Here is a 71,141-nt window from a genome sequence, read left to right as displayed (position 1 = left end):
ATTTTTTTCACATTAAAAAGTTTATTAGCCCATAGGACAAAGCGTAATGGTTTTAAACTAAGGGAGGGTAGATTTGGACTGGATATAAGGAAGAAATTTTTTGTGATGAGGGTTTCACCTTGGACTGTGTTTGAAAGTATGAAACTGTGAATAACCTGCTTAAGGATACTATGCAAAGGACTGAGTTGCATGTTCTTTGTAATTACACCATGCACCAGTTACACTGTGCACCATACTACAATGAAATACATTTCTTCTGTATTAAGAAATAACATTGTTAAAATACAACCAAAATGTCAAACATATAGAGAACAAAAAGGAGGTCTGGGCATCAATGTATATTCCGCAAGGACTGTTCACTTCCTTGGAACATTGAGCAGCAGTGCTTCAGAGCATGGATGGGTCCTCATGTCTAGGGCTTTTACTTGAAGCCTGAACAGGCTTACGGTTTCTGTCTGAACAATGATTTAGGGTCATACCGTAATGGGATAACTCAGGCCAAAATGACTCTCTGGAGGTCTGTAGTCCAGTCTCCTAATTGAGGTAGGGTCAGCTGTGAGATCAGAGCAGGTTACTCAGGGGTTTTTTCCAGCTTTGTCCTGAACACCTCTGAGGAATTTCCTGAATATTTTCTTCCCCACCCTTTCACATGATTGTATTATTGCTCAATTTTCCTCAAACTTCAGGTGTTTTATTTGTAGGTATTAGAAATTCTCTGTCAAACAGTGAAAGCTGAAGGAAGCAAGTCAAGGCACTTGCTGTGTGGGGTAACCATAGATGTGCATGCTCTTGTGCTCAAGATTTGTGATGCAAATCTGACTTCTCTCTCTAGACTAGTTTGCTGGCTTTCAGTAGCAAACTACTGACAATGCAGGTAATCTTATTACGAAAAGAACAACTGCTGTGTTAAAGTAGACTATACCCTTAAAACTGTATGAAGCAAAGCAGCTATATGAGTCTCCAAAGTATAATCATAATTCTCTTCCTCCTTCAGTGGAACATCACCTGCTATTTAAGTCACTAAGTATTCTGATTAGTTTAGACAGATTTCAGTGTGCATTTTCCTCGTGTCTCAGTAACGAGGAGTGTGTTTGTTCCAAAATCACCCTACTACAGCTAAATTTGAAAGCATGTGTATTTGATTCATATTGAGCTTGGAGTTTCTTGTACTGAAATAAAACAGAAGTACTCCCAGGAAGTAAATACTTACATAAACAATAAAGCTGATGCAAGTAAGAGGAATGCTGAGTCCACAGAATGCATTATTAACAGCATATTAGTACACACATTGGCTGAGATGCGTAGGTAGCTGTGCATGCTGTAAATAATTTTCTGGGTGTCAAAATAGTAGTGCGCAAGCTAATTTAACACATTGCAGGCAAAATGGCATGACCCATCTCATTTTATTTTAAAATCATGATTAATTCATGAATCAGTGGGTAGCTGTTCTTGTATTTTAACAATCTGTTTAAGCAGTTGGGCAAAGTCCTTCTGACTGAAGGATTACTGATGACCTCTGTTCCTCTTGTCCTCATCTAAATTGGTGTATGCATGTGGATATATGTGTATGAAGCCTTTACTATCCCTTTAGATTTACTTTCAGAAATTTCAAAGCATGGTTGCTTTACCCCATCGACTTTAATTTTGTTCTTGTGCTTCTCCACAAAAGCAACTTCTTTTCTAGCCTATCTTTCACTCTATAAGAACTTCCCAAGGAACAGCCAAAAAGAAATCTGCTTCAGATTGAAATTCTTGAATTCAGGTATGATCATGCAAACAACCAGGCAGAATTTATTTAACCTTCAGGCAGCTGCTTAACCGAGTTGAAATTATTGATGGCACATCAGCAACGATCAAGATGGAGAGACTAAATGAAGGGGTGCCTTTTCTTTTTCTTCTCCAGTCCTCCCTCCCCCTTGTCCTTTTTTTTTTTTTTTTTCTTTTTTAAATAAGAGAACCATTGAGCTGGTAACAAGACTTGAAATGCCGTGTCAGCTCAGCTAGCATGGTCAAGGAGCTCAGCTGCAGAAGGGAAATAAAGCTGTTAAGTTACAGCTGCCCTCCAATCAGTCACAGGGGTAATGATGTTTGGCTTTAGTCAGGTTAGATGTCAGTAAATATACATCTCTCGGACAGCCTTTAAGACAGCCTTAAGCTCATGCTTATTGTTTCATATAGATAGGGGTCGGATGCTGATATATGGTGGTCATAGGGCGCTGAAATAAATTTCACAACATTCAGCAGGTAAAGTTAATCTCAATAGAACAGAATGTGACTGCAGTTGTGATAGAATATTTATTCCATGAACAGTGATGGGGCATTTTTTCTCTGTTAGGTTTTGTGCAAATCACTCAGATGCAGATGGGTTTTTTCCCCTGCCTTCATTCTAAATTTATTGCTACTTGAAGTGACCAATTACGTTTGGTCTTTAGTGTAGAGTCTGGGCAAGTTCAAAATTCAAAATTCCAGCTTACAAACACCATTGTGAGCTATATTCTGTTCACTCGCCCAGCTCACAGGAACACATGAATCACATTCAAAGGTAAGGAGACCTCAGAATTTCAACTTCTGCCAAGTATTGGAAAACCCAACCGTCATCTCTTTCATGTGTCAGTGATAGTGTGAACTCTGTCTCTGGAGCGAAACACTGAGACAAGACCACACCAAAACAGACATTTCTAGACTTACAGCACTGTGAATTAATATCTTACTGTAGACTTAGACAAATATTTTCTACCATATTTTTTTCTGATAATAATACTTAAATTCCACTTAAGCTTACTGCTAAGGAATTTGTATCTATTTGCAAGTATTGAATCATGCTTTCCATTATTGTCGATGGACATTAGTCATTAAATTCTGCTAAGTCTCTCAGTAGCATTTGAGAGTTGATACACCACTCAAGTTTTTTAATAAATAGACTGTGTTTAAGAAGCAGAAGATCCCATTATACCAGCCTCTGCTCTTACTAGTATCCATTCCACAGAGTAAGAAAATGTAGGAATACAGCCTACGTGCATTTCATGTAACACCAATACAATTAGACTAGAATTTGATAAAGCCATATGTCGTATTTATTCCATAAGTAAAACTTGCTTTGGGTCTTAGCATATAATGTAGTGTTCATTTTTAATTTAGCAAAACTGTGGCTGTGAGTCTAGGGTTAAACTAAAGCACTAAGCTGCCCTGTGGTGTAGCAGCCTTTAATCCAGATCTAGAATAACTGGTTTAGTTTAATTTAGTAGGATTCATCAGAGCAATGGCTTAATCCTAAAGTTTTATTTTGTGTTTTTTAAATTGTCAAATATCCATTGAATTCAGGGAGAATTTTTCTGGATAAAGACCAAGAATGGAAAAACAACAGGCAATGTCCAGGATTGCAGGTGGAAATTGTTTAGAAGTTGATTGTATATCAGGCTTTCAGTGTTAGGCTTTGTTGATGTTGTTTTGCTGTTTTTTTAAAAAAGGTATTGTGGTCTACAATATAGCACAGTAACTTTTTTGTAAGTCTTTAGTCTATGTACTAATTTGAAAACATTTAAGATTTCTGATTATTACTAAATATGTAAGTGCTTAGTTGATTAAAAATAAAAAGTAACACAAAGGACAACTACAAACTCCATCCTCAGGTGAACTCTGCTGAAAGCATACAGCTTAGCCGTAGTAGCTAGCTGCTCTGGATGAGTGCTCACAATGACCAGTACTTTGACAATGAAAAAACCCAAACCCCTACAGAGATCCAGGTAAGCCCAAGTTCATGACCAGTGAGAGCATGGCATAAGCACTGTTTGTATGTTTAAGACTGACGGAAGTTTAGGAAGTGGGTGTGAATTCAATTTATATGTGATGCTGAATTTAGTCTTCATAATACTTCTGGATGTCCAATTATAAGCATATGTGTACTGGTCACAATGTTTAATTAAATAAGTGCTAAAATGTCTGGTTTTCTATGATTTAAATTCCAGATTGCTTCTCTGAGAGCCTGTCTCTGGTTTATGGTCCAGTCAATTCCACTGGAAGACTTAGTACCTAGAGGGTACAGAATTTGCCTAATATAACACAATGCAGAATTCTTTGAAATTGCTTCAAATGACTCTGCTAATAACTTACCCACATTTCCTACCACCAAGACCTCAGATCTTTCATATCTCCTGCAACTGAAAAAGGATGAGGTGATGACAATGCCTGTGAAGCCAGTACCAGTGAAGAAGAGTGGTTCTGCCCTGATAGAAGGATGTGTGTAGTTATGTGTACATGGCTAAGTGTGTCTCCAAGCATAATTATAATTCCACTGAAATGGCTACGTAAAACAAAAGCAGGCTGCAGGATTTCACAAAGAACTGTACCTGGCCTTTCCTTTGTTATCTTCTTTTTATGTCATGTAGATTGAGTTAGCAGTGTTGTAATCTAATAGCTTCATACTGCCTTAAATGGACTAACAAATCTAGCTCTACGATAGATCAAGTGAATTGATATGAGAAACATCCCATTAAACTTAAAATAGATGTTATTATCCACTTCCCAACGTCCGCTGTTTCCCATAAATTAAATGAAAATAGCCTCTTCTTTGATTATACAATATGCAGCAGCAGAAGTATTCCTGCACATTGGAAAGACCCATGTTCACTTGATTTCCACTGAGAAAAAGCAGTGGACCGAAAATGTAAGGAAATTATCACTGTGTTTTTGTAGTAGACACCTATTCACATATATATACATCTACACCTTGTGAATTTTTGGTGCATTTCTTGCTGTCTAAATTACTTCTTACTACCTTGTCAGTCTTTGAAAATAGCTATTAAAATAAAAGTCATGACAGTTATCCAGTTGTATTTAAAATGTATGTGGTCGGTATTTTGGCTTCCTAAAGATAGGTTTCCCTGCACATCTAGTGATGAGTTTCAAATACCAAATAATATGATTTATAAAAAAATCTGGATCATATTAAGATGTTTAAATTATTTTTTAAATGAAATATATCTGCATCTTAGGCAAAAATACAGCTTTCCAACAGTCCGTGAAACATACTGCTTGTATTTTATCACATGCAGCACTACTGAAAGATGAAAAAAGGCTTTTCATTGCCTCTGTCTTTAACAAAGAAGTTTCCCATTTTATTAATCATGCTAGAAAGGTAATATTCTTTATTGGATGTACAAAGATAAATTTTTATTTGTGATCTAATTTGTAGGTATAGTAAACAGACATTAAGCTTTCGTCCATGCCACGAGATGGTTCTCTCAACTGGCAAAGGAGAGATGCCATTTTTTCCAAGGCGTTCATATTAGTACCACATAGAAGTTTTGCAATTTTTTCCCCATTGGAAATCCTGACGTTTACGGGAGAGGGGCAAAAATTCGTTCAGAAGAGTATGAAAAGGCATATTTCTATCCCAATAAATTTTTTATTAAAAATGTGTTTCAAGTTGGTGTATAATGTTTTGCTATTATGTTCTCCATTTTATTTACAAGTTAGTTCTTTTGATAACTGGCAATAAGGCTGTGAAACAGGTATTCCTGTTGCATTGTGTTTGTATTAGCATTAGCATACAAATTGAACAGATTAAATAACTTGACTTAGTCTGACTCCACCTACCCCCTGAAACATACACAGTGGTTCCTGAGGCTCATATCGTATAAGTTTAAAAAGAGCCACACTAAAAGTGGTCTTGATACCTGTGTCTCTCCATTCAGTCCTAATTTCAAACCTTCCCAAGGACAAAATTTGGAAGCTCCTACATGCACAGCTCAGTTTTATTTCTGCTTTCTCATTCTAAATCTGCAGAATTTATCACCTGACTTTGGTCTGGGGATGGAAAGGCAGTTATTAATAGATTCCCAGAATCACTGGTTCCTTGGCACCACGGTTGCCAGGCTCAGGGAGGAGTTTAGCCTGCCTTTTTCTCAGAGGGATTCCAGTAGGGACAGTGGTTAGGAAAGAAAATGTTATTTATTTTATTTCCTATGATGACTGGAGCTTGATTTGTTGGTGTTTATGTAATGTTTCAAACGCATCATGAATGTTATCTGACTAACTGCTGGTGGGAGATATGAGGAGAAGCAGTGTCACATGCTGGTGCTGCTAGCAGTTTCCATTCCTGGTGCAGTCCTGGGGTTGTGGTGTGGTTTGGTTGTTTGGTTTGGGTTTCTTTTTAATCTGCTTTCATCATCCATTATCTTAACCAGATAGGAGAGAGAGTAAAGGAGGATGGGAGAGCCCTTATTCCCTGCCACCTTCCACTTATAGGCAGCTTCTCCTCCAACACAGCCCCTTAAAATAGCAAAGTGGTGCCTTTGAGTGTCAAGGACTTCAATTCCTGAAGAAATTTCTTCGGGAACTGAGTACAAGTCATGTTTTCATATTTGCTGAAAGGCACTCACACAATAAATCCCTACAGGAGACAATGAATCCCTACAATACAACCAATGAATCCAGCTTTAGCCATCTCATCAAAATTTCTTGTGGGAAGATAATGCTGGAGTACAGGAGGTTTTACTCAGGTAGAGTTACCTGATCAACTTAATGATACCTAGAGCACTTGATGAACCTCTGGGTCTATGCAGATAGTTGTATCCTAAATCATAATAAAAACGTGTAGTCCACATTCAGATCCAGAACATTAAACACCTTCCTCAGTAGCTTGGATTCTTGTGAGCATCCCAGTCTGAACAGAAGCTTCATACCAGTCTTGACCTGTGGGTCAGAAGAGAGACTATGTGGCTGCAGAAATTATTACAGATGTTGTGGATCTGCTACTCCTGGCTAGTGCCCTTCTTTTAAATCTCCACTGAGAATAAAATGAACTGATAGAGAATATTTTTAAACATGCTTCATACTTTTAAATTTTGTGGACTCACTGGTCATGAACCATCATCTGGTATCCTGACTTCCTGGCTGAATCAGGATCTGCGTCTGGACTACTGGCATTTGAAATAGCCTGTTGAGGATTTGGGTTAAGTAGTTGCACTCTGAGAGCTCGAGCTGGCCTGCATGTAACACTACAGTTTCACTAAGCTGACGTTTCCTAATGGAATAATGCCCCTTCCAAAAACTTTTGACAGACTGGTCCAAACTCTGTACTAGTATCTAGCCTAGCACCTTTCTCTCCCTTGACCCAGTTATCGACTTCAATAGGAGAGAAGTCAAGCTAACGCTGAACAGTTTTGGAAACCCCAAACTAACTGTATGATTATGGGCTCTGGTATTTTTATTAAAGTAATTCCTTTGTTTGCTTGGGACTTTATTTACCGGTGATTAAGATAATCTACACAACAGTGGTTTGATTCTATAAATGCATGACCACCTTTCAGGAATCTCTTGATGGATTTTATTGGGGGTATTACAGTATTCTGTAGTGTTATCAAGCCAGTATGGGGAAAAAATATTTTCTCAGATATCAAGATGTTGAAACAAAATTCTCACAAGTCTGATAAATTTGCCTTTAGGTAGCATTTATATAAGTAGGCATTTAACAAGCAGGCCTTATTCACAAGATTATTAATTGGACAGTTTTAAGAGTTTTTAGAAATGTTTTATGCTCATCGATCTATTTTTTATTTTTTTTGTTTTTTATTTCCCTGCCCCATAACATTATTAAGACTCTCTTCAAAGGTAGACAACAAGAGTATATAGATGATACCAATTTGTAAAACCAAGACCACTGGACTTGCTTCATATTCCAGGGCACTGGAAACATGCAAACAAAAACAACTTACCTGGTCTACAGCCAATTCATTTTTGACAAAATACACTACAGATAATTTAATCTATATTCTATAGCATTTTCATTTTTAAGATTTAGAGTTAAGCTGAGAGACTGTAATATTCATAGTACAGCTGTTATATTTGCTAAATGCTGATCCAGGTCCTAAGAGAAAATGATTATATCATCAATACAAACATAACAGATTTTACCTTTTAAATCTGTCAGGAGAATTTTTATGAGACTCTGAAATGTTGAAGAAGCTTTTTTTTTTAATCTTGGATGGTATTAACTAGTCTATATTCACTACAAGAGGATTTACTTTTTTTTTTTTCCCAATAGCAGATTTTCATTCAAAAAAGATGCTCTATTATTCTTGGCTTGTATAGCACTTTTTAAACAAGTTTTCTAAGACATCACATGTTGTGAATGATGTTTTTGATACAAATGTCATCTGCTGAAAAATTCCAACTATTACCAGGAACCTCATAGTTAAATGAAATCCTTTACATGTGAAAACTGAGTAAGAAACAAGAGTTCCTGTTTGGACTATAAATAAGCATGAAATTAATTATTCAGATGCTTTCCATATGATCATCATATGTTAACTTTTACCTAGTAAGACTTGTTTCAGAAAGTGCTTAGACAGGTATTGCAAGCTGTCGACTTCTGTAAGCGTGTGATTAAAAGCTTTCCTGAAAAGCGACCCCAATTATCATTCTTATGACTTATATAAGGTTGGCTATGTCCACGCACCTACTTAACTTGAGGAACAAAGATTCAGCTTTTCAAATTAACATATTAAAGGTCTGAATTTTCCTCATTGAATATATGAAGTTCCTTCTTTCAGGAAGTTTTTTTTTTAACTATTTTTGAACAGTTTGTCAGGGACTGCTGTTTTTTTAACTCCCCTTGCCCTCCTGGTCAGGTTTAAAAAGCATTAAGTTACAGGTCTCTGAATTTTCTATTACAGATTTTACTATCGACTAATTCTGACTGTTCTTCTGTTCAGTATTTGATCGGTGTCTGGAAAAGGCTTTTGTCTGAAGGGAACATGAGCAGTAATGACTGATATTTTTTGTTTTGCTGAAAGTTGGCTATCTTTTAGCAATGCTTTTAAGGATGTGAAATTGCTCCTGTGTTTTGCAGTAGTGTACCTTGTATTGAGTTTCAAAGGCTTTAAGTCCCTAACATCCCTAATGTTGATGTTTCTTTATTTTTTTTTTTTTAACCTTTTCCTAATTACATGTATGCTGTCATCCAGTATTATAAGCACTTTTGAAAGGTCACTTTTCAGATGTAAATCTTTTTTTTCCTATTTTTTTTCTGCTGATTTAAAGAAAATGCATTAAAACAATTCTGATGTAAAAAGTGGGTCTTATTTAGGGCATGTCTCTAGATTAAAAAAAAATTAAAAATGCTTCTGCTGCTTTATAATGATTTAATGAAAAGTAAAAAGAGTTCCATTAATGTGGATAGGGATCAGTATGAAATTTTTTACACTGATACAGCTTATTCCCATGAAGAAAACACAAGCCTTTTGAAGTCTTTAAAAGCCCCTTTTAAATCACTGTAACTTCACGTGTGCCAAAATTTTTGCTGGTATGATAACATCAGAAAAAAACAAGCCACGCAGTTTTCTGTAACTACATTGGTGTGACTGTTCAGTGTTGATTATTACTTCTGTGCTGTTATAGCTTCTTCATTGTGTCGTGATGATCGGTAGAAAACCATGGAAATAACATATTTGCTTTGTTTCTTACAGATTATTTTTGAGGAAGACAAGAAAAAACTTCTCCAACTGTTTTTCTTAAATATGATCTGCTCCAACACAAAGATGTCTTCAAGAACTACTAATATAGGTAATTGTTTAGCATTTCATGATAGGGTACACAAGAACTACACTGATATCCAGAAAATGGAAAGCAAGTAGTCAAGTAGTAAGTTTACATAAAAGTTAGATCTGGTAGTATATGATCAAATCTATGCAAACATGATTAATTCAGCATTTTACTGAAGCTGATAAGTGAGATGATCTTAGTATCTGTGTATGGGTTTTTGGATTACGCTGCTTTTACTTATGTTATTTCTTCACTGAACAGATTTTTCAGCCCTTTGTAAGTAAAGTATCTTTTTCTTATTTTTCTTACCAATGCTTAACAATGTACAGCTTATTGCCATATCAGGAAAAAATATTAAAATGTCAGGAAAAAAAAAATCAGGAAAAGTACTTCATTAGTGCATATCCAGAATTCAGACACCCTTTAAAACGCTGTTGCGTTTTTTTTGTGTTAGTGCAACAAAAGCAGACTTTGTGCCAAGTTTGAAAGGTACTCTGGGAGGAATGGAACTTTGTAACTCTTCATAGTATATACTTCTAAATACTTAACAGAAAGCAATTTATTAGCGGCTTAACACAGAAGTTAATCAAATCACAGCTGGCTAGAGCCACAACACATATGCCAAACAATCTTTTGTGAACCTGTCCATTTCAAGTGCAGCTAAATGACGTACAAAGTTATCTTCCGACTGTGAAGATGGTAAGCTTTAGCATTAAAAGGAGATATCTTCATGGGTTACTGTACAAGTTTAATGAGACTGGGTTTAATATAAAGTATTCACTGCAATGAATCCTTTTGCCCAGTTGCTGCTGAAGAGTGCACTCAGAAGATCGGTTGATGATTCTTCTCAGCAAGCACTTCCTAGGCTGTCTTTGTAAGGCAAAAGACTAGAAGAGTCAAGTGTGTTACAAGAGGCAAAGTCTGATTTTGCTGTTAATGTCTAGTGGTCCTGTGGTGATTAGCACAGATTTGGCTTTGATAAAACACTGTTTAACGATTTTAAGTTAAAAAGATCTCATGGAGCATTGTAAAACACATCTGGAGATAAACTGCAGTCTTTAATTACATGGGCATCATTGTGCACACAAGTGATCTTTTGGAATTTAGTGGGATACTCTCATGAATAAAGGTTTCTGGAACTGACCGCTATTTTTCTTGCGCTTGGTTGCCAAAACATAGATGTATTTTTATTAATTAAGATTAATTATTCTGATATTTTCCATAGGCAAAGTTTCTGAAGGCAACCATAACATTATTTTCCGAGATATTTGTTTTGCCTTATACAAGGTGTTTCATCGCTGTCAGGAAAGCTCCCTGTTAGTTCCCAGTCAAGCCTCGCAAACAATTAAATCCCTGACTGGAGAGGAAGTCGATTGAATTGGGAGTCAACATATTTTTTAAACCACACTACCAAAAAAAAAACCCCAACTTTTTTTTTTTTTTTTTTAAATCAACTCTGGACCTGAGTATGAGTAACAGGAAAATCTCTCTACAGCACTACAAGGAATAATTAAGCTATAAATTTAGTCTGTGTTTGCCAAATGGGAAACAGTATTTTTTACCACAGGCTCCCCCAACCCCAGCTTTATCTGTCTAGATAAACATGATTAAGTAATGGATGATGGTTTGTTAGCATTTTATTACACATGTTTGCAAGGGCATTAAGAGTAATCATAAAATGCACAACAAATATTATAGGTATTGAAGTTTTCAGCAGTGAAAAACGTGACTCTTTCAAATCTGGGCTGGAAACTACAAATTAACTGTTCTTCTATGCAGAACAGCAATTGAGATACTGCTGTCTTAGTTGATTTACATACACTAATTGCTAGTTCTTATTAAGCACTGAGTGGTCACTTGCTCAATAATGTTCATAAATTAGTATTTTCAGATAGCAGTTACTTGCAAATAGTAGGAAACACAAAATTTACTTTAGATTTTAGCAATTAAATTGGGTTATCCTTTTTTTTAGGAACCTGTTTGCTGCTTTGCTATTCAAAAATGACCCAGGGAAGCTGTCAAAATTTGCAGTACTTTGTATGTGTATATTATGTAAATGTATGTGTATGTATATATTCACATAGTGGTAAAAGTTTCAAACAGACAGGATGGAAATATTTAAGTTTTTCTGCACTTTGATGAAGTCACATGATCAAAATGTCTCTGCTAAAGTGACTTATTTATCTGGCTGGGAAATAATTATGTTCATATTTTGCTGCTGAACCTTTAAAGCAGATCGAATTCTGCATATACAGGACCTACAGGAATAATCCATATTTATGGTTAATGCAGTTCAAAGGAAAAACTGAGCTGGCACTTGTAAAATTCCTTGCAGCTGAACTTCCCCCAAAATCCATTTAACGGCTTCGTTGACTAGCATATGGCTCATCTGTATCTTAATCAATGCACAGCTGACAAATCAGAAGACAATATTATAGGCACAATATGCCTTGCCAGCCTGTGGCAAAGAGAAGCCATAGACTTTACAGAAAGTGAAAACTGGAAATACTCAGCCATAGCACAATTGACATAACCTGCACAGGCTTCACAACATCACACGTAAATTCACGTCACTGCATTGGCCTTGGTTCAGCAAGGTACTTGCTGCCGGTGAGATTAGAAGACAGAAAAGGCTCTTCTGCTTCTGACTGGGTTACTCCATGAATGAGTTGAGGCCTTTGTATGTGACTACTTTTGGTCCTGTTTACCAAATAGATGTCCCAAATTATTAGTAGGTTCCAGTGGTAAAAAGCCCTGAGTTGGACAACACACTCTGACAGACGTTCTGACTCACTTGACTCTTTTGCTTTCTCCTAGGTTTGGTAAAAACAGTTCAAGTCCAGGACAGACAGCCCTGGAGATTTGAGTACAACTTTTGGTACACGCTGGAAAAACATACAGGAATTCCACATTCTGCTTGAATGACAGAATTCTTCCCTGCCTTGTGCAGAAGGATTGTTTTAGGAGCAGATTCCTCCATTTTGGAGACTCTGTTCTGTATCTGACTTCCGAAGATAACAAGATACTTTTTTTTCTTTTTTTTTGGTTGTTATAGTGATACTTGTCATATAAGACTTTCCTGATTTTTCAAAACAAACAAACAAAAAACAACACAGTGCCTTTAGTTTCTTTTAAGGAATTCTGGATTCTGTACACATGTAGTTTAATTTTATAGAAAATTTAAAAGATAGCAAAAGAAATAGATTTTTACCTCTGTTTCATTGTGTTTTGAGGAGTATGTTCAGAGATAAGAGAGTCTATGTGTTCTTGACGAAGGTATGAACATTTTAAATATGACAGAAGCATTAATACGCTGCCATAGAAGGATGACAAATGCAGACCTTCATTAATGCTTTTAAAGATAAGCATTATTTCTGTTATGCGAAGATATTTGCTCAGTTGAAGAGGCACAAAACTGCCACTACTGGAATTTCAAGTGAAACCTCAGTTTATTCTTAGAAGTTAGTGATTTTCAAACTCTCATCTGTGGCTGAAGGGCCTGAATTCTGCTCCTGTTGTGTTTCTATTGACTCCACGGAGGATGGACTGGCGTCCAATGAGCCATAATTAAGGAGGAAGGACGTGCAAATGACCCTACAGGCTAACTCTGAATTTAGGACATTTTTGTGGAGTATTTCTGCACAGTTTTGATGATAAACATTTTCCTGCATGAAGCAAAATAATAGTAACTCAATCTGATGGGTGTAATTAGTTCTCTTTTTACCTGGTGTGTATGCATGTTTGTAACAAACACTGTTACTTGTTGATGACTGATGTTTCTAATGTTAATTATTATTATTAGCTTGAACAGTACGTCATGCCAAAAAAGTGTGTGAAAGTGTGTATCAGTCTTAAACCTGAAAGCATTGACGCAAATATTCTTAATTTCCTCCCTCTTTCACAGAAAGATAAAATGTCAAAGATTTAAAATGACTTCAAATAATAGGATGAAGACAGCAGCTCATGACATCACTCAGTTCTGGGGTGTCCTTTCATAACTCAGTCTAACTTAGCTTCCCCCCCCAGAATGGATAGTACCTTTACTGTTGCATTGAATGTTTACAACAATGCAAATCTCACAGAGAACCTCCAAATTAAAGCCATCAAAGCAAGTTCGTGGTTCTTGCTGAAAACAGAGATTTGATTCTGCTACAGTTTAATTTTTAATTTGTTTAAACCCAGCTCTCCAAGCAAAAATTACAGTGGCACAATTTATAAAGGGCAAAACCTACAAGAAATGTTCAATAGGAGTCGGTGTATTTATTTTACATATCTCTTTATATGTCTTCATAATGATAGTGTCTAAATTCCAACAATTATAGCAGTTGATTCTCTAGATCTTTAATGAGATATAGTTACAGCTGTTGTGTTTTGTGTCTCCAGTTCTAAAAATACTTTGAGGTGGATATCTAGGGCTACTGAAGATGAGCACTAGCTTTCTGTGTAGTTTAAATGCTGTATATATCTAAAATTTAGGCTTTATCTAATTTTTGGACTGCTAAAATCAGAAGCCCCTTAAAACAAAAATGCAAAAATGTAACTGTACATGTGTCACCGAAGGTGCTATGGGTTAAGATCAGAAAATAAGAAGAAGAGAATTAAGATGTTTGTCTCTGATTTACATAAACAGTCAGATGATGTTTTCCATTTTTGTCCTTTTGAAATGCTTATGTGGTAGTATAAAGGCTGTAAATCATTCAAAATATCGTTTGCTATTGTTAGAAGGCAAGCTAACAGTATTACAACTCTGGTGAAATTTGAATGCATTCCACATTCAATTTTTTTAATAAGAACTGTAAATAACAGACCATTTTGGAGTATAATAAACGATCCCTTTCAAAGTCTAATCATAGCTTACTTTAGTTATAGCTGTTCTTTTATCACAATAGACAGCTTTAAAAATTCATTCTTACAGCATACACATAATTTTAAAGAGCCTGGAATAAAGTTTTGGAGCAAGTCCATTCATTTAATTTATTCAAGTGCTACAAGTTCTAGCAATATCTGATGACCTAAATCTCGTCTTACAGAGGAAGCTGCCTTATCTTTTGGGATTTCAGTTTGCACGTAGTATTCTCTTCACAAGTATTTCACATTCTAGAGATTTCCTTGCTACTTGGAGTATTACTTATCCTCATTGATCAAACCTCAACAATCAGATGCTAAAGATTTATAAAGTAGGTTTTAAAATGATAAGATTTTAAAAATTACTGAAGTCTATATTAAAAATTTTCCTCTGAATTTGAAGTCTCTGAAGGGTCATATTTTCCAGATTTTTACTGGAATCCCTAAAGAATAATTTTTTTTTTTTTAAATTAAGTAAAGCACCATCTCCTACTTAATCACACAGCTTTGGAAGTTGCAAACTTAAAAACACAGCAAGATTTATGATATAATTCAGAGGTCAAAATAATGCAACCATATTATTAGCACTAACTGCAGCATTATAGTGTTCTTTACCTATATTCCAAGAAGATAACTATTTTCAAGCAAATTAAGCTTCAGCTGTTTGGGGGGGGGGGGGGGTGGGAAGAGAAGAAGAAAAATCAAGTCCCCTTCAGAGAATTATGTGCATCTTTCAGCCTCTGGTCATTTTGTTTTCAGCCCAAGACATAGAAAGCAGATGCGTAAAAAATACCACACACATTACTGCTGTTCCTCACGATAAGATGAAATTCAGTTTGAAACCGTAATATCTGGCTTGGAAGAAAAAAACAAATGCTCTTTTATTATAATGTTGTGCCTGCTTGTTGATCCTGCTCTTACTGTAGTTACAACAGTGTCCCATCACCACAATATGTGAGCATGTCATATAGAGAGTACAGATATGCAAAAACTCTCCAGTTAGTCATGTCTGAGAAAAAAAACAGAATGAAAATTACTTATTCTGAGTGGGCATTTTTCCCCTCAAATTTTGCTATGTAGTCAGATTTATTCTTGAAGAGAAAGGTAGGACATTCTTGCTTCCCAGCTTTGTGCTACAGGCTAACCATCAACTGGCACAGCCTGTATTGTCCTTTTTGCACCACTATATTTTTTTACAAAATTTAACTTTTCATGAGAGTTGAAAAGATGAAAAGCTGTTTATGGAATAAACAGCAACAAAAGCTAGCCAACTCTGCACAGCATAATGAGATTTTAATGTATTCTTCTTGTCAGAATAGCGTATTTCTGTGATAATTTTATGTGACAGTGTAATTAAACTGGAAAACAATTCCCATTTCCTATGTATTTGATCTATTTATCATCATTTATTTCTTTACTTTCTTGCTCTGCTATAAATATTACTGTAAGGAGAGTTAAATAAGTTAAACCAATGCAATTACTTTTACAGATTGAAATTAACTTCATATATCAATTTATACTGGTTTGTATACAACACCTACTATTTGCCCTGTACAAATAAATCCATTTGTTGCAGTATATTTATAGTGTCACTGTAGTTTCCATGTTTGCTCTCCTTTTGACTAATGTTCTATATGTTAAAACTTGACATTTTAACAGTATTTTCAAACAATTTCATTCATTATCAAATAAACATTTATTACACTGTGGCAATTTCAAACCATTTACTGGACCTTCTAGACATTGCTAAACAATGATTTATCAAGGAGTGTGCAAATTTTAGTGCTTATCACAGCAAATACAAAGAGTAACATTAAATAGTGACTTGACAACACCTCTGACTGAATTATTTTTCTTTTTTGATCTTGATGAGTCATATTTAGTAATAGCAGTTTGTAAATGTGCTGGAAATTAAGGGCCATATTCTAGATTGCTGCATTGTAGAAAGCTCTTTCTGGTTTGCTCAATTCTTTTGCATCCTTGGGGGATGAACTGAAGCCTGTGGGACACTACAGATGTGTCTCTTACTACACTTTTATTTTCTTACGGTGCCCACGATGCCCCAGCATTCTTAGGTGTGGCAGTGCTTTTCACATTTTATTTCACCGTGAAGCTAAACAAAATCCACCTAGAGGTGGATGTCGAATCTGCATTTATTTTTGCTTATCTAGAGTGAATAGCAGTGATGCAAAGGATTTTTAGTTCTGCTTTCAGGAAAAATCTCCTCCTCCTCAATATTCTTGCCAACAAATAGGACTGATTTCATTTCATACGTGACTACTTGGCACACAATGCCGCGCTTCTGTCTCTATTCCTTATCTCCTCTATTTCTGTTGAACTTGAGATCCACAGTACGTCTGTGAGAGAACAGACTGATATCTACAAATGATAATTAGGTCTCTGGAAGCATTTAGGTGCAAACCTTACAAGGCAACAGTATTTGAGGGAGACATCCCCATTCTCTGAGATCTCATTAATCATTGCGGAGCTCACACATTCAGACCAACATTAAGTAAATCGAAAGGCTTAAATATTACAGATGATATTCATAGGAGGAGTTTCAGTGATGTGGGAGTATTCCTCATTTGTGGAGTTCATACATGGACTATAGCTGAACAACTATCATTAACACTGAATTTAAATAATCCCTAAATCAATAGGTTGGTATTGTTGATTTCTACTACAGTAACGTTAAGCATCTCCAGATAAAGCGAAGGCCTTACTGTGCAAAACTAATAGCTTAACATCATCCTTGTTTAGAAGAATTCATAGTCTACACAGTTTGATTATGAATTGGAGTAGTAAGGAACCATACCTTAGATGGTGATATTTCTTGGCCGAGGGCATGAAAAAAGCAGAACTGAAAATTACACACAGATTTTCTATATGTCAGTCCTAATTTCAAAGGCATCCAAAAGGTTTTGATTAATTATCTCCAATTCATGAGTGGTTATCAGGTCCACTTGTTCTGTTACTGCTTCCATGTTAGAGCCAGCAAAGAGAGCTTTTACTCGTTAACCTCATAATGTAATAATTTAGTTTAAATTGACACAGCTTTCAACTTGTGCTGGTAAGACAGGCTGCAAAGAGTAGCAGAAAAGAAACAGTCAACTCTTTGCTCTGCTGCCTGTGCCATAGCATGGCATCTTCTGCCAGGAAGGTGCAACAAGGCTTGGTAACTTCAACAGCCAGTGCAGCAACAGCCAAGATGCATCATAAACTGGGGCCCTTTTACATACAAAAAGGTAAAATCTTTGTTGCTGAAGGTCTTGCTATCCCTAGTTTAAGGACTTCAGTTCTTTAATTTTACCCATGCCTATCCTCTGCGTGTAATCCTAGGATCTCAATGTACTTGTGTTTACTTGTGATGACAGTAGCTAACGTTTGGAGTTTGGGGGTTTTTTGGTGTTGTGGTGTCTTGGGGTTTTTTGTTTGTTTGTTGTTTTGTTCAACAGCTCTACTAGTATTCTGTGAGAATTTTGCTAGACTTGTAGGATATGACCAAGTCCAAAGTACATTTACAGAGTACACAAGGAAAGCTGATCCAAAACCAGTAAAGAATAAATGATTAATTTTACCCCAACAGAACTGCTTACTTGTTTTCACAAACTTCAGAGATAATTTTTAGAAATTCTTCGCATATTCCTGAATCACAGTAATTCTTAACACACTACTACTTTAAACAAAACTGTCACTGAAGTCAGGTAGGCCAGATCAGGCACAAACAGAAGTTTTGGCTTAAGCCAATCACTTAAGTGACGCCATATGATGCCAGAATAAATGAACCATTACAGCCATGCCCCTGCTTGTTTAAAAGAAAAAAAAAGTCTTCGAAAATTAAAGTGTCTGAGGGCCCAGTGCAGACAAGAGTAAGCATTTAATCATCGGAGAAAGTCAAGCTGAGTTCAATCAGTGGTCGGAGCTGAAGGTCTGCTCAGAATCAGGAACATCAAATTGAAGCACTTTGGGCACAGATGTGTCTATAGCCAAACACTCAAATGTGCCTAATATAAGTACTTTATATATATACACACACACACTATGTTTGCTTCCTTGTATTTTAATCAGTCTAAATGACAACGTGCTAAGATATTGAGGTATGTTCAGACCCAACTCTTCTTGATCCAGGAAGTGGTCATGGTGGTCTTGTTATCCCATTTCCAGCCTCCTTCTTTCCACTAGTCTACCTACTGAAGAGTACTGTCGCTGGATTTCCACTGGTTAAACTGATAATTTGGCTCCTTTTTCACCTATCTTTATCAAAATCAAGTTCAAAAAACCCATTTTTTTTGTGGTAGACTTTGTATGTTACAATCCATAGAAGTTCAGCACCCATCAGCTATCAAGTGCCAGAGATATGGCCTGAAAATGGCAAAAAAAGTTTTTTAATATAATCAGGGTTAACATCACTCCCTCTCAGAATTCAGAAATGTAAACAACGAGTTAGTTTTCCCCATAATCAAAGATGTGTGACCAGTAGCTTAGGTGTGAGGGAAGGATGTCATCAAGGTGAGCTTTTTGTTCACTTAAGGAGACACTAAACAAAACATTAAATCCAATGAGGGTATCTGTCAAAATCTAAGAGAGTCCATCTCTACTATTACGTACCTTCCATTATGGATTAATTTGACACTAATTGCAAAAATGATTTAATTTAGCTAGTCTTCAAAAAATACTGTTTGAAAATTAAAATATATGGCTAGGATAAAATCTAAGTATTCTTACTGAATAAAAGCTTAGAGATCAAGGGCCAGGGACTGACAGAGAAAGCTTAGGTGGAAATTACCTCAAAAAATTGCATTTGACACATAAAGCAACAGAGAACCAAAAATGAATTTAAAGAAGAGCAGGACAGGTACCAGCAGAGGAAATATCAAAGAAATTGTGTACTGATGGAGAGGGATGGAAAAAAAAAAAAAATTTGGAGCATTTTAACTCTAAAAATTACTTTGGGACTATATTTTGCTAAATCTAAAAAAAATCCGCAAGAAAGTACACACTTTTAAGAGTTTTATCCAATCAGCAGAACCTAGAAAACCAAGTACTTACCAACTATGCACAGGACAAATTGGAGAATGTGATTGTTGGAAGTGGTCAGCCTCTCCATATGAGGTTTGTAGTTCAAAAGTTAAATTGGTACCAGCAAACTAATTGTAGCTTTGTGATGTTCTTCCAAGTCCCTATTTCTGATAAAGACATAGTATAAAATGACAGAGTCTCATCTGTACCAGACAGTACAAGTCCCTGATGAATCATATGCCAGCTGTGCATGGCCAGAATACAATGCACTCCAACAACACTTCCTCCTTCCTCTCACTGTGCACCCAGCACAGCAAGGATATATTGACACTCTGGCTCATGAGCATTCAAAGCAGCAGAACATGTGTGTTGGGGGCTGTCTGTATGGTAGGCATACGACCTACAAACTTTGTGCTCTTACTAGTAGTTTCATCCTTTGACAAAGTTAACAGCGGAAAACAGTGCAAGGACAGCCTCCTCTGTCTGTTACACCTATTTTGTCCAGGAGGTTGGAAGGCTAATGTTCGCCAGCATACAAAGAGTGTGGTTTCCCTTATCCTTATGTTTGCATTAAATTAAAGGGTGTCATTTCAACAACATCAGCACAATGCCACCAGACTTGCTTTGCTATACAGTACAGTGGGAAACCTAGCTGCCCCACCACAGCACCTAATGCCTGCTTCCCTTGTGCACTTGTGTGCTTAGCTAACGTAACTGGCAATGTGTACAGCTTGCAAGGGAGAATAAGGTTGATTCTAACACATGTTTAACTAAGATATTACAGTTAGCTATTTGCTAGGCTGACTCAGGGGAGTAGTAATAGGATATGGAGTCTGTCACCTTAAGTTCAGCCATTCTTACCCCCAAATTCCCAGGTAGCGATCAGTAATTTCTCATTAACCCTGGCACAAGATGAATCTGACTTCACTCAGGCATGTGGATGAGTTTTAAGCACATGTGTCAATAAGGCTTGTCAGTGTCCCTGACAACTAAATTTCAAAGAACCCCACTGCTGTGAGTGAATAACAGAAGTTGATGCCTCCCTGTGGCATTAACTCCTCTTTTTTTATTTTTTTTTTATTTTTTGTAACTCCAGACTCAACAAACTGTCATAAACTATCACAATATCAGCAGCTACAGATCTGGGTTTTGACAACCACAAATTGACTGTTGTCCTTAGGTTCCCCTGCAAGACAAACAACTAATAGTAATACAACCATAAAAGCTGGAAGAACATAGTTTAAAACATACCCAACACAACACCTAAATTATAATGACTATGCAAGAGGCCTCTTATTTCATGATCCTACCTGCACTGCCAAGAACGTAAAGAATCATTGGTTCTTGACACCATTCTCTTGCTGAAGGAAAATTACCTCTTCTGTATGCATTACCTCAATTATGTCAAGTTGTGTCCCATAAATTTGCATGTCTCCCAAGGAAGCACAGTGCATTTCCAGCAGCTTGATAGGCCAGATAAAAACATTTTCCTAATGTATGTTTACATCAGTTTTGGCTGCTGAGCTGCTTTTGCTCCAGTTGTTCTGTAAAACAGAGCAAATTCCCTCTCTCTGAACTGTGTGTGGCATCGGGGATAGGAGGTGGAATAAGCAGGATACGGATGGACACATTGTCCTTACCAGAACTGGGCAATGCTTTCTAGATCAATGAACGGCAAATCAGCTACAGAAATGAAACCACATGCTAGACATAAACACAATCCTCTGAGGTGGGCTTATTCTCACAGTCAGACAAGGAGAAAGAGAGAGGGAGGGAGTACACATGCATACATGTGATGGAGGGTGTAATGAATGCCAGCTCCCCTCCCAGCTCTCTAGGATAAGTGAGGATGACAAACTCGCTGAGGAACAATTCCTTTGACTGGTTTGTTGAGGAAAGGAAACTTGTCACGCTGCGAAGAATAAAACTGCTTCTGGGCTTAGATTTGAATTTTATAAAGTGAATAAGTGAAAAATGTATACACATTCACTTCAGACCCAAGTCATGAATAATTAAAAGAATATATAATTGTACCCAGTTTTCCCCTCAAGCTCAACCAGCAAAGATATCTTCTGTTCATGTAACACGGTACTTCATGTTTTTTTCAGAACTTGTAAGAAGTGAGCTGAACCAAGTATCACTGAATTCATACTGCATGCAAGTATGACTAACAGCCTGACCATCTGAACACACAGAAACGCAAATTGAGAACTCAACAGTTTCATACAAAGGAAGTTGCAGATTTTTTGATTATGCATAAATAGTTTCCTGGTGTGATTCAGCCACACTTGATACTGCATTGTGACCACAATATGATAAAAATGATATTATTTTTCATAAGGGCATAATAGTTAGCAAATATGGTATTAATAACAATGTATTTAGTACCTTTCACTTGCAGATACAGATATTTTATTTAAACACTAATGAAGAACATCAATAATTTCCATGAAGAAGATAATCATTATATTCCTCCCCCTCCCCTCCCCAAATGCAGACAGGAAGGCTGTCATGGCTAGAAAGTTCACTCTTGCTTTCTCTCATACTGGTATGGCTGTCTGTACCCAACAAACTGTCATGTTTTCTAATGGGAAAAATTAATTTTAACACCCCTGAAAATCATACACACAGAGGATGAATAGATTCTCTTTTGTATGTAGGTAATAGCTATGTCTTTGAAATGGCAAAGTTCTGGGGTTTGGTTTGACTGCTGTGAAGGATGCACATTCTGTGTATTTTTGTACTTCTGTAGCTGAATTCCAAACAGAAGATCTTCACCTAGAAATGATTTAGACCTTGACTTACTTCAACAACACGGTATTTGTTCAGAGATGGAAAAAGGCAGAACGCCAGTGAGAAGTGCTAGGACATGTGAAGTGCACGCCTGCCTAAGAAGAACCAGTCCACTACAGCATCATGTGTCATATCTAACATAGCTCAGGGAGGTTTGGGAGAAAGTACACAGGGGCGTAGAAGGTCTGTGGTAAAGGCCACTTTCCAATCGATAATTTACCCCATGACATGCAAAGAGGATGCAGCCATGAAACTCATACAGTAGCGTGACAGCTGATCACAATAGAATGGCTTTAAAGAGGTGATGATGTACCTGACAGGAATATCAGAAGTGAGGCAAAATATTATGCCCTACCTACTTCCTGTCCACATATCTGAAAGCTACTACTCTATAATGTGTTGCTCTTCTCATTTTGTATCACAGGTGTCAAAGACAAATTATGTGCATGGACTACAAAAGCAGAGGTAAACTACAGCCCAGAGCCTTTGTCATCAAAAAAGGGCAAAATAAAGTTGGAAAAAACCAGTATTCATACTTTCTGTATAGGGAAAATGGCAAGGAGGAATTCTATACTAATATAGTCTCTACGTCCAACCCCACAGAGACAGACTCTCAAATGAATGTTTCAAAATTCCAGCATTTCTTGGTTGTTGCTTGAACCACATGAAAGATGGGTATTTTTAATCTTAGTTGTTGGTTTTGTTTTTTTTTAGATTGTAAAAATATACTAGAATATATTTTTCTAATAAGTAAAATGGGACAAGACCATGAAAAAGGGGAATGTTTTGTATTCTGTTGCTTTTGATGACTGTTTTCTATTTAAAGGTCAATTGTGAATTATGTCAGACTCAAAATTGTGTAACAGTTGATTTTTCCCATGTACAGGGCAAAATTCATGTGACAGCATTATTCCTTCAAGCCCGTTCTCTCTGGTAAAGCTTTCATGTGAGAAACTGCTTATATTTGCAGTTGTCTGATGTTTAAAAATAGAATTACTCAACAGTTCCTAGCAGTTTGCTCTGCCCTCTTGTCTGCTTGTTTTCTAGGTTACACTTGCACTCCTGACAGATTCCAGCTGTGTTGTGCCACCTCGTGTAAGACAGAGAAATTGTGCCTTCACTGGCCGTCATGGCACGAGTTCCGCACCGCTGTCTCACAGGCGGCATTTGTGCATTTTGATGACAGTTTTGAGTTGATCAGCAACTGAAGCACGTTTCGAAAAGCATTAAAGGTATTTAATATGACATTTAATTTTTCTGAACACATTAATTTGCTGGAAAACATTCAACCTTTTGACCTAGTAAGTCATGGTGGTCCTTTATTACTGCTCCGTTGAAAGACAAGGGAGATTATCTATTGGGTAATAAAATGATTCTCTACAGCATAATTTAATCTCATTTTCTACTTTAAACCTGAATAGAACAGTGACACTTTGCAAATTTAAGCTTACTGACAAAAGAAGGGGTGTTCAGGCATCAAACTCACAGGTTAGGTTTTAACCCCTGTTAACCAAGCAGCCCGTAAAAGGCAACTTCTCGTTTCGGCAATGCGATGTGCCCCTCCAGGAACCACAGACACCCTCGATCTTTAGAGCTCAGTCAGACCCAGCTCGTTCTGGAAGACCTCCAGCCGCTCACAGACACTCCGGATCGGCAGGCTGAGGTGCTACGGCAAGCACCTCACAAGCCGCCCGCGAAAGTCACATCACCAGATCTTTACTGCTAAAAGCTGGGTGCCACAGGCACACGACGCTCCAAAACAGGTACACGAGTCACAGTAAGTCTGGCGCGCAGCACGGAGCGGACAGAACAGCACCATCGCCTCAGGCACCGAGCGCACGTCCAGCGTCGCGTACGCCCCGCCGCCGCCGCCGCCACCCCTCACAGCGGCGCGAGCCGCGCCCCGCGCGAGCAGAGAGTGCGCACGCGCCAGCCGCGCAGGGGGCGGGCGGCAGCGGCTTTATTGTACGCATGTGCGTCAGTGCGCTAGCCCACCCACTGGGAGAGGGGCTGTCACGTGAGTCCGGCGGTGAATGCTCTTCCGGGTGAGCAGGGACAGGCAGTAGAGCGATACGTTTCCGCGGCGGCGCGGGCGAGGCCGTGGTCCGGCCTGGCCCGTTCCGTCCTCGCCCCGCCCGTCTCCCGCCGTGCCCTGTCCTCGAGGGAGCGATAACGGTGAGCCGGCAGCTCTTAGGCCGCGGGCCGTGCGGGCGCAGGGCGGGGCTGCGGCCCAGCCGCCGGCTGGTGCGCGAGGGCGGTGGGGCTCGGTCAGGAGACCCCGGGCGCTGGGTGCTCTGCCGCGGCGGCGCCTTGGGTGGGAGAGCCGCCGCCAGGCCGCGCGGTGCCGGGCCCAGCGGGCGCGGGGGGCCGGTGCTGCCCGAGCAGGGTCCGCCTTCGCGGCCGGGCGGCCCCGCGCGGAGCGGAGCGGGCTTGCGGTGCGGCCCCGCTCTGCCGAGCGCCCGGCTTCCTCCGCAGGGCGCGGTGTCGGGCAGCGGCGGGGGAAGAGCTTCGAGCACCTCGGTGCTGCGCCGCGGAGTCCCTGCCCGTGCCCGTGGCATGAACTGCAGCCGTGTGTTCACTGGCGAGGCTGGGGGCTGCTTTCAATTACGGAAACTATTTTTGTTTACCACTTTCTCTCGTGCGACTGGGTAATGAGCGGGATGTGCGAATGGAGTGATTTTTTCCGTGTTAAGTTTAGCAAATGCACAGTGTAAAGCTGTATTGCAGAAGTTAAGAATTGTTTTCTAGTTCCTGTTGATGTTCAGCTACTAGTGTAATACACTAAGCAGTAATTATTTGTAGTTAACTTGTGTGCATATTTAAATCTTACAAAGGAGTGTTGATTCTGTTTAGACAGGGTAGAAATTCTCTTTGGCTGTTGGCTGTCAAGTTAGTGTTTACCTTTAAATGAATCTCAGTGATTCAGAAATGCAGATTCTTCTGTTGCTCTGAATGTGGAGTTTCAAATAATATTCTTACAGATGAAAGCAAGAGTGTTTTCAAAAGTTTTCTCTTTTAGCTGACTGATTTCTCTGTGCTTTGATGCTGAGAGAAGGGAGTAAAAGGAGTAAAGGAATATATTTGGTTTTGATGACAGTCCTTGTATCACCTCATTATACAAGCTTGCAAGTGATAAAGGTTGCATGTCTGTCTTTAGATCTGCAAAATGTTTCCTGAGGTCATGGCTAGTGTGGTCACGCTCTGAAAGCCAATGGGGTTATAAAAGCATTTAGAAACTAGTGAACTGCACTATATGGATTTGTGTACCAGAAAATGTATTTCTTCCTTTCTGTTGGCTTGCTGGAAAATCAAATGTGAAAAATACTCTGAGGCACCTCTTTAATGCCTGGAATCTGGATTTCATTTAACTCAGTTGATATTTGTGTAGAAATGTTGAAGGTGAAATCTAGAAAAAAGTAGGCTAACCTTTTTTGTGAAGTTTACTTCAACTTTCTGAGACTGAAACAACGTGCTGTTCTTTGGCGATCAGGTGCGTAGTTCAGTAGTGTGCTCATCATTGCAATTGTCTTGCAAAATAAACTTTGTGTTTATTCTGCTTCAGATGCTGAGGTGATGATCAAGGACTGATGATAGGTCTTTTGTATTGGACTGGTAGACATGACTGTATAAATGCATAACTCCTATTTATTTGTATATTTCTCTGAGAACTCAAGGATGAAAACCTAAAAAATAATTTTTGCAGGAGGTCTTTAACATCATGAGTAAAATGATCTCATGCATTCGGTTGTCTTTTTTTAAGTATGTGGGACAGATTATAGTCTCTGTTTAGCTGTAAACTAATTTTTTTTTAAATGGCAACTTACAATAGGCTGCTTAACACTGTTGTGTTTGGTATTCCAGCACCTGCCAACTAAGCCAGCTTGGTGTTAAAGAGAGAACTCTGAAAATTGTATCTTCTTCCAGGAAAAAGGTGAGAACACTGATGTTTGACTCCTGATGCAGGCAGTAATAATCTTCAGATGCAAACTTAAGTAGGTTAAAGCTGCTGTTTTGGAAATAGAAATCCATTGATTAGATGTAGGGGAGAGTGGTGGGTTTTAGTGATGTGTTGGCTTGTGATATGTTTTTTTCTCTTTGTGATACCGTAACTTGCCTGTTGAGATACTCAAAAGTATAAGAGGCATAGTTTGAGCACCAAAGTCGAGTGGTTCCAATAAGAAGGCAGGACTGCATGGCCATCCTGCATCCAGAAACTTCAAGACATCAAAGAATATCTGACCTTTAGATAGCTCCCAATCTTCCAATTCCATTTCTTTAAGTAAAATGGGAAGTAATGAGCAATGGAGAGTAAAAATGACCAGGATTGCTATTTCCAGAAGCCACAACTTTAAGTTGGCCACGAAGAGTGCTAGGATCAGGTAGAAATGAATTGCGTTACTGCTATGTGACTAATAAATACTTGTGTCATTACAACATAATACATTTTTCTAGTTAAGCTTTTAGATCTTTGATTTACAGCTGAACTAAAAAGAGGCTTCGGTGTAGTAAAACCAGAAGATGTCAGCACTACCACAGCAGCTGCAGGAAGACTATCATAAGCTCTGCTTTAGTTTGTATAAGCAGAAATAGCAGATTTTTCTCCCCTGTTTTGTAAGCATTTATATTAGTGATGTAAAATTATTCAGTAGTTAACTTCAAAGTCAGCTCTTTTCTAACTTTCCCAGGAAGATTACCCTTACTCCTTAATTTCTCATTCTTCTAGTTGACAAATGATAGTGCTTTTATATGTGAGACTTCAAGTCGAAACATTCAAACCAACTACTTAGTCTGCATGTTAAGTAGGCTGCTGAAAACCTAAATTCAAGAATATCCGATGTTGAACTTGTAACTTGCCTTGTAAGTTGTTTTCAGTTGTACTATGTAGTATTTAGTGAGTGAGTGCTTTCAAATCTACCTTCGTGAGAAGTTCCTGGTGAGAATTTTGTAAGTAAGGTGACAAGTGTTTTGTAAAAGTGTCTTCAGCTTCGATTACAGCATGAGTAACTTTTAAACTCTGTCTGTCTTACTGTGTCAAGTTTATCACAATGTTGTGAAATACATGCAGGTCAGAATTGCTTTTCCATGAAAATGCTGTACTTTTGAAATTAATAGATGTTACTTGGTGTTTGGTGTTCTTCAAAAGTGTGGTGAGAGAACTGTTCAAGTCTTGGAGCAAAATCCTGCTTTGAATTGTATTGTAAGGGCAGGGCAGGCGAGATCTTGTATCCGCCAGCACAGCGATAGGGTTGGTTTGTGGTGGTGGGGTGGGGTTTTTTTTACTGTCAATTTTGTTCATTTCTTCATCTGTCCCTTAAGCATAAATGTTATCCAAAAGTGGGGTCTTTACCTGGTATGCAAGCTGATACACACAGGGTTGAGGTATTTCTTTTACTACAAGTTTGCGCAAAGTGGGGGCAAGGTGGTATTCCACAAAGCTAGCTCAAAATTCTGTCGAGCAAGTACAGTATTTATACAGTTTAGTTAGGCATCTTCTAAACTCCACCTAAAAGATGCTTAGTTATGCATGGCAGTTTCCTATTGGTCTGTATATCTTCTGCTTCAATTTAAAGTTGTAGTTCAATTTTAATGTACTGCACAGGCTCAAGGGAGGGAGGAGGGGGTTGTGACCCTTTTGGTCCTGAATTGAGTCGGTGCTCGCTATCTCCCCCTGCTGTCCTTGACTTTGACCCAGTTACTGTGAATTTTGCTGACTTCATTGGAGTAGCAATCTTCCAGTCGGACAGTTCTCCTTGTAACAGGATGTTTCCTTTACCAGTCTTTGAAGCTGCTTGTTTTGGGTTCCTTCTTTGAGGATAAGTGATTAACGAGGCCTGTAAGTTCTTCTATGATTAGCAAAGTGTGCAAGTTAGTTGAGCTTATACCCATAAATTTCAGACATCAGAAAGTCGTCAATTTAGATTTTCTTTTAGGTTTAGTGTTTGTTTGTTTACAGTAAACTGTGTATTTGCATCAGGTGATTCCTTCCATACTGATTGTAACCACTGTATTCTCTTGACTGCGTAGGGTACCTTGTGAAACTTTTCGTGCTTCATCTCAGTGTCCTGAGACAAATGCTTAAAGAACTATGCACATATTCACTGTTAATACTGATCAAAATATGATCTTATCTCCAAGCAAATATTTAAAACCAATTGTTGCAAATACTCAGCAGGTTAGTACCCAGGAGAAACTGTATGCTGAGAATGTAAGCATCGTAATGAAAGAGAGAGCATATTTAATGAGGAAAGCCATATGATTCAAGCAGCAAGAATCACAGAATCACAGAATAGTAGGGGTTGGAAGGGACCTCTGTGGGTCATCTAGTCCAACCCCCCTGCCGAAGCAGGGTCACCTCCAGCAGGCTGCACAGGATCTTGTCCAGGCGGGTCTTGAATATCTCCAGAGAAGGAGACTCCACAACCTCCCTGGGCAGCCTGTTCCAGTGCTCCGTCACCCTCAGAGGGAAGAAGTTCCTCCTCATGTTCAGACGGAACTTCCTGTGCCTCAGTTTGTGCCCACTGCCCCTTGTCCTGTCACTGGGCACCACTGAAAAGAGCTTGGCCCCATCCTCCTGACACCCACCCTGCAGATATTTGTAGGCATTTATAAGGTCCCCTCGCAGCCTTCTCTTCTTCAGGCTGAACAAGCCCAGTTCCCTCAACCTCTCCTCGTAGTGGAGATGCTCCAGTCCCCTCACCATCCTCGTAGCCCTCCGCTGGACTCTCTCCAGTAGCTCTTCATCTTTCTTGAACTGGGGAGCCCAGAACTGGACACAGCACTGCAGATGGGGCCTCACCAGGGCAGTGTAGAGGGGAAGGAGAACCTCCCTTGTCCTGCTGGCCACACTCTTCTTGATGCACCCCAGGATCCCATTGGCTTTCTTGGCAGCCAGGGCACACTGCTGGCTCATGGTTAACCTGTCGTCCACCAGGACACCCAGGTCCCTCTCCGCAGAGCTGCTCTCCAGCAGGTCCACCCCAAGCCTGGAAACTACTCCAAACAGTATATTAGTCAAAAAAAGACAAATAGAAAGAGGGAAAGCTGGGAGGACAATTGCTGGGGGCAACTTCTTGGAGATAGTGTGCACAGGTGCATACTGCCAGCAGCTGGGCAGTGCAGGGGCTGAATGATGCAAACAAGGAGAGTCTGACTTGTAAGAGGAAGTAGGTTGCTATCTTCTAGAAATCTTATTTCAGTTTCCTGAGTGAGGGAAGCAGCGAAATGTCAGTAAAATAAGCGTAAATTTTAGTCATTAATGTTTAACTTGTCTCTGGTACTGCAGTTTTACAAAAGAATCAGTCTTTTAAATATTTTTTTTTTTATTCATCAGCTTGTGTAGTGTAGCTTTAAGCATTGCAGGATGTTTTAAAATCAATCTGTGATTGTAATCAGGTCAGGAGAAATTGAGACTAGTTGTGAAAGGTGATCCTACAGAGCAGTAAGGGTTACTTGTGTCATTTTAGTGGCATAAAAAATAAATTGTCTCCAGCCTAATTGGCAGTATGATTGCATTCAAACTTTATACTTACTCGTGTTCTATGCTGGTTGCTTCTTTACGTTTAAAAATGTCTTTCAGTTTCCTGTTTTGATTAGTGTTGATTTTTCATAATAACTTCATTGATAAGTTTACCTGTCCCTGCCAATCCTCAGAGCCAACGCAGCCAAAAGCTTCAACTGGCTTGGACTTGTATGTCAGCAGAATGGTTTATTATGTTCCATTAGTTGGGATGTCTTGCTACTGGTGATGGGTGAGCCTGAAAAAACACAGCTTGACTTGCACATCATAGGGTGAGTTCTCTGAAAACACTTTCTGAAACAGTTGTCTTTAAAGTGTGTGGGGTTTTTTTTAATAACTGGATTGTATTTCAGATCTGACCATCTGGGTTTGTTTTTTTTTTTTTTTTTTCAAATTACACACTTACTGAATATCTCCGATAGCGTCTAGAGAGCTGTCAGGTTTCTTGCAGTTTAAAGTGAAATGGTGTAATTTTAAAAGGATAGATCAGGTTGTTCAGGGCCTTGATTTTAACAGAGAGGTTGATCCTGCTTGAGCAGGGTATTGGACTACATGAGATCCCTTCAGCCTGAGCTACTGTATGATAAACCATTCCATAAGCAGTTTTGTATGGAGAAATAAAAAATTGAAACAAACTATAAACTTCTCCCTGGATGTTGGGTTTTGGTGTGTGCTCCCCTTCCCTTCCTCCCCCTCATAATACCGCAACTTGGTGATGAGTGAAAGGATGTGTTGCAAGTATGGGAGTTACAATAGCATTGAACTAGTATCTACTGTTCCTGCAGCTCCTCTTTAGCCCACTGTCCTGAAGACAAGAAGTTCTGGCTAATCAGGAGTCTTTATTAGCATTTCAAGTTGGCTGGAGAATGGAAGGTGTTGAGTTTAAGGAAGAATGGCAAGATGAAGATTTTCCAAGGTTGTTAATTTTTTTTAATGTCATTCAAATCAAATGCATAACATCCAGAATAAGATACATCTTTATGTTCTTGGTGAACTAACACTCAAAAATAATCTTGAAGTGGTTTCCAGTAGTATAGTAGTCTTGAAAAGATTTTGTAGCATGTTTCTTTATTGAGGATCGCCTCATGTTCATGTGTCGGTTAATACAGTAATGCTGCTGTTGAAGTTTCTAGTGTTAACTAAAGTGAAAATTTGTGAGTTTGGCTTTGTTTTCTGTGGTAATCTTTTGCAACTACATTGTTTGCATATTATTATCAGTGTCTGAAAGCCCAAATATTTCATTAAGCATCATTTCTGAGCAAAATTTTTAACAGTTAAGACTGCTAGTGATGCTTGGGCCTGCAAAGAAACTAAAACAGCTGTTGTTAGAGGCATTCTGTAATAACAAGACTAAACTACTTCTGTAATGTATTTAATGTCATATTTTCTTAAGCAAGAGTATGACAGGTTTTCTTAAGGATGACACACACTAATAGTAATCAGTATTTTCGCATTTGTCACAACAACAGATGGTCACTTGATTACTGTAAAGGAATTTTCTGCTACTGTGGTGCTTTGTTTACTGAAAGCTTGGACTTAGACTATGAGTAAATTTAGTTCAGTACTATCCCATAGTGGTTTTTTAGCAGTGTGTAAGTCTAAATATTTGCCATTTAGCTGGTTATTTAAAAAAACAAAAAAAAGTTCTAACAATAGTTTCTACTCTGTGCACCAGGCCCCTGCCAGAGGATGATCCTGTTGAGGCAGAGGTATTGGCTGCAGCTGGAACAGAAAGTGAAGCAGGTAAGAGCTTTCAACTCCAGTCAAGCTGACTGCTTCCTGCTTAGATGGCTGTTTTGAAGCTCTGTTTTGTTTCAGGGTGTTTTTTGGGGATTGGGTTATATTTTTGAGTCAGGCTGGAGGAAACAGCATTCTAAGTGACATTTCTGTATGAAGGAAATTATAAACATCTTGTCTAGAGAGAAGAGGGTTTTGGAATAAAATATGAGACTCTTCATCTTCCATGTGAACAGAGTTATCCAGGTAATAATGGACATAAATGAATTATTGCGCTCACCTGTCTTAAAATCTTGGTTTGTTTTTAGGCTTCTATGTATCAGTTAGGGCCTGTCTTAATTTTGCTCCAAATTTTAGACCTTTGTGGCCTTTTAAGAATGTTGCCTCTCCAAATGGTCAGAGGGGGAATAATAGACGGGTGGGTTTTTTGCTTTTTAAAATTTTTTTGATCTTGTCTGTCTGATTTAGTTGTGGCTTTTCCAGAGCTGGATCAGTAATTTTATTTAATTCCCTGCTTTCAATTGCTCACAAAATCATGCAAGTATTTGCCTTGTGTCTCAAAGCATGCTGTATATTCATGTAGTAATTTCTTTAGTTTTCTGTCCTCACAGTTGTTTGTCAGCCTCCTTTTTTTGGAGCTTGTATATTATTTTTTATTTCATCAAAGGTGGTCATGATACCAATACCTAACAAAAAGAAAGGCTCAGGACATGTATCTGTTGCATTATTTTCAAGGCTTATTTAGTCTAATATCTGTAACAACTCATGGTACGCTTTGATATAGCTAGCATGGGTGATAGTTGCTTAGGTGGTGGCAGCACTTTAGGTTTTTCTTCTGCAGGGAGTATGGTGGTCTACCACTGTGATCATAGTGTGGATGCAATTGGTTAAACTTAACGGCCTTGAGGACTTGAGAACTTTGACCTCCCAGTGCTGTTCTTATCACCTTGTGTTTAATTCTTATTCCAAAGGTACATCGTTTAAACTATGGGCATGAACTTAGAATGCATTCTGAGAAAGCACTGTGCTCTTCTGCCTTGTTAATATGCTTGTCTAAACTTGTTTTATCTTTGAAAATAAATAACTTGCTTTTTAAAATGTAGAGGTTAATGGAACCAAAGTGAGGAGGAAACTGATGGCTCCAGATATCAGCTTAACTTTGGATCACAGCGAGGAATCTGTTTTGTCTGATGACTTGGATGAAAGTGGAGAGATTGATTTGGACAATTTAGATACTCCTTCAGAAAATAGCGATGAGTTTGAATGGGAAGGTAAGTATTTTGTTACTTTTGTCTGATGCCCTACAATATTTACATTTTCGTATGTGCAGGCCAACAGTTTTTCAGGTGGGAATGATGACTCAATACTACAAGAGGAAAAATAAAAGGGAGTGATTAGATTAGATTAGAAATTGGAAATAGGCACAATGAATTTTTCAAGAGCACACTGGACCTCAACTGATTAGTAAACAGGCAACATAACAGTAGCTGTAATACCAAATTCTGAGGTGACTGAGGTGAATGTCATTAAGCACCTGTAAGACTTGAAGTTATGGAAAATCCTCTCCATTGCAATATGTTTTAAAGAACCAACCTGGGGGAAAAAAAAATGAAAGATATTTTACATGTGTTATAGATCAACTTTAAATGGAGGTGAACCTTTGAAGTGGAGAATAGATTAGCTAGTGACAAATTGATGAATTGCAAGTCTTTGTGTTTAAGGAGGGCTGAGTGGTGTTTTTGAAAATATTGAGTAACACCTGATCTCATATCTTAGTGTGGTGAGAAATGGCAGAAGGTCAGTAGCCTTAGAGTTTGTGTGCTTTCTGGATTGACTGGAAGTGGTAGAAGAGCCTCTGTTTTGTGTCAGGGAATTCTGAAATTACTTGAAAGGAAGTTAAGTTAGCTATAGCCACAGTAGTAATGATCTTAATTTTAGAGAAATAAATAGACATTTCATCTTAAAGGCAAAACTGGAGATTATAACAAATTTTATTTGAGGTTAAGAAGTTCTGTGTAGGGGTTAAAGTAGAAATTTTAAACTTAAAGTTTAATTATGTTTTAAGGCCCTTTTGTGTAAGCCAAGAACTGTTGTGTTGGTCAAACAGTTGGAGTCTTTAACTTCTGTAAACTTCATGACTTAAGAATGTCTCTACGTAAACACGTAAATGCAATTATTTTTTTAGTTTGGAAATAATATTATTTTAATTCCTGAGTAAATAGGAAGCTCTCTTTTCACTGTTAAGTATGAAACACGACCTGTTCTTCATTCCAAGATGGCTTGTAAATGGAGAAAGAAACACCCTTTAGAATAGGAGGTTTTCTTAAAATACCTAAAAACATATTGCAGGTGAAGTTTTCAGAACAGACTGTGGGTTTACCTATGTGAAAGGATTTTCAACATTTTGGTGAAGAACAATTGGTATTTAGGATTAGTTTTGCAATTATATGCAGGAAATGTTCCAAATGTTTGTGCCTTGTTTTTAAAAGTGGCTGAAAAGGGTTTCTGTCTTTTCTTCCTTTAATGCTGCTGCCTTCATTTTCCTGGAAGGATAGTTTCAGTTAACAGCTTTGTCTTGGGAACAGACAACTAACTTGCAGTAGGTTTTTCTCGCTCTGGGTAAGGTCTATGCAATAAAGTCAAGAATCATAATTTAATTGGAGAAAATTGCTTTGCAGATTGGTGTCAGCATAAGTTTCATATATATCGATTGCACACGTGAATTAGATTTTATTTCTTAATAGATTTGCCTGCATGTCTGCTTGCAAGGTACTGTCAATGTTTTAAATCATGCTTTTATGTAAATCTGTGATCAAGCAACCTGTGTAATTGTCATTGGAGTTAACCACTTTGTCTATTTTGGTGACATTCGTCGAAGTCTGTGTTCTGAAAGTCTATAATGAAGTAGGCTTCCTACATGATTGTAAATTTGTTGTGTATTTTAACCTAGAAAACTGCAGTCAATGGATAACTGCCAACATATATATTGTGATAAAATATATATGACACCCATGAGATTCTGTTTTGTAATGACTGAAGGAACTAAGCTGATATGTCTGACTGGCTAGCGTACATGAAAATAGCAAAGTGGTTAACCTGTGTTGTAATTGATTGTCACTATACCTAATATTCATAATGGTTCTTGAACATGTTTTAACTTTGGCAGATGATCTTCCGAAACCAAAAACTACTGATGTAATTAGGAAAGGATCACTTACTGAGTACACTGTGGCAGAGGAGAAAGATGATGGTCGACGCTGGCGAATGTTCAGGATTGGAGAACAGGACCACAGGGTGGACATGAAGGCAATTGAACCATATAAAAAAGTTATCAGTCATGGTGGTAAGGATTAGTGATGTGCTGAGGAGCAGTTGAAAAGCTGAGAAGCTTTTAAGCAGAGTTGGGGTGGCACAGGAAGAGCTTTGGCATCAGTACTCACATGGTGATTCATTTGTTGCAGTATGGTTGGCATATGGTTAATTTAATTTTTTTCCCTATTAAAACATCCAAAACGTACACATGTTCAGATGAAGCTACTGACATGCACATATGTAAGATGATGGTACTTACCTGTTCTACAGTGTCAGTGCTACCAGTATAATTTTTTTGTTTTAATAGTGTGTGTTGAAAGCATTAGCTGTAGATCTACGAAGGCATGAATCAATTTAATGACTTTTCCGAAAAGTCTGTGGAGTTTAGGTTGGAGGAAAAGGTGACTGTATAAAATGTTCTTAAATATACTGAGGTTCTATACTGAGATGTTGATCGTAGGTACAGCATTTGATTTATGTCAACTTCAGCTACTTCTTTAGAAGTAGACAGACTTGAAAAAGAAATCTTGAGGTTTTCTGTAAGTGTAAGAATCTGTCCATATAGAATAGATGTTTGTAAATCTCTTTAAGGTAGATAATGAGAAGGCTTACTGAATGTGCTTAATGTTGTGTAAATGTAGTCAGTGTATAGTCACCTTTGTCACAACTGCTGCTTTTTTCTTTGTTTTTAGGTTATTATGGTGATGGGTTAAATGCCATTGTTGTGTTTGCCGTTTGCTTTATGCCCGAAAGCAGCCAGCCTAACTACAGATACCTAATGGACAATCTATTTAAGTAAGTTGTCATCTGCCTCCGAATACAGTCTTAATTTCACATTGTGAAACTTAGCATTTTAATGTAAGGGCAACTATTTCTCCCTCTTTCTTTAATAAAGCTTTTACTATTTCAGATGAGGGAAAGGTAGCAGATGGAAAAGCAACTACATCTGCTTCCAGGGGAAGGGAAGAAACAAGTAGACACTGCTCAACGCCGTTGCCAGCCCTGTATTTTTTTTAAATATATTTGAGCACTTCTAGGAATTACTGTAATATCCACAGATCTTCACTTTAAAGTTTTCTGTACTTGTCTCTGCAGGTATGTAATTGGCACTTTAGAGCTGTTAGTAGCAGAGAACTATATGATAGTATACCTGAATGGTGCAACAACACGGAGAAAAATGCCAAGTTTAGGCTGGCTTAGGAAGTGTTACCAGCAAATTGATAGAAGGTAAGAAGCTCTGTAGTGTTTTCTTAGAATATTCACATGGTCAGTGATACACAACTTTAGGAAAAACTGCTGTTTAGTGTGGTGTCTGGTACCTACTGGGTAAGGTTTAATTAAGCAAATTGTTTGGTGTATTGAAAACATGTTCTTAAGCTAGACAACGTGGAATAGTGCTACAGACATACCTGGTTTTTGTTGTTTTTTTTCTTTGTTGTGAAAATAGTAGTGTTAGAATAGTGAATACTGTTACCATGTAGAATATCCTTAAAACTTCATGTATTAATATGATGAGGTAGTAAGGTGAGGTCCTTTGTGAACCACTTCATTAGTTGTGTAAAAAGATTAAAAGAAACTTCCCTGTGGAACGTGATTTCCTTGCCGTTGTCGAACTGATACTACATCTTAATTTTTGACTATACAGTTGTGGTATTTTTATCTTCTGGCAGGTGGTAATTTCTAATTACGGGATTTCAGAATATTAGATTTATGTGACAGTTGTGCTTGCGAAAACATACTTTTTATATATTAGAAAGCCCCTTGTTGTCCTGCTGCCTTTTTGTTCTACTAATTATATCCACTGTTTGAATCCTTCAGGTTAAGGAAAAATCTGAAATCGTTAATCATAGTTCATCCTTCTTGGTTCATCAGAACACTTCTGGCCATCACAAAACCTTTTATTAGGTAATGTTCTGGAAACAATTTCTTTTTTTAATTCTTAACTGTTCACTTTAAACTTCAAAAATTCTTTTAATATTTACCTATTGAAATATTTTTAAGTTGTAACTGTACCCTGCGTTTGCTTTTCCACAGCTCAAAATTCAGCCAGAAAATTAGATATGTCTTTACCCTGGCAGAACTAGCTGAACTCATCCCCATGGAATACGTTGTCATCCCAGAGTGCATAAAACAGTATGTTTTACTATTCAAACATGTTCTACACCGATCATGTTTTAGAACTGGTATATATTGTATTCGATGATTGGTTTGAATGTAATACTTTGCATTTAATAAAACTTAACTCAGATCATTGCTATCTCTAGGAGCAGTATCCATGTTTGAGGACATTGCTAACTACTGTTTGGTACGCGGTAGCACGGATAGTCAAAATGTTAATGTATAGAGATTTTTACAGGTAGTGCCTTACACAATTACCAAGTTATGGTGTGTGAATTTACCTTCTAGAGACAAGGCCTCATTCCAGTTGTTCTACCACTTAGTAGACTAAACTGGCTTGTGAGTGAGAAATTCTGGGCGTGTTGATACTGAAATTATTTGTAGTATCTTCAGGTTTTATGCTAAAATGTGCAACAAGTCCAGTGGTGAAATATCACTTGGGTTGGTGTTTCATTTACAAGAAGAGCTGTGGTGGAAAAATGCTGAATCCCTATCCATAACTATTCTAAAACTACTTTAGTGAAGAGGTAAAGGCAGCATCAATGTCCTTGGCTTTCTCCTCTTCCTTCCCTCCAGGTATAAATATCCATTTCAATGTCAGCACAACTCTGCTTGCATACTTTTGTCAATAGCACTTGTGGGTGCAGTAATAGAGTAGAAACCATAAACTTGGATCTTAAGCCAGATCAAAATACCAACAATTCCGATGATAAATTCATCGGCCTATTGGAGGGTATAACTTACAAAAACCTGTAGAGTATGCATCACAATAATAGCTGGTCGCAGACTGGGAACTCTGTAAGGAAAGATGGCATAGTCTCCCTGTGTAGACAGAAGGGCACATCTGTGTTGGGCAAACCCACAAATCTCTCCCCCTCCCCTGCACATGGCTGGTTATTGCAGTAAACATTCAGCTTGTATCAGCTGCACAGTTTAACTGCATGTAGAATAGAAAAAACAGTTTTCTTGGGGCGGGGAGGAAAGACAGGACAGTGCTCAAGCAGCCTTGCGCTACCTTCAGAGTAATATTTATTTATTTTTTTTTTTACTGGGGCTTTTGAAGAATGTGTTGTGGATGTTCAGACTGTCATTCCATGTCTTGAAAGACTCTTTTCTGTATTGATGAACCTTTGCACTGTTCTTCAAAGGCTGAACTTGGATGGCTTATGGAATGAATTCTCGGACTTCTGTGGCGGATTATATCTGGCTTCAAACTGTCACAAATACAGACTTAAAATTTTAATGATGGATGTTAGTACTGAACAAGAAGTTGTATTGAATTCACATGTTATGTCATAGTAACTAAATCTTAATGCTTCTTCTTTAATGCTTATAAATGTTGGAGGTACAATATATTTTTTCTTAAGTGTATCAGTTTCAAAACTTGGTATGTTTCTACAAATTGCATTGACACTAATACTAGTTTGCACCTTCTGTTGAATTTGGCCTTCATGTGTTACATTTACTGAAATCAAACTTTTCCTCACCAAGGTATGAAGAAGAAAAGTTTAGAAAGAAACAGAAAAGGTATATTCATATTTTGATTAGGGTTGCATCTGGATAAGATGATTTGCACTGCAACTAACTCCCATTTTATTGGCTTGCATAAAGGAATAAGCATTTGTAAATACAAACATGCACTAGTGACTAAGTTTTTTATGCATAAAAGTAACTATACTGCCTGCAAGTACAGTATATCATCTAAAATAACTCACACTGGATGTTCAAACAGACATTTGTGAATAGCCTTTTTTACTACCTGAGATGCTCACTTCTAAGGGGATACATGGATTCTCAACTGAATCTTGAAGAGGCAGAAGTAGTGCTTCTGTGTGAATTCATTAAATCAAGTTTCACTGTTTCTAACAAGAAGTGACATCTGAAGGAAGATTTTTTTTTTTTAGGTATTAAGCTGTAGCTATGCATCAGCAGAGAAGCAACCGTGGAAGAATTTCGAGTATTGCATCCTGTATTTTTTATGTTTGGTATTCACTACCTTTTTAGTTATTAACTTGCACAGATAAAATTTAAATTAGTATTTTTAGTGCTGTTTCTATTTGCAATGCCTGTGTTCCTTGCTAATAAACATTGGATTATGATTTTTTGAATTTTCACTCTCCTGCTAACTATTCAAGCTATTCCAGCAGCTGATGAAACTTTTGAGTGGATATTTAATTTTTTTTTACTCTATCACTAACGGATGTTCTGAAAGGTTTTGCTACTAACTTTGCTATTTTTAAATTACTCTGTGTGCGTAACTGTTGAGGGAGGCTTATTGTCTAAATTAGGTAATTGATGTAGAGAAGAACATGGAGAGATGAAATTAAAAGGAAATTAAATTCCTCCTGCAAGCTAGCAGGTAAAGCTAGTGACAAGTGTCGAACATGCTTGAGGAATTATTCCAATTAAGTGACAGTCTTGTAGCATGTAACCTGAAGTGCTAAGCCTGCCAAATTTAACAAGTCCTTTAGTAGATATTGAACAACAGGTCTGCTTAATTCCATTCCCACATCGTGCATAATTTGGCTGAATGCTATTGCAAGGCCCGTTGTATTCCAGATGCAAACCTGAGATATTCAAAAAGTAATGGAAAAACTTCTAAAAGTCTCCAGTACGACAAGCCCTTCTTAGTGTCCCTGTTGATATTGCTTGCACTGCCATCACTTTTGTTAAAGGTAGTATGTTCCTAAGTGAAACTTGTGTGTAGAGGAGAGATCACGGGCACTATTGGATACTGAGACTTTAATCAGGTTGAAAGCAATTGTAGGCATTATTTATTACAATAGGGAGAAAGGAGATGTCGAAGTTTAGTTACTAAATTTGTTGAGGATGGCAGTAGGAATTGCTTGGCTGAGTGCGTGAGTCACTTTGGAAGCTAGAATATGATATACTTCTATGGATTTGTATTGTCAGCTGTATGTTTATGCATAGCTTGTTTGCATTAGCTTACCATATTTTCTTGCACTTTCTGTGACGAGCCCTGTAAGTCATGCTAGAGCATGCTTTCCTGAGGTAGTGTAGTGAGGACAGTGAGTTGCAGCTGCATACTGTGCAGGTGAACAGGTTTTCATCTAGGGTTGTCGCTTCTAGACAACACTGCTCCAGACCTATTGGATCCTTAAGTACTCGGTTGAGTTCTTACAGTGGGTTTGGGTGGGGGGGTGTGAAGAGCTGTCACTATTCTTACCATTTTGGAAAAACTGGCTGGTTATAGTTTGAGACACTGAACGAGTTGGTTAGACAATTAGGTTGTTAGAAGACAAGCTTGGCCTTGTCCTCTCTCACTTTGGAATTGCTGTTGGTTTTAAAATTAATTTACCTCCATGCACAACTTATTTTTCAGAGGATATAGTTAAGACTGTAGCTTGCTCTTAATTTAAAGAGGAAGAGTACATCTTTTGCAGGACTGTGAACTGTCCAGTAGTTACTGCAAAGCAACATGTGGTTTGCTAGTCCCAAGGCAGATATGGGGGGGGAGCCACAAACAAAAAACTCCCTAGTTTTAGCAACACAGTAGTGAATTTTCCTGGGTAATTACAAGAGTCTTGGAACTTAATAGAAAAAGTATTGCAGTGAAGGAGCCACTTATTTTTGTGGATTCAACTGGTGCTGTTACCTTCTTGTCTTAATTGCTATACCGTTAAAGGTAATTCTGTGCTTATTCTGCAGTGTATGAATTCATCAAAGTAGTAGTGCTTGAGGGTATTGTCATGTTACCTGTAAGCTTTTATTTTTGCTTGCATACTTTAACAAAAGCACAGAACCTGCTTTTTTCTTCTGTAGTCAAACTTCACTTGCACTTTTCGAATGCTTCCTCTTGAATGCTGTAGTTATTTAAATGGTTTCTTAACAATTTTAATTTCTATGGGGAGGTAGGAAAATACTTTTTTTAAAGTGTTTTGACAGCATTCAATAAAACTCTTAATATTTATTTAATAAAACTTTTTCCACGTAAAAGCTCTGTGTTTTTCTGTTAAGATTAATAGGTTTTGCTTAATATATGCTATCAAACTAAACAACTACTTAACAAAGTTTTAATTTTACTCCTTTCTTTGATAAGCAGAGTTGACCAAGAGCTGAATGGAAAACAAGAGCAGAGAAGTGAACAGTAAGTTTGGAGTCCAAACAAGATTGAAGAACATGCAGATGGAATTGTGCTATTTTTACTCCATTTATAATGCATTCTCTCTGTGTGTATATATTATATAACCTGTTGCAAAAGGTGCTTAATTTCTTTGGACTAGCACACAATGGACTGCTTACTGCAGCAATACTGCTGTATTGGTTTGTCTTGACTTTAATAGCTATGTTTATGTAATCATTTTATACTGCTAAATGTCAGAACCCTATGTTTCAGAGGATGTTCTTGCAGTTGTTTATCTAAATGATGCATGTTCTTCAGTAAAATATTTATATACCTAAATGTTAAAGGAAAGAGATAATATATATTTTTATGACTGAGCAATATATTGTGTGTACCTGCTGAAGGAATTCATTTGCAGGTAGGCAAGGCCATAAGTTACTTGTTATTGTATAAATCTGTTTTGCTGTAAGTGGTCAAATGCATTTCTTCGTTGTCACAGAAACCTTAATTTGTTTGGATATTAACAATTACAAAATGTACTGTTTCACAAGTGTGGAGATTCTTATTTTTGTTCACATACCTAATACAAGCAGTACTCATTTACTTTACCAGCGTGAGCTTGAGCTTTGGTGGTGTTCAGTCTGTTTTTCAGAATGCAGAACTGCATTTCTGTAAACTCCAATCTGTTGGCCAAAGGGTTTAAGCTTAAGCCACAATAGAAGCTGAACTGTTTGAATGACTAGTAAGATATTGGACCTTTCTCAGTTGAAGTTGTGATTTTAGATTCTGCTTAAGTAAATCAAGAATATTTCAGCTACCAGCAGAAAACGAGCTCATTGCAGGTCTTCCTGGGTGAATATCAGTTGTCGCTAGCAGGAACTCTGGTCATACTTGGTACAGCTTGGGAGTTACATAGATACTCTAGCCATAGTATCAATTATTTGCAGAGGTTTGGGGAGTCTTATGCTACCTGTGTTATCCTTTTAGATTATACATCCATTTCTAAAGCTCTTAGTGTGGCATACGATACCAGCACTACTTTCATTTTACAAAACAAAGTGATTTTAAGGTTGAGGGTTTTTTCTCCTCACAATGGCAGTAAACTCGTATCTGTAAGAGGTGTTCTTGGAGACATAACTAGTGTTGATAGGTTTGTCAGGGAAACAATAATGCACTGGTTGATATGTTGTAAAAGTTTGTAACATCTTTTGATTAATTACTGCTATTTCCCTGTAAGGACAGGTGCATGCAGATAAATCCATTCAGGAGTTAAGCAATATAATATTGTAGCAGATATATTAAATCCTCACTTTTTGTTTTTATTGTGATCACAATTTTGTCTTAGTGCCAAAAATACCAGTTCTCAATTATGTTAAAAGTTAGTGTTACAGTTCTCTCATTTAAAAAAAAAAAAAAAAAAAAAGGTTGCATTCAACTAGATTATTACCTGACACTGCGAAATAGCAGTTGAGATAATTTCATGGTCAAGACTTATTACCAATTACCGATTAAGCTGCTGTCTCTAATGATATATGTATAGACTGTGAGAGCATGTTCATGTCAGATGAGGGCAAATTGCCCGTGTCTCTGGGAATTGAAGACTGCAATTCAGAGACTTTGATTTCAAGATATAGGTACTTTTGTTATAGTAGCTTTGGTATCGCAGTTTCAAAGACATTAGTATGCAGGATGTTATCTTTCAACAGGCAATGCGAATTTCAAGTTGCCTTACACCCATTTCATCGGGTTTGTTGCTCTGAAAGGAGAACGCAAACGCGAACAGTTTCTTTGGGGCCGTCTTATCTCCTGGTTCAATTTCAATGTTTACCCAGATTAATGTAAAGTTCCAGTCAGTAAACTGGGCACTTAGAGTGTGTTAACTTCAGATACTCTCACAGTGCGGTGCGTATGGACATGCAAACCTGTAAATCTTCCTGATTTTTACTGATTCTTTGTGGGTCCTAAGCTAGATACTCAGCATTCTCATGATCTCGTTTCAAATTTTTCCTAACTAAAAAAAGTATTTTTCTCAGTAAATTCATATTCTTAGTGGAAGGATTGTAGTTCTGTCCTATTGCTTCCTATGTGTATAGTGCAGTGTAGAGTAGCCAGTGCTTTGTATAGGCCTTATTACCAAATGATGGGATTGTTGTTGTTGTCTTTCCTGGTGGCTGAGTGATTCTACAGCTTCATGCTGCAGTAGTACTATTTCTTGCGGAAATGTGTATGTGCTTACCTAATGGTTTATTTCTCTAGCATAAGTTTTTTTTGTGAACGAATATACAGAACAACAGTTCTTCTGTCCCTAAAGATATGCAGCTTGAGAAACAGTTGTACTAACAAATTACTCCCCTCTGACCTTTTGCAGCCCATCGTTTAATGGTGAGGTGGATGTTTACAAAAAGGGAGGAGGTCCAAAAGTTACCTTGAACACAAATGAGTAACTTTTTGTCAAGCTTACCTTTTTTAAATCTACAAAATAATTTAATATATTTTAATAAACATATGAAAAGTTGGAATGTCATAATTTAATAAAAGTTGTTTGAAAACCTGAATCGCTTTCTGATAAGATACAGTATTGTAGGGAAAGCACCTTTCAATGGCACTTCCTTCTAAAAGTAAAACTCCTGTTGTTAGAATACAGTTTGAGCCCTGTCAAGAAAAGATGATTTCCCGCGTCACTAATTTACCTTTGATTTGGAGGTCTCATTAGTTTGTTTATGTATATATGTGGTAATAAGTCATTAGTTATCTCTTGTTATTACTGTGTACAACTGAAATACAGATGTGTGGGCCAGTGGCCTCTCTGTGTGTGGATGTGACATTTGGTAAATTGATTGCTACAACAGGATAAGCGTTCAGAAGTGGCAAAGATATTTTGGAGAAAGTGTCATTAAAAACTGGTGTGAGTAAACTCTAGATTGCTTGAATGTTCTTGACGTTCTGTGTAGTTTGGCAGAGCCATGGTCAGTTGGAAGGTAATGGAGAGGGATGTAGAAGGATTTAGCGCTGAAGCAAATTTGAAGTCTTTGAGGTTCTGGGATGTTAAAATGTAGAAATTTTTGGTTCCAAAAGGCTTAGAACTAGCTGGAATAGTTATGAACATGTTATGATATGAACATGTAACCCTGTTCATAACAATGCAGTTCAGCATATTTTTTTTCCTTTATTTCCAGTGAACAAGTGACCAGTAATATTCCTTACTGTGAGGAACTTTGTAGTTAGAAACAGTTACATTCTGAATTGCACAGGATTAGTATATAGCCTGTATTTGTTAGCATGTTTCAGCAAGTTTGTATCATACACTTAAATGCTCTAGTGACAGCTTAAAAGCTTTCAACAGTTAATTTGTCATACTTCAAGATTAGATTACATGTTGATGGTAATGGAGTCTTTTATGAAATGACCTCAGTGTGTGCAAGGGAGGAGGGGGTGGCATTGGTGCCTCCTCATATGTCAGCTTTGCTGATGTCATCTACTGAAATGTCTGTAGTTAGTTAACAAAATAACGGAACTACATTGTGAATGGGCACTTTCTAAACTAAATCTGTCCCAAAGAAATACATTTGTTAGTGAAATGTGTATTTCTTCCAGTGTCAAATTTTTTTCTGTGTATCCAATGGATTTATACAGTATTTATTGTGTAGAAAGATGGCTTAAATGTGTCTCTTATCAAAAGCTGTTGTCTTTGGAGATAACTTTAATTTTCACGTCATTCCAGTCTCCCTTAGAAAAGTGTCATGAGGAACGGAAGGGAGAGTGATAATAGCTTTTGTGCTTTTTGTAACCACAGAAGTCTTGCAAAGCTTTCAATGAAAATACTTATTCAATCCTTGTGGATGCAGGTCATTCTCTAGAGGATTTGTTTAAACGACTGGTTGTTGGAGATGCTTCGAGTAAGTGCTTTAATTATACTTCTTAAGGATACCTGATTTTAGTTAGAGTAGCACTCTGAAATAGAAGAAATATTTAAATATTCATATTATGAAAGACAGATTTTGCAGCTTTTCTGCCTTCAAAATTGTAAGCTGAACTGCTTTGTTTCCTTTACCACATCTTGTTCCCTATATTGTGCTCACTCGGAAAAAGGGCATTACAGTTGTTCATCATTCCCTTCAAGCATGACAGAGATCAGTGATTATAAAGCCATTCTTTGCTCAACTAGTTTGTTTTTCAGTTTTGCAATTTGGACTGCCCAGATTACTCCGATTTAAACATACTGCTGGGATGGATTGTTTTTTTTAAGTATTGAAAATAATCTGAGGAGAAGCTACTGGAGTGATTTCAGAAAGTCAAGTCCTTATCTTACCATGCTCCTTACTCTAGCTTGCTCAGCTGTTAGTTTGTATTTGACACGGAATTCCAGGTGGTTAATTACCAAAAATATTTGTGGAGGACAGATGCTTACTTTCCCAGTGGCCCTGCAGTGTTTCTTATTCAGTCATCTGAACAAAGCCTTTTTGTTAAAAAGAGCCCAAGTAGTAGGGTGCTTTACCAGTTGAAGGTTAGATAGAAGGGTTAAGACATTGTCTCTTAGTATCCGTAAGCTTTAATATGTGTGATATGGGAAATGTGCAGTGTTTAACAAAATGAAGCTGCAGTCGTCATGCAAAAACATAGGTTGTAATTCATAGATGATGTAACTGGCTTAAATTGACTATTAATATTCTTCACAAATGTGACTCTTCTCCTTTGCCCTTTTAATATAAAACTATGTAAGTACAAGACTCTTCATCTACCTCTTAAGAATGTTATGACCCTTTCTTGTTAAATGAGCTTCTGTTGTCTGTGTTCCAGGGTGTGGTGGAGTAATGTGATAAACGCATTTCTGAATGTGCTAGCTGTTAATACTCATGGGAAACTTTTCAATTAGGAATAAAATAAATGCTATATGCAATAAATACCTTTGGAGGAGGTCTGAATGTTCTATTTTACTGCTTAGGAACATACTGATAATATGAGAGTCTTTTGTGACTATGCACCACCAACTCCCTCTTTAGAACATGAGATTTTGTTTTGGTTCCCTGAGCATCGCAGGTGCCAGTTCACTAGCTGCAGTGTAATGTAACAATTACTCCGAAGACAGTTCTGGAGTGGAGTATTTCAGAGTCGTTCGGCAGTTGGTACTGGCTGGGGTATCATGTTGGAGGAAAACGGTTTAAGCTTAAAGAAGGCTTGGATGTCAGGGTCTTGAATAGGTAAAATAACCCTAAACCCGGAAGTACAGACATTTTGACTGTTCGTTGTGCTTTACCGTCAAAAAGTTATGGCTACCTCCCTGCAGTACTAACTCGGTGTTTAACGGCTGTGGCGGGCGCTGCGCCGGGGAAGGCCGCGCCTCGGCGTCCTGCGGCCGCCGCTTCCTCCGGCGCCAGGATCCGGTCTGCCGTCGCCAGAGAGGAGCCCCGCTCTGGGGACTGCCGCCCAGCGCGGCCTCCCGGCTCCCGCTCCGGGGGACGGGATGAGGCCGGGCCCGCTGCCGCCACGCTTGCCGTTCCGCTTCCGGGCCGCGGGGGGGCCGGGAAGGGGCTGCCACCTCTTCCGGCCGCTCGGAGCGGGTGAGGCTGGGGCCGCTGGAGGGGGCCGCCCCGAGCGGGAGCCCCGGGGCTGGGCCCGGCGGGGCGGCGCCGGGACGGGCCGCCCGCGCGCTGCGGCCGGAGATGCCAGCGGCTGCGGTGCGGGGACTGGCATCTTTCCCCGACTTGGCTGGGGCCGCGGCGGCCTGAGTCGGGAAGGGGGGCGCGATGGGGCGGGGCGCGGCGCGGCTCCGCGCAAGGCCGCTTAGGCCTCGGCACTTGCTCGGATTTCCGTCACGACTTTCCTACGCCGCTGCCGGCGCCGCAGGGACGGAGATCGGTCTGGAGGCCGGACGGGCGGCCAGCAAAGACGGCCTCGTCCCGGCGCGCCGCCGCCGCGCCTGTCGGGCACAGAGGGCGGTTGGTGTCGGCCCGGTGGCGGGGCGGGCTCGCTCCCTGCCGGCGGCCCGGTCTCCCTGCCGACCGTTAATGCTGTGTGCTCTTGAACGCTCGTCATTGCCGGTCGGTGTTTGCGGAATAATTGTTAGTGTTCTCTTCGCTCTCGGTGTGCGCTGTTCGTTCAGGGTTCTGTTGTGGTTTTTCAGATTTCTTTTCTTTTCAGATGAGAGCGAGGACATAGCAGACGTCTGGTCCGTCTCGGTGAGCCATGGCGTATCAGCTATATAGGAACACCACGCTGGGCAACAGTCTTCAGGAGAGTCTGGATGAGCTCATACAGGTGTGTGTGGGGTTCGGGGTCTGGACAATTAGCTTAATAAAAAGAGAGGTTAGTTATTGAAACGGCTTTGTGGTTGTTGTATGGCCAACGTTTGGAAAACTTACTGGTTGAAATCAAAACCTATTGGTACTCCATTCATATGGGAAGTCTTTTTCCTAACGTTCGAAACAAAAATGTTTTCTGTAAGTGACGTAATCCCCTGCCACGTGGCGCAGTAAGTGAACAACCAGATTGATCTGGAACACTGTTATTTCTTTCTGGTTGTTTCCAGTGAATATTTAACAGAAGAAATCTTTGTATAGCTCAGAAAATCATGTTAGCACATAATTTCTTCTCTCAGAGTTAAAACAGGAAAACAGAAGTAAACACTGGAGCATAATAATTCTGTAAATTGTTCTTCTAGAGATCTGCTTCACGTCATCTGTCTTTTGAAGTTTTTAATTTTTACTGCATTTTTGAGTTTACTTTGAAACAAAACCTTTTTTTTTTGTTTTTTTAAACCGCTTTAGTCGCAGCAAATCACACCTCAGCTGGCCCTTCAGGTGCTACTTCAGTTTGATAAAGCTATAAATTCAGCACTGGCACAACGAGTCAGGAACAGAGTCAATTTCAGGGTAAGATAACTATATAAAAGTTCTTCATTAGGTACAGCGAGTGTTGATGCAGAACATTGGTAAAAGCTGTGTTCTCTAAGCAAAAACTTAAGAAGGTCTATGTTGATTCTGAAATACTGACTGTTTACACATATATTCCATATGAAATTGTAAGGCTTATTATCTTCTTATTGTGCCAGAGATCTTTTGAAGGAATGTAATAATCAGAAACAGATTTCGTCAGTGGTTGAAAACATGGGAAGGGGAAGAGGGAAATGCTCTCTGATGGGTAGCATTGCCATCCTCAGTATCTTGCAGATGGGGAGGGAAACTTTTTTCCTTGGTTGTACCTGGCAGAAGTAAGATGAGGCCAGATTGTCAGCCCCGTCTTCAATGTGAAGAGAGACTAGAGAGTTGTAGGTCTACCTTCATGCAATTCACTGGGTCACTTTGTAGCTATTTTCTGTAGATAGCATGGAAAAATAAGCTTGGGGTTTTTTTTTCCAGCCAGCCACCCTAATTAATGTCAGATAGGCAGCAAATTGTTAAATGTTAACTTGATTGTAATTTTGAGGAAAAAAATACAAAACGAGAACAGTTGTCCTGTTAAAGTCCTCGTATTTCCTCGACAGTCTATGCAAAACACATTAATGAAGTGAGCTCTTAAGATTTTATATTTTTAAACCATAGAGATATGTTAAAAAGGGCATAACTTTCTTTCCTCTAACACGCTGAACTTGCTTTATGTATATAACATAGTATAGAAAACTGTTCAGAATGTGTTTAGTGGATAAATTAAAAAAATGTTATTAGGAGCTAAAGTTCAACAGTATCAGTTTAAAATATGCGAAGTTGGGGTCCAAAAGGTTTACATATCAATGTCCTCAGTAATATATCAAATGTGAGGGATAGTCCTTTATGTCACACGGGTCAGTTTTGTCGTGATTTTTAATTTAAACTGTCACTTTATTTGAACAACAGTTGAATTCACATCTTGTTGTGATCACTGCTGTAACTGATTATTCTTACGGCCTATGTTTGAAGAAATCTTTTCTGATACTGATGCTTTACACACATTAGAAAAGTTACAAAAATTTCTTAGCATACCTGTGAAGCTTTCCTTTGGATAGACTATAACATCACTACATGGTCTTGAAAATGTTAGCCACTGGAGGACATTTGAACTACAGTTTTCCTCAGAATTGCTTGCTTGCCAAGCTTGCATGCGTTCAGGTTCACAGTTGGCTTTATGGCAAACCTAGTGCGAGAAGGTATGTAGTTCAGTAGGTAGTAAGCATTGTATTTTCTGTTACTTTTGGGATGCATCCTATCGAAAATGTCTTTTGTCTTTTTAAAGGGGTCTCTGAATACGTACAGGTTCTGTGACAACGTATGGACATTTGTACTGAATGATGTTGAATTTAGGGAGGTCACTGAACTTGTGAAAGTGGATAAAGTGAAAATTGTAGCATGTGATGGAAAAAGTAAGTATGGAATATGATATAAAAAAGCTGAGACAAAAGACGATCATTTATAAAAAGCTTTGACCAAATGTCTGATTGAAGTTAGATTGATTGTAGTATTTAGACAAAAGTACGGCTCTGCACTCCTTGTTACATATGATAGAAATGAAACAAAAGCAAGGTAAATGCTTCCCTAACTCATAAGCGCTGAAAGAGGAATGTGTTACAGACTGTTGTACACCAATTGTTGGGAAGTACATACTACTAGAGTGATTGGAAAGTCGGAAGTAACCTCAATTGAATTTCTGTGTGATAATTTTTCTAGTATTAACCTGTTTGTTAGAACAACAGCCATGTTTTATTGAATTCAAGGAGTGCTTCATCAGTGAGCAAGCAATTGTCTGAGAAAGCTGTCTGAGCAGTTCATGGGATTTGAATAGTAGGGGACCCAAGCACATGAAAAGCTTAGGCTAGCACTTGAAAATCATATTATAAGATTTATATATTGCTTAGTAGGCCCCCTGTATGTCCACTGCTTACGAGAGTTTATGTACCGTATGTGCTTGGCTGGATTACTTTTGTCAGCGTTCCTGGACATTCTTTACTGGAAAGAGTAATTTAGTGACTTCTGTGGCAAGCTGGTTTGTGACTTTTAAAGCCATCAGCGTGGCAGAATATCACTAAAGATGTGTGAGATGGTGCCAGTTGTTTCATCCCCGGGGAGTGATGCTACAAGGAAGAACTGAGAATGGAAAAGCCTTTATTTAAATATACCCTAGACCTCTGAAACAGGTTTTTCATGGCTTTCTGATCCTGGCGTGATTACAGTGGTCACTTCAAGTTGCAGTTCTAAAGAGTTGACAGGATTTATTGTTTGCTCAACTTCTGCTATTGGGCAAGCATGTAATCTTACTCTGTTTATTTTTTGTGTGCTTATTATAGCTAGCAGAGGAAACCTTACTTACCAAGTATTAGTCGTTTTCCCTCTTGATAAATTATGCAGATAAGATTTAAAGAACTAGGTGACTTAAAGTTGCTATTAATGTTTCAACCTTTTTTTCCCCACAAGAAGCTGGCTTGCTAAAGGAACGTAGTAAACACTGACTTGTCTTTCTCCATATCCAAGTTATGTATTTTTTCCGTAGCTCTAAGAAAAAGAAAGCAGTAATGGTAGTAATGCCAGAAATTGCACTGGTGTTAATTGGCGCTTCTGACAAAAGTTCGGAACAGAGAATTGCGCTCAGTTGTTTTATGATCGTACTCATTCTTGCATCTGTTTCAAAATGCGTAATAAACTATAGCCCACACTCGATAGGAACTTATGCTACTGGGTGTGCAGAACCCTTTCTCTTTAGTGGATCAAGTGATTTAGCCAGATGTGCTTGTGGCTGACTGCAGTAAAGCATTTGTGTAGCGCTACAAGTTAGAGCAAAACTTGTTGAAGATTTAATGCCTTAATAGAAAATGATCTGTGTGCACAGGCTTGAAGTTTTGTGCTGACTCTGTTCAATGTTGCTAACTGAAGGGAAACAGGACAAGCAGTTAATGCATCGCATTGGTAGCAGTGGAGGGAACTGGGTAGGTACAGAACATGTACTAAAATAATTGGGGAACACTTCGGAGCTTGGGGAAGGTGTTAGAGAATGATATTGGTTCTCTTTAATTTATACTCAACTGCAGTGGGTGTATGTATTGCTCAGACTTTTTTTTTTTCTTTTCTAGACACTGGTTCTAATACTGCAGAATGAATAGAACTGAGGTTTGTCTGCAATATTTTGTGTTAATATGCAGCACTTTCTGGAGAGCAGCACGGAAAGGAACTGTGTTCATACTTAATTCTTGTGATGCAAATGTGAGTTAATCCATACTAGAAAGCCTCACAGAATGACAGCAGAAGAAACACCTGTAGCATTTCTTCAGTTCACCTTATAGGGCATGAATACAATGTTACTTTTTTTTTTTTAAATTACAACAGATACTGTTGCCTTTTTTGTTCAAAAGTAATTTCTGTAATAAACTTTTATTTTAAAACTTGTGAATTAGTGATCATTGGAAAACTTTGTTTAAAAACAATCATTAATATAATATATTAATATTGTGTAAGTGTGTTTAGAGTGATGTTGCAAATGCAAAGGTCATTCAATTACAGGGTTCTGAGTATGGTTGCTCTGATTAGTATTGCAAGAACGGCTGTTTCAGAATGATGGTGGAGGACATCAACAAAAGCTTAGCAGCTCATGCCAGCCAGTATGTTTGCTTGTTACTGCATCTTTCTATCTATAAATTTGTCCATTTGGTAGTCTCTGCTAATAATACACTAACTCAAGTATCAAAAGTTATTGTACAGGTAATCAAATTGAAACAATGAAACTGAGTCTCATATGATTGCACTACATTCTCAACAAATGTTAGTGATGCTTGTTTTAATGCTTTTCTTTTTTTTTTTTTTTTCCTGTATTTATGTGGATACATTTAATTGGACACCTGGCCAAAAGGATTTCTGTGAAAGAGTCAGGCTATGAATTTTGAGATGTCAGATGGATAACTTCGTTCTTTTTAGACTTACACATTCCACTAAATAACTCCAGTCAAGAAACTCTTAAAATAATTTCTTCACTAGAAGTATTAATATAATATAGTGACAGCTCATTTGTCTGACTTAAGAACAGTGACTGTTCCAGTGCGGTCATATAAGTGCTAGCTGACTCAGCAGTGTTAAATTCATTTATTTTTGACAGTAGGCTACTTACAGACCACTAGAAGCTGTACAGGAGAAAAGTCATGGGGTAACTGTTTTCAGATCAGTCTAAATCTTCAGTTTGTGCTGAAACTGGAGCATAATTTATGTGTTGAAACCCTTCTCTATATGTCAGTGGCCCAGTCTATTAATGAAAGTACTAAAGCTTTAGCATCTCTTCTAATACCTTTCCAAACTGATACATTATGGTTTTCTAAATCCTACTTTTGGACATCAAAGGATATTTATCTGGGGTTTGGTTAACTTCCTCACTTGAAGTAAGAGTGAAGTTCACAAACTTGCTTGCTAGACCGTTCTATGTTTACCATTAATTTTTTTTTGTCTTGTATCTGTGCTATATGTCCTTTGCTGCAAACCGCAGATTGGTAAGTAACCATTTCTGAAACCAGATCCACAGGCTAGTGCTCTCCTTGGAACAGCACGTTAAGTATCTGTCGAGGTCATTATGTTAAAGGATGCAAATGTATATCTGTACTGTGCTTTTCTCTTTTTCTACATTAGACTCAAGCTTCTAGGTTTAAACATTTTTTGTTCTCCAGTAGTCATGTGGTGAATTGAATTTCAGCCCTTACAAATATAAAAGTTTGCTGTTCCTACCTCAAACTCTTTGCAGTCTCTTCCTCTCTCTGGACAGAAACTTCTCAATCTCCAGTTCTCTGTAGCCTTTGGACTCTCTCCTAATGCAGCTAATGATATATCTGATTTGGTTCCAATTAAGTGTGCATTAGCATATTTAGTATGACATTTTTCCGTTAAATTTAATAGAGAAGCACAATTGTACTGATGATGCAAGGTTATGTGGAATGGATTTATGTGTGCATTTCATTGGTACTCTTATCAGGTTACTTTTGTGTTTCAGCAGTTGTATACTACTATTTTAGTGCTCCCAGGCTTAGTGCTCTTAGCTGTTAATTGAAAGGAAAAGAAATATTTAACTGAAAAGGAAAATAATGTAATGAATCTATATACTAAGAAAAATTACAAATTAAAGGAGAAATAATTTTGTTGACAAAGATGTCTGCTACTTAATACAGTGAAATTCAAATCAATGTGAGCAGGAACCAGGAAATATTTATGTTAATAATTCAGGACAATTTTACTGACTTGTTTAAAAGAAGAAGTAATAGTCCCATTGAAGCTCTAGGTTTGGTCCTTTGGAAGGAAAAGGTGATGGGGTACTCACTGTGCTGATGCATAACAGTAATATTTTGAATTCCATACCCTATTTAGCTGGTGGTTCCTATTTGGCGTGAAAACTGAGATTTGAATGTTGTCTTACCTAGTAAGGAAGTATTTGAAAAGGAGATGGACATTTGAAATGAATGTAAATGCTCTGTACCTGAGTGTTACTGTACTGAAAAAATGTGCACATGCTTAATTGACACTGATGTTCTTGATGAGCTTGTTTAGCTTGAGTTAAATTGAGTGGCAAAAAGTGACACAGGTGAAAAATATATTAAATGTCATACAAAACAACAGGGAGAGAGAAGTTACCAAACAAAAATAAAAACTGAAGGAAAGGCAAATGTGTACGCAGAACCTTTTGTATTGCTGCTGCGTGGCTAATTTTTGGTGATGTTAGAAGCTTTGTTTCACATCTAGTTAATGTTTTAATATCATCAGGTTCAACATGGTCAAGTGCAAGGTCCTGCACCTGAGTCAGGGCAATCCCTGGTCCCAGTTACAGGCTTGGGGATGAAGGGATGGAGAGCAGCCCTGAGGAGAAGGACCTGGGGGTGCTGGTGGATGAAAAGCTGAACACGACCTAGCAGTGTGCGCTGGCAGCCCAGCAGGCCAACCGTCCCCTGGGCTGCATCCCCAGCAGCGTGGGCAGCAGGGTGAGGGAGGGGATTCTGCCCCTCTGCCCTGCTCTGCTGGGAGCCCCCCGGGAGTCCTGCGTCCAGCTCTGGAGCCCTCAGCGCAGGTCAGACCTGGAGCTGTTGGAGTGGCACCAGAGGAGGCCCCAGCAATGATCCAAGGACTGGAACCCCTCTGCTGGGAGGAAAGGCTGGGAGAGCTGGGGCTGTTCAGCCTGGGGAAGAGAAGGCTGTGGGGAGACCTTAGAGTGGCCTTCCGGTACCTAAAGGGGGCTTATAAGCAAGATGGTGACAGACTTTTTAGCAAGACCTGTTGCAATAGGACAAGGGGTAATGGTTTTGAACTAAAAGTGTGTAGATTTAGACTGGATATGAGGAAGAAATTCTTTACTGTGAGGGTGGTGAAACACTGGCACAGGTTGCCCAGAGGGGTGGTAGATGCCCCGTTGCTGGAAACATTCAAGGTCAGGTTGGATGGGGTTCTAAGCAACCTGATGTAGTTGAAGATGGCCCTGCTCACTGCAGGGGGTTGAGCTAGATGACCTCTAAAGGTCCCTTCCAACTCAAAGCAGTCTATGATCATATGATCACTGTTTAAAATTTTCTGGTAACATAGGCTAGGTCTGTTTGGTTACAGCAAATGCATTGAGCTGTTGTTCTGCAAACCAACTGTTTTCCACTCTTACGGTGAAATCCTTCTTGTTTTCTGTGTACGCTGTATTTAATTCACCAAATAAATATTTTGTTACAAGTTTTACTATTCATTGATCCTAAAATTATCTTCCCTCTCCATGACAGTGCGGTGTTAGGCAGTGCAGGTATCTGATATTTTTGCATCTGTGGGATGTTTCTAGGACATGGATTTAAAGTCTGGATGCATACAGACTACTGATTTTACCTGGGTACACAAAGAATACTTGAACTTTTGTGATAAATGCTATTCTTTGCTCTTGTGGTCTGTTGTCCTTGAGAGCCAAAGCGCAATCTGTGCACGGGCAATCAAGAAGCATTTGGCAGCCTTCTTCCATGCGTGGTTATGTTACAGTGCAGAAGCTCCAGGTACCACTTCTTTAGTGTTTATTAGTGTTTAGTTCAGTGAATATATTCAGAAAACTGCAGAAGTTAGTGTTGTTTCTGTGTTTGTGAAGAAGCAACATGAATAAAGGTTGCTTTATGGTTTCTAAAGTAAACCTAATACAGGTCTGGTGTTCCAACCTTATCTGTTTTTTTCTGTATTTTGTTTGGAAATCTTCTCTGATCCTATCTGCTCCTAGCTTACCTCTAGTGTGTCTTTTTTTTTTTGCTGTTGTTGTCTCGAAACTATCCTTTTTTCTTAAACTCCCCATTCAGTATCAGGTATTTACCCTGTTAATTCTGCCATCTCTTTAGAAAACAGCTCGTGAGGCATACTGAGGTGTAAATAATTTTGGGGAATAACCAAATGTTAATGTCTAGAGTTGCTCCAGTGATGCTTCATGGAGTATCTGCCTATGGGATGAAGACGGCTGCCTGCTCACTGCAGAAGAGAGGCTTGCCTGTTCATCTGGAGGAATTAATTCCTGCAGACCTCACGGCTGTCAACACAAGCTCTGATGCTAACTTGGCAGCACACTTTCTTTTTGGGTCTAACCGTGTTTCTGGGATGATGTTTGTCCAGGCCACAGATCTGGTACTTCTGTGGAGGCTGTTTCAGCTCACTGAAGGAGAGGGGAGCGAAGAGGAGGTGAGGGGATCTGGTGCCAATATTGTTTCTGCTTTTTATTGCTTTATGCTCCGTAACTTTCTTGCCACTTGCTATTTTTTTTGTGTTTGAATTCAGCTAATCCCTCCATGTTCGTAAGATTAATGTGCTTTGTGGTCTTGGAAAGTTGTTGAACCTAACACCTGAAAGCGTTAACTGCACTTTTGTTATACCATGCTATTTTAATACCCAGCAGAAGACAAACCCTCTTACTTGCTACAGCATCAGTATACTTGCTGCTGCCTGTTTGGTTCTTCCTTGACTGTAGTGTTATGCACCGATTCATTTATTTGTTTTTTTGGTTGATTTTCTTCAGAAAGGTCACAGTTGCTTCCACTTATCGGTAGCAGAGAGAAAATAAAAGATATCTTTGCACCTTGACCTTGAACTGGAATGGATGTTTCTATTTAGAAAGTAAATTAACTAAAAGAAAGTGAAGAAAAGGAAAGAACAAACACAAATACAGAAGTGGCTGTGGGTGACTGCCTGTGTTTAAACATGGCTTCTGAGAATAAGGATTTTGTGAATTCCGTAAGTGCACAAAACAGGATGTTATCTCAAGTCGTTTGCTCAGTCAGGGGTGTCAATACCTGTAAATGTTATCAGAGAGACACAAAGTGCAGAGTAGGAAGGATTTATGATGACTTCCCAGAAGACAAGTTTAATCAGGATCATTATGTACTTTTACACAATGACTAGCTACAATGAGGCAGATGAGAGTTATTCAAAACACAGATATTTGCTTTTAAGAATCTCAGCAGCTTAGGAGGTTATATTTCAGCTTGATGACTTGGTTTTGCTTTGCTCAAAGATGAATTCACTGTATAAATTAGCCATTATGGCTTCGTAGGTTGTAAGTCACAGATATATTAATATTTTGTCTTTTACCTTGTGGTAAAAGAGCCTGCACCCTCTAAGGAAGTGGTAAGTAGTTCACTGAGAGTCTGGTTAATGTTTCATGGTCACTGCTGTTCTGGTTAGAAGAAAAAGAACACCCAAACCCTGTTCACGGAATCAATTTCACTCATGACTGCAAGTACTTCACTGATACTTTGTTTCCATAGGTCATGTTTGCTTCTAGTTTGTTCAGAATTTATTACCCCATTTCCTCTGAATTTGTTTCTATTGACCCATCTCTTTATTATTGGACGTTTCAGAGATGATCATATAGAGCACGCAAGAAATGCAAAGCAAGAAGGAAACAGACCCTCCTAACTAGAGTTGCAGCTCACGTTACACTGTTCTTGTAAAAATAAAGTGAAGACCACTAGGAAATAAAATATAAATTAAAGCCAGATGAGTTTAAAAAAACAAAAAATCGGTTATTAGATTTCAGAATTACAGTTTCAGCTTCCTGCTGTGCCTATCCTGAAAGGTAAACGACAATTTGTAACATACTTCCTCCTTAGGCAACTGGTGGTTTATTTAAAATTCAGGTTGTTAGTTAATGATTGTAGACAGAGGTGTCAGAAGTAGATTTTTCATCCTCTCACTAGACAAAGTTAATACTAATATTTCTCATATGATTGTATTTCCAGTTTGGAAAACCCAAGATTTTACTGATGAATTTCAGATGGGGTTTAACCTATTTTTTGGAGGTGATCCTATATTCTGATGTGCCAATGCAACTTTGGGCTAGAGCTCGTCCTGCTCTATTTGAAGTTTATTCTTTTTTTCTGTTCTGCAGTTGACCTTGGCAAGTTACACCCTTTCTTTGTGACCTGTTACCAGTTTTCTAAGATGCTAACTATCTTATTTCTAAGATATTTTGAGATCTCTGGAATACAGAGTTCTGTGTTAGAGTTGAGTGATATTTTTTTATTGTCATTTGTAATGGTAAGGAGACATAAATATTTTTCTTTTTTTTCTGTATCACTGCTTTGACATGCAACTGCACTCATAAATCTGATGTTTCTAATGTTTTTTGGAAGAGGAAATGCTGAGAACATTCCTTTGTAAGAATCTTTCTGTCTTCGTTCATCTTCTGAATTTGGGAGTAGTCTCATTCTTTCAGAAGAAATTAAGTCAGTACTAAAAGAGGCTGAGTTGAAAATAAATTTGCACAAGACACGCCTCTGTTTTTGGAACCAAATATTCTGAGATGAATTGTGAGTAGTAACACCAACAGAAAGTGAAAATTTTCTTTGAATCCAGAAAATTGGATGTGGAAGATTGCATGTGTATATCTCCAGATATATCTCCAGTTTGTTTATATCTCCAGATAATCATGCCAGAAAATTCATTGTCATACAAATCAGTGATGTTTTTGAATGGAGAAGGCTGTGTAGGCTATGTTGTTAGGTACCTGCTGTCCCTCTTAGTGTGTCACCAAGCTGGTTTTTTGGTATGCTGGTTTCACTTGAGGCCTTCGTATTCTGTGGGCAAGCTCATTCAAATGTGGATCAATGCTTAGATTCTCTGTCTCCAGGTCCAACCAGGAAGAGCATAGATTGTAACAAGTAACATCAGAAGAAAAATTATTTTGACTTTGCTAAAAGCCTTACCATGGAAGAGATTTAAAGTGGCGCTTCCCTCCCTCCTCCCAGATCTAAATACTTGTTTCTCTCTCCATTTGTACCATTTTTTGTCAGGGCGGTATCTGAATGACAGATGAAATGCGGTTACTTACATAGCCTGTACAAGCAATGCTTCATACTTCTGAGAGAAGAGAAAGCTGAAGAGTTAAACACATTTACAGACTGAAGGGGATAAAAATTACTGTTAACAAATCTGTAAGTAACCTGTAAGTATATATCTTTCTTTACATGTAGATTTGCAAAATAATAGAGGTCCATCTTTCATAATCTTTCACTGTCTCAGGCTGTGGTTCCTTCCACCCCCAAACACCTTTTTGCTTTTTGTAGATGCTCAGAAGGTTCTTTGACAAATAAGTTATTTAGATCTTCTTACAGACATCCATTTCATGGATGGGTTTGGTTTTGATGCGATTCCTTAGAATAGCGAAGTATGGGATGTTTTTTCTTTCCATGAATATGCACCATTTTTCTCCATTTTCCAAGGGAAAAAGACACCACCTTGCTATAGTCAGAAACGCACTAACCCTGCTCTGCCTGATTTAGCTCAGAACTTGAACGTATCCCAGTTGCCTAATGAACCACTGACTGTAATTTATCATTGTAGGCTAATATATATTAATTTGAAGTAAATGAAAGAGCTCCAACAAGCAAAATAAGATTAGGCAGCAGTGGTTAGATGCAGTCTTTTATGTTGGGGGACTTGAGTTCTTCCACTGAGTCAGCAACAGTTTGTTCTAAAAGAGTGTACCAGACATGGAGATACTTGCTGCTGAAACAATATTTAAATTTTCTGCGTTACTGTCAGGTTAGCATAAAGCTTTTATCTCTGTTGTAGTCAATGTCTGTTTACATAAGTTGGAAAGAGTTTCCCACTGGGACCAGCAATCCTATTATTTTATTTGCTCTTTTTGAATAAACAAATGCCCAATGATACGTTGGGTATTTATGTTTGCGAGCCTTTCTTGACAGTAATGGGGGATTTTTGCCTATAATGTTTGCTGTGAAATCACCACGGCATTTTAAACATCAGCATATTACAATCAAGTTAATTTTAAAATGTCTAACAAAATTGCAGTGACACACCTTTTGAAGTCAGTTATTTCATTTTCTCATCCTATTTAAATCAATGTTTTAAAGATCTGTGTGACTGCAGTCATAATTTAACTTCATCTAAATGTAGCCTGGTGCTATGGAATTGCTTCGGATGTTCTGTGTAAAATGCTAATTCTCCACCAGAGACCTTGAGTTTATAAAGGTGAGTGTTCACTGACAAAAAAATTACTTGAAAATTTTTTTGGTAGTACAGAGACAACTGAATTAGTCCCTCAGCATTATAGGTAGTGAAAAGCTGTTGGATCCATGGAAGGTGTCTGCCTTTAATGTGAGAAGGTGGGAAAAATACATGTGGGTGAAATACAGAAGTTCAGCAATCTTTCCTTCAGCTTCTAGAAACTTAAGAAAACAAGAATCTGTTGGGTGATTATTTTGTTCATCTAAAAGGTCAGATACACTAGAGGATATGGCAATTCCGTTACCGAGAGCACTCCTCACAAAAACCTCTTTCCTTTCCCCCGGAGAAGAGAGAGGAAGATGTTAGAAGAACTTAGGTTTGCACGCCATTAACTACATAAGCGTCCCTCTACCTGTGTTACAGATGGACATGCGGGGTGCAGAAGAGTTAATTGGTTTAATAGATCTGCATAGGAGCATGATCAGTTGTCCTCAGAGGACTACAGGATACAAAATACCTAAGAGCTATCTATTTTAGTAATTTGATTTTATTGAAAGATTTTAATTTTAAGGCTAATGGCTATTGACAGAAATTTTGAAGTGATGCAAAAGCAGCAGCCTGTTGTTACGCTGAGCAGCTGCAGCAGATGCCAGGAGCCGGTGGCCTGCCAGGTCTTCACAGAAAAGCAAATTAATTACAGTGTCAGCTCTGCCGGTACCGGGACGTGGGACTCACCGGGGACCATACCCGGGTCCTGCCTGTCCACAACAAGAAGCCCCGGGGTCACTTTTGCGACCAGACTGTAGGCGAATGGAAAAACGCACTTCAGGACGGTCCGTTAGAAAGCTGCCCGGGGTCTGAGAGGAAGCGCGCGGGTCGGGGCGCGGCGGAGGGGAGGCGGCGAGGCGGGGCAGGGGCGCGGAGTCCTCCCCTCCCTCGACGCCGGGCGTTCCCCGAGGTGGCCCCCCAGGCGCCGCGTCCGTGCCGCCTCCGCCCTAGCGGAGCCGCGGGGCCCTCCCGACCGTTACCGCTTCCCTCAGGGGGCCTGCGAGGCCTCACGGAGAGAACCCTGCGCCCGCGTGGGCAATGCGCCGGCGCTCGTCTCGCCTCCCGACGCGGCTCTCCGGGCGCTCCCACTCCCCCCCGCGCCGTCCGTGGAGCGCCGCCGGCTGGCCTCGCCTACGGAAGGAACCAGGTGCTGGCGGCGGTGTCCACGGCTTCCCCTCAGAGCCCCCGGCCGTAGAGCGCCGTGTGGCGCAGGTGCTCCTCGAGACACTGGATGGCGGCGTCGTCCACCACGGGGTCGAACTTGTTGGCCAAGAGGTGGTGCTGCTGGAGCATCCAGGGCACGTCGCCCACCCCGTAGATGCAGACGGCGCGCTGGTGCCGGCCGGTGCAGGGCGGGTAGGGCGCACCCTTGCTGGTGTCACCCTCCAGGTATGCCCATTTGACCAGGCGGGGCAGGGCGTTCATATCCGAGAGCTGGAATTTGTCGTTCTGGGGCATGGCGCCCGGCACGCCAGGCATGCGGTTGAGGGTGGCCCAGACGTGCTCGTCAGGGCTGTAGGTGTCCTTGGACCACTCGAGGAACTGCTGCGCCATGGGGTTCTTGAAGATGTGCTGCACGAAGGCTCGCGTGACCACGATGTATGCGTTGCCCGTGAACATGGGAGAGTTGTGGGGTGGTGGCAGTTTCTTTGTGGCTGTCCGGAAGATGAACTTCCCCACTTCGTGGTGGTACCGCCAGCGCTCCTGCTTGATGGCTGAGGGCTTCTCTGACTCCATGCTGTTGCGCCCCTGCAGCACCTTCAGGGCACGTACAATCTCAGCATTGGTCTTGATGGGGAAATCGGTGCCACAGGTGTTGAGGATGTAGTGCCATGGCACGGGGCTCTGCAACAGGTCCTGCATGCAGTTGAGGTCGGCCTGCAGCCGGGACCAGGAGGCGTAGACTACCTCTTCCAGGCGGCTAGCCACAAAGACATTGGGAAAGCAGGCTATGATGGCCCGCACAGCCTCCTGGAAGGCAGCTGGGGACTTCCTGTCCACGTGGACACAGTAGATGTTCTGGGGGGCATAGAGCGACCGCAGGAGCCGCTCGAACATCTCGATTTTGTCGTGGATGACCATGGAGTAGGCGACGGGGAACTCTGCCTCCTCCTGGCTCAGCGGGAACTCAATGAACCGCCGGGTCTCCTTGAAGTTGCTGCAGTCCTGCGTCATGTTCAGGTACGCGTCGGGTGTCAGGGCAGCCCGTTTGTTCACAGCCTCCAGGTTACTGAGCTGGGCCTCCTGGATAGCTGTCTCATCCCCGCGGACGATCCCCGAGCAGTTGATCCTGCGGGCAGGGGAGAGCTCCAGCGCCCGGTAGAGGCGCTGGCGGCAGCGAGGGTGGGCGGCGGCGACGGGCTGCGCGTCGGGGCAGGGCCGGGTGGCGCTGCGGAGCGCCACGGCGGCGGCCAGCAGCAGGCAGCCGAGCAGCGCCGCGCCGCGCCGCCGCGCCGGCAGGGGGTTCCTGTCGCACAGCCGCATGCCCCCGTGGCGGCGGGCGCGGCCGCCTCCCTTGCCAGCTGCTCCGCCACGTGCGGCCGGCGCTCCCCGCCGCGCGGGGCCGAGGCGCGGCGCGACCCTCCCGCCCGCCGCGGGCCCGCCTCGGTGCTCCTGGTCGTGCCTCTTCGGTGGGGTGCGCGGAGGGCGCTGGAGCTGGTGCTGGGCGGAGGGTGACCTGGCAGCCTGGGTGCCTGCTTCCTGGCTAGTGGTGAAGTGGTGGCAGGGCAATCTCAGCGTGCCCGCAGGTGAATCATAGGGGAATAAAAGGAAGTCTCCTCCCTCCCCGTGGCGTGACTGCGTTTGGTTTTATCGGTGCTGGAGGGCTGTATATCTTGTATGTCTGTTTAAAAGAAGATATTTTATCTTACCCCTGTCAGGTGTGCAACGCAAGGGAAATTCCTCTAGAGCACAACCCCGTGGTAACACACTTCTAAAAAAAACTTTACTAGATGACTTTGGGATCTAACCTGCTTTTCCAGCGTTCAGATCGTTCTAACATACAGGTCAAGGGAGTGATGGCAATAGCGCTGTAGTCTAGAAGCCCAGCTGCAGCAAGCTTTGGGCTGCCCAGGAGCATTCTGAGCTTTAGTGAAGGCTTACTGCAAAAGGTGTGGGATAACTGCACAAAGTGGAATCTCTGCTGCTTCAGTGAAGGCAGAAGGTGAGGACAAAGGCTGTGGTTTATAAATAATTTGCCACTAAGTGTCCACTTAAAGGAAGGAGTGAGAGAACATTGGTCAAGCGTGTCAGGGCCTCCTGTACGCACATATTGCTTAATAGGAAAGGAGGGATAACTCCAAGTGACTAAAATATGCCTTGTGCCACGATGAATAAAATAATGTCCCCTGACATTATTTCAGTCATCCTGAACCTCTTAGTGGTTTGAACCAAACATGGTATTTGGTACGATGTTTGTTACAAAAGGCCAGTTTCAATAGTTTCGATTAGGAGTCAAAATTTGTGAGCTGGGTTTTCTAAGATACAAAGGTGTATTTAAAAAAAATTTTTTTTTCCTTCTTTTTTCAGGTGTGTCAAGGAACCAAACTCACAGAACCTGCAGCTGGACTGAGGACAGTTGGTCTAAGGGTAGTTGTGCACAGGTTCTAGAAAACAGCAGCAGTTACTTTCCCATATTCAAAACTGAGACTGTTGAATTATTAGCTTTACCCCATTCAGTAAATAATCGTCTTAGACATCTATGGTCCAGAAATTCTAATGGGCATTATGAAAGGTGATGATGTAATAGTATTTTGAATGTGCTCGTGAGAAACATGGGGAGAAAAGGCTTGGCGAATGTAAACAAGATGTTAGATGGGCCAGCTGTTTTCTCAGTGCAAGGAAAACATTTGTCCCATTTATACGTGTACTTTGCTCCTGAAATTTGTTTCTGAGCTATGTTCAGCTTGCACTAGAGAGCTCGTTCACCTGGACAATTTCAAAGCGTCTGAGGGAAGATACTTTCCAAGAAACTCTTGGATTAGGACAATAATAATCCTCTCAGTGTGTCTTCTGCACTTCCAAGCAGCTATTCCCCTCCAGGTTATCTCTGCTAGACTGTATCCTTGCAGTATTGTATGGAGGGATGGCAAATTCTTGTGATCTTGGAATTTTCTTTTTCTAAAGCAATGTCTTTATATTGATCCTTTACTCTGATTTCAGTATGCAGATATCCTCTTTCATGCAGCCGCTGCTTGTGGACTAGGAAAGCAAGAGTGTATTTTACATTTCATAGCATTATAACCAACCATTTCTACTTTAAGGCTCTAGCTGCTCTGTATGTGTTGTGCCTTGTAGCAGTGTGGTGGAAGAAATCCTCAAATTCTTAATCCCACAGGAAGTGCTGAAAACATGACGACTCCACATAAGAGCTCTTAAATGGGCTATAGTTGTTTCCAGTTATGTGCATTTTTGAGTAATTTCTCAAAAATTATGGTGATGTGATTCAGAAATGCAATGGTGTTTTTCCAAAAGGTGTTTTTCAGGAATCTGAAAAGAAACTGCAACTTTTTAATCACATTTTTACCATCCATCACTCTTTGTTAAGGGTCAACAGTTGCTAAGTTTAGCCTGAGACTTGAAAAATATGTTTTCAGTGTTCTCAGCTATACTCTTAAAGCCACCAGTGTATTCAGTCTCTGAACAGTGCCAAAAGCTACACAAAAAAAAAAAAAAAAACCAAACCAAACACCCCACACCCCAAAACAGTGTGTGAAGTGACCGCAAATTGCTGCTGTATTTCATTTTATGCTGGCCAATGGCTGAAGTCATATGCATGGACAGATAGACAAGAAGTTACAGGAATAATAGACTGCTTGAAAATGCTGTCATACACACTGATGAGTACCAGCCACTCTGAAAATTATTTTTGGAAAAGTTATCTTTGTTGATAACTTCATCTGACAGTAAATGTTTTTTCAAGGAAAGACCGATACTGAGTAAGGAAAGAAATTTTGGATTACTTTGTCAACATTCTGTAAATTTAGTCACAGATTCATTGATATGAAACCTCTTTGGAAGAAGTTTGTTGCTTAGCGTTAACATCTTGAACTTGTTCAGTACAAGAAATTTCAAACTTTTGAAGATTTCTTGTGGTAAGCAGCGTGGCTGTAGGACCACGTATCATCTACTCTGTGGTACATAGCTCTCCATACATAGGCTCTTATCTCAAGTTTAAAAAAGCACAGCAAACCCAAGTAGTCAGAAGTGCTTATGCCTCTACTGAATGAACGATCTTCCTTGCCTGCTTTCAGGATGAATTTTTAAACTGTTTTCTTTGGAAAGTATGAGATAGAAATGTCCAGCTAAACACTTAGCTGAAAATCTGAAAAACCTCCATAATAGTTAGCAATTGATCACTAAGTTCATCACACTATATATACTGACCAGTCCTCTCTGACTGTTTTTTGTTATTTAGCACACCAATTCTTCCTGTGCTTTCGTATTATTCTTTATGCATTCTCCTAAGAGCAAGTGGTAATCCACATGATCAACACAGGTAAACATTTGCTTTATTCTCTGCTAAGCAGGTCTGCTTCATAACCACAGCAGATGAGCTGTGGTTACAGTTGCAAACTTGACAATTTCTGTGAAGCTTGGTATCTAACTTGTCTGATATGAATAGTATGTACTACAGACAAGATATATACATCTAAAAAACTTCATGAAAATGAATTTGTGACCTTAGTGACGGTTTAGATAAATAGTTGATATTTCAGTTAGGTAACAGAATACAGATGCTAACATGTCACCATACAGAAAGTTGGAGGTTTTTTCTGTTGCATATTCATGATGAAATAACTTAATCCTTAAAGACACATTAGAATAGAATTAAACACAATTAACAGCGTGCTTGCTGCAAAGTTGCTTTTTTTCCATGAGAGAAATGTTAGCATACACAAAGTAATATTTTGTTGGTAAAGTCCAAGACCTGAGAACTTGTTTTCATGCTAAATAGGGATTAAAACCTGCTACTGTTGATATTCTTATGTGTAACTAACTTCCAGAATACTTCACTGTAAACTGTGGCCTCAAATCATTGACTTTGTTTACTGATGATATATGTCTTAATGAATACAAAAGTGACTCTGTTTAAAAGTGAGTGTAAAGCACCTGTCCTACAGGAGGGGTGCTATAGTACCAGCACTGTCTACAGGGTAACCACCAGCCACTTGATTACTTACATAAAGAGATCAACAGCCTGGAGATATAACAGCAGATTACAATGTAAGAGGAGGATGATTTAATTGTATTTAGATAATAATCTTGCAGAAGACTATCTGTGAGAAGTCACGTAATATGATTCTGGTGGTACACTTTTTGCAGAAAAATACAACAGGCTACAGCCCTCCAAAGTTGTTTATATTTGCAGTGGTGAAGGGATGGTATAGAGAGGAGTTCAGGTGTTTGGCAGTGATGGCCATGGCTTAATGTCATAAGGCAGACTGGTGTTTCTGTTAATTTCCAGAATTCCCCTGTCAATATCAAAGAATGAAGAGTAGTTCATCAACGTGAAGACTCTCATTTAAAACAATTTTGGTAATTCTAGGTGTCACGTCTCTCCAATGCCTTTTTGTACCTGCTTCCATTTTGATAAGACACGTCAATTCAGAAGTTCCTGCATTTTTACCTTTTCTGTTAAGGGATGAAAAGAATCATCACAAGGTGACCTGTTACCTACTTGCCTGATTTCACAATGTTTAGGTTGTGGTTCAGATAAATGCATTAGAGAGTGGAGAAGAAACATGTATTCTGCTTGTTTTTTCAAGGGGGGAAAAAAACCCAATTGTATGTGATTGTTTGTTGATGGTGCCACACCTGGTGAAGCACCTGGTAGAAATTAATATTTTGATGGCAAGGCTCATAGTCTCGGTTGGTTCACCCTATATGCAGCTTGTGGAAGGAACAGGGTTTTACGTGGGAAAGCTGCATTAACAAAGAGGGACAAATGGAACTCACTTGGAGAAATCAGCCTGAAATGGTGGTTAGTAATATGTGTAAGGAAAGGATTTATGTAGATGTAGATATACTGTCAGCTTCTTTAGTGTGACTTTTAAGAAATATACGGAAGTAGTAAGTTTTGTTAACCTAATCAAATAGATGTCTGTGACCAGGCTTGTATGTGTTACAAAAAAAAATCCAGTGTGTTATACTTCATTGCTTGGGTGAGCTGAGGATTATTTTTTTTTTAGCTTCTCGGTCACAAATGGTTTGACAGTTGGGGTTTGTTTTGTGTTGTTTTGGGGTTTTTTTTGTGGGGTTTTTTTTGTTGTTTTTTAAGTTAGAATCTCTGCAGTCTATTACAGGCCAGCCTGTAGGGCTTTTGAAGGACTCTGTGTCTAAGCCATGATACCACTTTTAAGCTATGAGGGCATTGTCGTCTTTATTATTCTGCTGCTTTTGTATTTTGTGTCCATTCAGTTTTCAGAAGAGAGCCTTATTTCCTGCTGATTCATTTGGAAGCATAGGGTGCATTGTGTGTTGTTGTTTCTCCTATGTTGGCTAGCTGTGTTGTAGGTGTTACTAGCTCACAGCTATCTTCTGTGTTCTCCAGGATATTGCTGTCAACGGGAGGAATTTTATATTCACAGCACAATGACTGCCATTTAACCTTTGTGTCTGATAGTTGTTTGTTTTCTATGTGTCATCTAGATAGCGAAGAGTTAAATAGAAGGAAGTACCTGCATGAGGCATAATTATAATCAGAAAGCAACGCATTTTTCCTTGCAAACTGTTCCACTCTAGGTCCTGTTTGCAGGCTACAGTGCTTTAGGATAAACCCGCTCCAGTGAGGGTCAATCTTTCAGGAAACTGTTGGATGTCAATTTTCTTTTTAGAGTTCTACTTCAGTGCTATTTTGCGACAAATGGTTTGAAAGCACTATATGCAGTACCTCTGTGTCTGCTGCTACACGGACATGATTCAGAAAAAACATGAAAAGGCAGCATACAGTAAGAAAAAAAATCAAAATACAATCATTTTTGTAGCATGCATACCAGTTCCTGTTTTGTAACTGAGCACTGTTTGATGCTGATCACCTTACAGTTGCAGGCTCTGGACGTCTGTGGAAATCTCACTGGAGGAGAGAAGGATTTCTGCTTTTATCCAAGGCGAAATAGCTGGACGGTATGGAGTAACAGTTGAGTATGGCTTTGAAGAAAGCTTAAGCAGATAGTCACAACTGCCCTACAGTCAGGAGGATGTTATTTATTATCTGATGTTTTACACAAAAGCTGAACTCTACTGATAAGGTATAATGAGTTTCCTAAATCACATTTTGTATAATACAGAAAAATAGGGGTATAAGGTGTTACTCACCTTATGCAGATTGCTGAACAGACAGGCAAAGAAGTGGGACAATGCTGGTAAAGGTGTTTAAAAAAATTTCCTTTAAACCAGTCCTAAAACTGGCGCTGTTTCTGACTCTGGTGTCTAACACTGGAAACTGAACTGTGTCCTAGGGGAAGAAAAGAACCTGATTTTTCTTGAAGGATGTAACACAAAGAAAACACAGTGATGCTGGGAATCATAAACACATTAGCTCATGCCTCATTGTTTCTAGAAAAGCATTGCTTCATATAGCATGGGAAATATGATCAAAACAACAAACAAAACTCTTTTAGATAGATAATAGGAGTTCAAGGCCATAGGAATAAAGAACCAAAAAGAATGAAATTAGTTTTGTGCATTTCTCACAATAAGAACCCGTGATAACCTATTGAAGAGATTATTTCTTAGCAGATAAATGGACTTCCTTAAATACAAGTGTTAATGAGAGAGTTTTTATCTGAACAAAAAATAACTTTGAAAGCATCTTAGCTTTGTTTCTTGCCTTGTTGGCAGCTGTTGAAGTGGTATTCTGAACTTCAGGTGTTTCTCTTCTGTGGTAGAACTGTGTTAATTTATCAATGCTCTGTGCAGTTTGTTTTGGTCATAAATAAAGGTTCTGCCATCATGATATCTGTGCACAGAGTGAAGGTTAACATATGTATTGTGTCCAAAGCTTCTGTGTAATGTGTTTCTTTTGTGTCTCTGTGGCTACCTAGAAACGCATCTGAATATGTTTAGAGCTACAGTTAATCTGATTGCCTCTGAATGATGCACAGCTGGATAAGAATACCTGGGGCAGGGATTTTATCCAATTGCTGAATAGGTGTGTCCTGAGTTTAGTAAATCGGGTAAATTTTCCTTCAATGCATATGGGATTCATGCTGAACACTTCTTACCTTCCCACTCATGAAATGCAATATAAGCAAAGCCATAAGAGGAGTCAGCAGGGGAAAAGTGAGTGCTACTCTAGAACTGTTGTTATGGGCTATTCATTTCCATCTGAGGTTCCTGCAGTGTGCTGTCCTTGTTTTTGCTGCTATTCTGCAAAGAAACCCAAGTATTTCCATAGTAGTTTGAGTGCCCCTGCCTTCTCTGTCATACATGCTGCTACATAGCAATGGTGAAATATGAAATTGCTTTGGGGGGCGGGAAGGAAAGCAGTTATGGGAAAGTGTTGTACTACTTTTTCCTTGTTTTGGGTGGTATATTTGCTTCCTATTTATTGCCCTTTAAAAGCTCCTCTACACTTGACATTTTTTCTTCCTCTCATGCAAAGCTAGAAGAAATAATAGCTGCACTTAATTCAGGTCAGAGAAAATCCATAAGGTTTTTACTGGTTATTATTTTATTCCTTCCATGTTCATAGCATGTCTCCATAGTATGACTGCAGACATTTTTCCACACTGCTGTGAACTAAACTCCAGAGAAAATGATAGCAATAGCATAAGATAAATTTTCTGTACAGTAGGTAAGCAACTGAGGTCTAGAACTAATAAGGTATTTGGGCAGCCCACTTGAAAATAATGAGAAGTGCCTGAATGTGTGGACCTGGATTGTGGAATGGTTCTGTACGAGTAGTGCTAACGAGACAGACGACAATTTCATCTTTCTTCTGGCATCTATTACATGCTGGTGTGTACTGTCCCTATAGAAGGGGCCCAAGGTGAAACTGCTTTTGAGGAGCACTTACTGTTGAAAGACTGAAATGTTGATGGCTGCTGACTGAAGGTTCTGTTTGTCAATGCTTGCACGTGAGCATGACTTGAACGTATCTTTATCTGAACAAAGTAGTTTATGGTAGTGCTAGATACCAGTATTTCCTGGCTCATAAATCATATGTATTTCTACTTAGTAAGTTTATTTAAAAAAACCCAACAACTTCTAATATTCTAACATTTATTTTCTGCTTATAAGTAAATGCCCTTCTTTATGATTTTGGCACTTGATTTAGGTCAGTAGTTAGACATGCAGGAGTACCAAACTGTAGGCCTATGGGAAACACCTTAATTGCAAATTCAAGGTTGGGGAGCAGAGTAGTCGTTCATTCTTTAAAAGATATGACACTGGCATGCTCCTGTCTTCATGTTGTTTTCAGTTCTAAACTTCAGTGAAGTCTTTTTAGCTTCTGTGTTCATCAGCGATGGTGTTAGAGTACAATATATAAAGCAGCGACAATAAATCTGACATGAGGTACAACTCTCTCTCATTGAAGACAGGCGGAGAGGGGAGAGGAAGAACAGAGAAGCTGGTTTGCATTTTACTGCAAACAGGGATAATTTCAGTGGCTTGTACCTGAACCTCTTAGTTCTAGCTTGTTCAGTCTCGAGCTAAATAGCGTGCAGTGTCTTAACTCCTTTTGTTGGAATAGTGCATATACCTGAAGGAGAGAGAGTTTCAGTCAATAGCCACTTCTGCTGTTTTTTAGATGACTTGAATATTGTCTAATGCTAGCAACGAGCAGTATTTCCAGGTCATTTCACCCACCTGTTTAAAACAATTGTGCTGTTGTCGTGAGTAGCAATTTATCTCTCCAAATATGCCTTTGGAGTTGTCCATGCTCATGGGACAATTTGGAAGGAGCGAGGACTACTAACTGCGCAAGGGAAGCAGATTAAATATGCTGCGGAAATTTATATTTATATTTGGAATCTGTCTATATTTTTATCTTTTTTTCCTTTTGTTAACTCCAGAGTCCTAGTTAGAGCAATAGTTTTAGCCTTCTGAGCTGATGTTCCAGCAGGTAGTGATTGAGACTAAACTACTTCGACTGCTGTTGTCACCGCATACCTGGCCTTTCGAATACCTTGTCCGACAATGCTGCTTCCATCCGTGAACGAGGAGTCCTGTGCATCTTCCAGGGGTTCCTCTTTCAAATCTGGTCTGCTGGATTACACAGTCTCTATGGTTTCTAAGCAATCATGTACCGATGGTTCAGAGATTGATCTGCTGAGAAAAGAAGCTGGGTTCGTAATATTAGTTACTACAATATTAATATACTCTGATTCAATTAGAGTGGCCTGGTATAGTGGAAATTGGGATGGGGAAAGCCAGCAGTTCCCTTTTTGTTGCAGTAGAGCTGATAGTCTGTGTGAGATTGGTACTGTGATCTTTTGGCCCAAGGTGAATTTTCGGGCTTCCTGAATAGTCAAGACCACCGCCGCCACAGCTTGCAGACATCCTGGCCATCCTTTGCTTACTCCATCCAGCTGTTTAGCAAAATCAGCCACAGCTCTTTTGTAGGGTCCCAGCTGTTGAGCTAGGATCCCCAGAGCTATGCCTTGTCTCTCATAAGAAAACAGCCAAAAGGGTTTAGTAACATCAGGCAGGCCCAGAGCCGGGGCCTTCATTAGATCCTTCTGAAATGTCTGAAATGCGTTTTGAGCTTCTTTGGACCAGATCAGTC

General features: G+C 39.3%; 3 protein-coding genes across 8 annotated transcripts; 2 read left to right on the top strand and 1 right to left on the bottom strand.

The window, feature by feature from the left end:
* Nucleotides 1-24,208: 24,208 nt before the first annotated feature.
* Nucleotides 24,209-41,517, top strand: BNIP2 (BCL2 interacting protein 2). 2 transcript variants are annotated; one of them, XM_075431446.1, is made up of 13 exons: nt 24,209-24,375; nt 26,062-26,131; nt 29,851-29,988; nt 30,502-30,632; nt 31,392-31,459; nt 32,557-32,724; nt 34,620-34,796; nt 35,458-35,560; nt 35,861-35,992; nt 36,584-36,670; nt 36,800-36,898; nt 38,375-38,410; nt 40,947-41,517. In XM_075431446.1, exons 4-13 carry the CDS (start codon nt 30,583-30,585, stop codon nt 40,993-40,995), a joined length of 969 nt encoding a protein of 322 aa, XP_075287561.1. In that variant the 5' UTR covers nt 24,209-24,375; nt 26,062-26,131; nt 29,851-29,988; nt 30,502-30,582; the 3' UTR covers nt 40,996-41,517. The 2 variants fall into 2 exon arrangements, with proteins under 2 accessions (XP_075287561.1, XP_075287562.1); XM_075431447.1 differs by lacking the exon at nt 38,375-38,410.
* Nucleotides 41,518-46,415: 4,898 nt separating this feature from the next.
* GTF2A2 (general transcription factor IIA subunit 2) lies at nt 46,416-51,317 on the top strand. Of its 5 annotated transcripts, none has more exons than XR_012765168.1 (6): nt 46,416-46,525; nt 47,106-47,222; nt 47,732-47,836; nt 49,173-49,299; nt 50,760-50,856; nt 51,001-51,317. XR_012765168.1 is itself a non-coding variant. In XM_075431819.1 (5 exons), the coding sequence occupies exons 2-5, from the start codon at nt 47,151-47,153 to the stop codon at nt 51,024-51,026; spliced, it is 330 nt and encodes a 109-aa protein (XP_075287934.1). In that variant the 5' UTR covers nt 46,547-46,642; nt 47,106-47,150; the 3' UTR covers nt 51,027-51,317. The 5 variants fall into 5 exon arrangements, 1 of the variants encoding a protein (XP_075287934.1); XR_012765167.1 differs by lacking the exon at nt 46,416-46,525 and adding an exon at nt 46,547-46,642; XR_012765169.1 differs by lacking the exon at nt 46,416-46,525 and adding an exon at nt 46,717-47,005.
* Nucleotides 51,318-60,508: 9,191 nt separating this feature from the next.
* Nucleotides 60,509-61,894, bottom strand: GCNT3 (glucosaminyl (N-acetyl) transferase 3, mucin type). The gene has a single exon (XM_009943343.2). The coding sequence runs from the start codon at nt 61,892-61,894 to the stop codon at nt 60,587-60,589; it is 1,308 nt and encodes a 435-aa protein (XP_009941645.2). The 3' UTR covers nt 60,509-60,586.
* Nucleotides 61,895-71,141: the final 9,247 nt, after the last annotated feature.

This window comes from Opisthocomus hoazin, chromosome 10, assembly GCF_030867145.1.
Source record: "Opisthocomus hoazin isolate bOpiHoa1 chromosome 10, bOpiHoa1.hap1, whole genome shotgun sequence".
Taxonomy (NCBI): domain Eukaryota; kingdom Metazoa; phylum Chordata; class Aves; order Opisthocomiformes; family Opisthocomidae; genus Opisthocomus; species Opisthocomus hoazin.
This window is presented reverse-complemented; position numbering and strand designations above follow the sequence as displayed.

Excerpts from the sequence above, each read along its gene's own strand:
- BNIP2 (XM_075431446.1), top strand. The coding sequence starts at position 30,583 with ATGGAAGGTGTTGAGTTTAAGGAAGAATGGCAAGATGAAGATTTTCCA. Across the intron at positions 31,460-32,556 it reads TGGAACAGAAAGTGAAGCAG|AGGTTAATGGAACCAAAGTG; the intron begins GTAAGAGCTTTC and ends TTTAAAATGTAG. Across the intron at positions 35,561-35,860 it reads CTAATGGACAATCTATTTAA|GTATGTAATTGGCACTTTAG; the intron begins GTAAGTTGTCAT and ends TTGTCTCTGCAG.
- GTF2A2 (XM_075431819.1), top strand. The coding sequence starts at position 47,151 with ATGGCGTATCAGCTATATAGGAACACCACGCTGGGCAACAGTCTTCAG. Across the intron at positions 47,837-49,172 it reads GGAACAGAGTCAATTTCAGG|GGGTCTCTGAATACGTACAG; the intron begins GTAAGATAACTA and ends GTCTTTTTAAAG. Across the intron at positions 49,300-51,000 it reads TGTAGCATGTGATGGAAAAA|ACACTGGTTCTAATACTGCA; the intron begins GTAAGTATGGAA and ends TTTCTTTTCTAG.
- GCNT3 (XM_009943343.2), bottom strand. The coding sequence starts at position 61,894 with ATGCGGCTGTGCGACAGGAACCCCCTGCCGGCGCGGCGGCGCGGCGCG.